This window comes from Mustela lutreola, chromosome 8 (assembly GCF_030435805.1).
Source record: "Mustela lutreola isolate mMusLut2 chromosome 8, mMusLut2.pri, whole genome shotgun sequence".
NCBI lineage: Eukaryota > Metazoa > Chordata > Mammalia > Carnivora > Mustelidae > Mustela > Mustela lutreola.
In genome coordinates, this window is record NC_081297.1 from 46778585 (window position 1) to 46850193 (window position 71609).

Below are 71609 nucleotides of genomic sequence, written 5' to 3' on the forward strand. Positions count from 1 at the left end.
TAATTGGTGAAAGACTATCTTCTATATTGTTTCTGTTGTTGTTTCCTTTTCTTCCTTTTTACTTTTTTTTTTTTTTTTGGAACGGAGCAACCTATGTGAAGTCTAAATTGGCTTAATTACATAGCCTGTAAATAGGCACACTATGGACTGGGCACTGGGTGCACTAGCTTCCTCACTTTTCACTGAAACACGCAAGGTGAGGGAGGGAGTGGAAACCAACAGCACAGGCCAAGAGAGGAAGCAGAAGCTGTTGCCTGGTAAGACCTCCTGAGGCAACAGCCCAGACAATGAAGATGCAGTGAGATGCTAGCCTCTTTCCCGTGCTTTCACTCCCCGACCCCTACCCTACACATCTAGAAGACTTCGTTTCTGCTCCCCCAACACCTCTGGCAGTGAATGCTTCTGTGAACCACTGTGGTTTTAAAACACCCTGTGCAATACAAAGAATTCTTGCATGTATTTTGTGGTTTGAGATTAACTTTATGAATCATTCCTGACATTATCAGCAATGAATGCTTACCAATGAAATAAAATAAGTAAGAACCTACACAAAACAACTTGTAGTTGTCAGCCAATTAATTCTGGCCACAGACAACCAAGAAGGGAGGAACTGGGGCACACAGAAGCAAATGTCAACCCTACCTGGAACTGGCAGGCTGAAAAGATCAGAGCAATCTTCTTCCACCGAACTCTAACCTGTTTGATCTAATAAAGAAAAACTATATGGTTTCCAGTGTAAATGGATAGAAAACCATTCTTACCACTTCCCTCCTGGAGAGTTAGGGAAAGAGTCCCTAACAATAAACTTTGGTTCCGACCCAAATGTTGCAGGTGAGTCTTCACTGTAACATTACCTAGGGGGCAGAGGCCATCTTTCTCATAGGGTTATGAGATAAACAGCGCCGTGAGGGACACAACACAGGTGCAGCATCTGGAATGTGGTCAGCACATATTAGATGCTCAGTAAATGCAGCCGTTATTTTTTTCCAACATTCTTACATACCACTTTCCACTCACCCCCTCTTCTCTTTTCTTGTCTGTGCAATCCTGATGAGTTCCCAGGAAGGCTGGGAACAAAAGAACTCCAGGGTGTGTTTCCCTGCCCTATGATACCTCTGAGATACCACCATCTTCTGATTCTTTCTTCACTGGAAGTACTGCCTAAGTTCCCAGAACTTCCCTGGAAAACTTCTGATGAGAAAGGCAATGGGAGAGTTCCCAAACCTTTCTCTGCTATCACTTTGGGGCTCTAGGACAGTTGTAGCCTTGCCCGCCCAGGTTCGGAAAGGGAGGTATGGATTATCTGGGGACTTACATTGGAATACTATCTAAATTGGAAGCTCTAAAAACTTCTCCAAACGTTTTCTGTATTTTTTTTTAAGTACATTAAGGAAGCCGACAAATGGGTCTTCATAAACACAGTCGGACAAAATATGATTCGATATTTTCATTAGATTTCGGGATGAGTGGAGGTACAGTGCTCCGCGTTATGGGTTCCACCGTGGGGCGGGGTGTGTTTTCTCGACGGTGAAATGCCCTGCGCAGATCACCACCGGTAAGCTGAAAAGAGGAAAGCTGATTGCGGAGGTGGAGGGGGTGTGGTATTAGGGTGCTGGTGCTTGTTTAGGGGGCCACGATTGTGAATGCGAGCAAGGGAGAGGCGTGCCAGGCGAGCGCGGGAAAGATTACTGGTGAGACAAGTGTGTGTCTATTTCCACAGCGCCCTGGCTCGCGGCAGCCCCTGGCTGGGCGAGGGGTGTGATGTGAGAGTGGGGTGGGAGGGGGCAGCAGGCGGGGCCTGCCACGTCACTTGGAGAGTGAGTGTTGGGAAGGAAGGGCAGAGCGGAGAGCCGAGCGGCTGCAGCTGCAGCGGCTGCAGTGAAGGCTAGAGCAGTGGGGAGGTGGGTCCCCGCGCCCCAGCGCCGGGGCAGCCGCAGGGCCCTCTGCGAGGCCTGCGGCGCGACTCACAGGGAGGAGGTGGCGGCTGTGGCGGCGGGAACGGCGACCTTGGCCAGACGGAGCTCGCGGTGCACGTAGGGCGGAGGCCGAGCTCCGCCAGGAGTCTCTGCCGAGCCGGAGGGAGGCGCGTCTGGCGCTTCGCTCCCAGCGGCAGCCGGGGGGGCTTGAGCGGCCGGAGAAACGCAGTGGGAGCTGGGAAGAGCTAGCCGGTCCGGAGGGCGGACCCCCGCGTCCTGGAGCCCAGTCTCAGACACGACAGGGGGCGAAGCCACGCGTCCTTTCGGGCAGCCCGTTTCACACGCGCCAGTTTGCGGTTCCAGGTATCCCAGTAAGCTGTGGCACCCAAGCGCGGATATCTGGAGGCGCGGAGCTAAATCCTCTGCGTCCGGGTCCCCTCCCCAGACCTAGCCTTGCAGAGGCTAGGGCTCCGGGGCTCCCAGACCCAGCGGCCAGGCCAGACCGCGAGCTCGGAGGAGCGCGAGCCCCACCCTGCACCGAGGGCGCCGCTGAGAGCCGGGAAGAGGTGCCGCGCTCCAGACAGAGGTTGTGTCGGGGGCGCCGTCCTAGTGGCAGGGAGCGCACCGCGGAGGGGACATGAGGTCGGAGAAATCCCTGACGCTGGCGGCGCCGGGGGAGGTCCGTGGGCCAGAGGGGGAGCAACAGGATGCGGGAGATTTCCCGGAGGCCGGCGGGGGCGGGGGCTGCTGTAGTAGCGAGCGCCTGGTGATCAATATCTCCGGGCTGCGCTTCGAGACGCAACTGCGCACCCTGTCGCTGTTTCCCGACACGCTGCTGGGAGACCCTGGTCGCAGAGTCCGCTTCTTCGACCCCCTGAGGAATGAGTACTTCTTCGACCGCAACCGGCCCAGCTTCGACGCCATTCTCTACTACTACCAGTCTGGGGGCCGCCTGCGGAGGCCGGTCAACGTGCCCCTGGACATCTTCCTAGAGGAGATCCGCTTCTACCAGCTGGGGGATGAGGCCCTGGCGGCCTTCCGGGAGGACGAGGGCTGCCTGCCCGAAGGTGGCGAGGACGAGAAGCCACTGCCCTCCCAGCCCTTTCAGCGCCAGGTCTGGCTTCTCTTCGAGTACCCTGAGAGCTCAGGCCCGGCCAGGGGCATCGCCATCGTCTCCGTGTTGGTCATTCTTATCTCCATCGTCATCTTTTGCTTGGAGACCTTGCCCCAGTTCCGTGCAGATGGTCGAGGTGGAAGCAATGGTGTGAGCAGAGACTCCCCAATTTCCAGGGGTAGTCAAGAGGAAGACGAGGATGAAGATGATTCCTATACCTTTCATCCTGGCATACCCCCAGGGGGCATGGTGGCAGGGGGCTCCTCCTCACTAAGTACTCTTGGGGGCTCCTTCTTTACTGACCCGTTCTTTCTGGTGGAGACCCTGTGTATAGTTTGGTTCACTTTTGAGCTCCTGGTTCGCTTTTCTGCCTGTCCCAGCAAGCCAGCCTTCTTCCGCAACATCATGAACATCATTGACTTGGTGGCCATCTTCCCCTACTTCATCACCCTGGGCACTGAGCTGGTGCAGCAGCAGGAGCAGCAGTCAGCCAGTGGAGGGGGCGGCCAGAATGGGCAGCAGGCCATGTCCCTGGCCATCCTCAGAGTGATCCGCCTGGTCCGGGTGTTCCGCATCTTCAAGCTGTCCCGCCACTCCAAGGGGCTGCAGATCCTGGGCAAGACCTTGCAGGCCTCCATGCGGGAGCTGGGGCTGCTCATCTTCTTCCTCTTCATCGGAGTCATCCTCTTCTCCAGTGCCGTCTACTTCGCAGAGGCTGATGATGATGATTCACTCTTTCCCAGCATCCCAGATGCCTTCTGGTGGGCAGTGGTTACAATGACCACGGTAGGTTATGGAGACATGTACCCCATGACGGTGGGGGGCAAGATCGTGGGCTCGCTGTGTGCCATCGCTGGGGTCCTCACCATCGCCCTGCCTGTGCCCGTCATTGTCTCCAACTTCAACTACTTCTACCACAGGGAGACAGAGCAGGAGGAGCAAGGCCAGTATACCCATGTCACTTGTGGGCAGCCTACACCAGACCTGAAGGCAGCCGACAGTGGACTTGGCAAGCCTGAATTCTCCGAGACCACTCGGGAACGGAGACCCAGTTACCTTCCCCCTCCACATCGGGCATATGCAGAGAAAAGGATGCTCACTGAGGTCTGACTGATGCAGTCAGGGTGTGAATGGAAAGGAGGACACTGAGCAGTCTCAGGCTTCCTTCTCATTCTCCACCCCCTCACCTGAGCTCCAGCCGAATTCCTGACTCCCTCCCCTGCACCGGGTCCAGATACCTGGACTGTCAACCTTGTTGCTTGATCTCTACAGCATTCAAGGTTTAACCATCTAAATGTCATTCTTGAAATTCTAACGGTGCCACCCATTCATGCCCATCTTCTGTCAAGTGGATGAGATTTCCGTCTGACCTTCCCTCCTGACTCTAAACTTTCATGTCTGGGGCTGGTAATATCTCTAGGAACAGAGATGTCAACAGGATGGAAGCCAGGCTTACCTGGGTCCTATTTCTCTCCTTGGTGTCCTTTGCTTTGGGGCATGCACCTGTCAGCTTTGGGCTACATGGTAACTAGCAGAAGCTGGAGTGTTCATCTTTCTGTTTTATTCCTGTGCCCTGTAACACCTGCTGCTTATCCTGCAGAGGACCCTTGGTAAAGCCTTTAGCTGCACAGCCTCCAAATTTGTTTTTTGTCTCGAAAATTGGAAGGAATTAGAGAAACTGCAATTAAAATTGGCCATTTGGAGGACATTAGAGTCAGTCTCAGACCAAAGGGGCCAGTGGATTCCTCCAGGTGTGTCCTGGCACAGTGGGTATGTCAGCCTTGGGTCTACATTCAGTTCTTCCCTCCCTGACTGTCTAGCTTCCAGGAAGGTTCCTTCTCAGAGCCAAATACTCTTTTTGTGCAAGTGCCTTCCTGTGCAGAGGAACTGGAAAGAGGGAACCACAAAGCCAAGAGAAGTGGCTGAACAGAGTCAAGCAACTTGCCTGACCACATTATCTAAAGAGAGGTATCACTTGAGCAGACATTGTCATCCGGGAGGCGTGCAAAGAAAAACCTTGTTGCAGATGGGAAATTTCTCCCCCATGCTTTCCCCCAACCCTCTCGAGCCCCCCACCCTGCTTCCTGGGAATTTGACTTAGGATTGCAGTTGAAGGTTTTCCAAAGCAAACTCTAGCTTAAACCTCCAGACAGGTAAAAGCATGCATTGGATGCTAGCGTGGGGTTCTTCCCATTTTAGGGGCAATGAAATAGGTTCAGAGTCAAGAAGAAACGTCATTCCTTTGTTGACAGTCTTACTGTTAGAGGTGGTTTTTTTTTTTTTTTTTTTTTTCTGAGTCAAGCAAACATTCACCTGCTCTGCCCCTTGGAGCTGCAGCTGACCTGCTCTAACTGGTAAGGTAATGTGGCCGTGTCACCACTAGATAAGTCACCCTCTTCCAGCGTGAAACTGCTGTCTTCATCCCACCTTCCCACTTCCCTTCATTTCTCTCCTGGTAACGTTGTCATTTGTTTGTTACCTTGAAAAACTGTGATGTACTACTGTTCTGAGCTCTTCTGGGTGCAGTTCAGAAACCGAAAGGACTGTTAACATGTTTTTAATTTTATATCTATGCTTTAAGGCTCTTTGATGAAAAATTTTTTTAAATCATTTTCTCAAAGAGCAACTTAATGAGGGATGGCCTTTTGAGGGTTTTCTTGAGAGGCACCGTGACTCCTGTGAGTGCTAGATCTAAATCTGGACTTTGCCACAACCTGACAGGGTAACTTGGGTGCCACAGTTCCTCTTTGTGCCTCAATTTCCCAACCCATTAAATGGGAACATTAATGTCTTCCCCTCCCTACCTCATGGGGAATGTTGATGAACTCATCTGGGAAGCTGGGGATGATGCTATGCAAATGTATGAATTTTAGTAAAGGACTTGAGTTTTTAGTTCATTAGCCAGTTTTCCCGTCACCCAGAGGCAAAACCTCCCTGCAGAGTTCCTGTCTTGGATCCAAAGCCCAAGAGTAGGCTATCGTGGGTTATTAGCTCCCTAAATCCCTGCTTAGCCTCTTGACCTGGGCCTCAGTCTCTCTTCTTACCCATCAGCAAGGAGAATGCTCTTTAGACAGGTTCAGTGGGATCCTTCCAGGGCCAGAGGCAGCCTTGACTGGGAGCTTGGCTTCTCCAAACCTGAAATACAGATAAGAGGAGTTCCTGATTCGGAAATCCGTTCCGAGGCCATGAAGTTCTGGTTTTCCAAATTCCTTCCGTTACTTCTGGCTTAGGGGGCGAAAGGAGAAGGGCCCACTCCAGAGGCAGCGGGTTGCTTTCTGCGAGGGTTAATGTTGGAACATGTACGCATGTTCATCTCTATATGTGTGTATGTGTTCATCCTCATCACCATCCCTAATAAAACATTTCCTTTTCAAGTCAGAGCATGCCTGAAAGTAAAGGGTTTGTGGAGAGCTGGGCTCTCCAGGGACTCTGGTTGCCATAGCAACCTTCCAGACTGTTCTCTCTATCTTCTGATTTGGGCATCAAGGGAGAACAGGAGACTACATATTCCCAGCTTCTGAAATGGGAACACCTCCTACATAGTGCTTGAGGGGCTGGTGATGACCAGCCGGCTGTGTGACCTTCGGAAAATGAGGGGGAAGCAGTTCCTCAAACTTTCTCCCTAGACCTCTCTTCCCGGTTTCCCCATCCAGTCATCGAAGCTGCCTCATCTCACCCCCGAGTCTTCAGAAATTTGAATGCTAAGCAACTGCCAGTTAAACCAATGTCAGTATTATCTTTTGCAAAATGACAAGGGGAGACTTGGAGGGGACAGGCTCCTCAAGGGGCGGCCAGGCGGGGCCCTCCGAGAGTCTGACAGTCACAGTCCATGAGAGGATCATGGAACTGCCATCTCCTCAGAGAGGCTCCTCCCTGCTCTCAGAGAGACTGAAAGAAATGACACTTCTTCCTCCTGGGGATTATCTAGCTCTGTTCCCAGCAGTCTCATAGGTGGCTCTTCTCAAGACATCGAAGAAACACGGAGAGGCTGTGACCTGACCTAGTTTCTGTGAAGGATTTTGCCAAGCAGTCCCTCTGACTCTGAGCCTCTTTGTGTGGAATCTGTGCCCCGAGCGTGGAGCACCCTGTGCCGCTGAGACAGCTGGAGTGGTGATTTCCCAGCTGCCAGCAAAGGCAAGGGTCAGGCCTCTGTTACACCTGATCGCCAGCAGGAGCTCCCAAATGCCTTCCTGGATCTGTCAGGCTCAGCTGAGACGTGGGATAGTCCTCCTGCCGGATCATCCCTAAGGAGAGAGGGGGACAGCTGGCCGCCTTTGCATCAGAGGTAGGTTCTGTTGTTGGGAAACTATGATCCTGGCTCCGTGCTCCGGGCCAGATTACAAGTCGGGGAGGGGAGCACATGCATCCCGGAGACCCAGGGCTTTGACGTCCTGGTCCTCAGGGACCACCTTCCTCTCCTGCGTATTTTCTGTGACTCCATGTACTTTAGTCTCCTTCCTCCGTTTCTGCTCCCTCACTGCTGGCTCCCCCACCCTTTCTAGTCACCTCCTTTTCTCTGCACGCCCCTCCCCTTCTCCGAGGTTTACTCATTTTCACTGCATTTCCCTCCCTTAACTGTCACATTTCTGGTGTTTGCCCTTCCGTTGTTTAAATCTCTTCCTCCTTCTCTATGTGTCTTTCTTTCTATCTTTCTCCCTCACTCCACCTTTTTAGTGGCAGGGAGCAGCTGTAGCACTTCTGTTGCTATCACAACTTGAACCCTAGGACAGCAGTGATCTCAAGTGTTTGTTAGGAAGGCTGTTCTCCGGCTGGAGGACACCCCTACCCCCCAACACTTCCCTGCCAGTACAGTGTCCTGTCCTTTCTTGCCAAGCTTGACCCTGTGACCACAAGTTCTGAGCTTACAGAGCAAGATGAGATTGCACCGCCTTTAGAAAAGCATCTCTGCAGAAATTTCCTAATCTTCAAAAATAGAAAATAGAAGGAAACAGAAAAGTGGGGGAAGGAGGAAGGGAGAGAAAGAGAGAGAGAAAACCTCTAAGTTCCCCAACTTAAAGCTTACACAAAGGTTCAAAACAAAACAAAAGAACAATAGGAACAGGAACAGTAAGCTAAACACAAAGACAAGGACTTAGGAGGGAGTGGAATTAGGACTGGAATTAGCCTGGAAAAAGCCTTAAGTCAGAAGTGGCCCTCAAGCTGCCCTTGTTTCACTTGAAGGCCCTCACGGCCTCCAGCTGTCTCTCTTGCACACCGAAGGCAGGACAAAGCAAGGGCATGTCTCTCAGGGGTGCAAGGTGCCAGGACACTCCTTGACCTGATGGATTAAAATTCTCCACCCAGTTCTTCAGGGGAATTGTGCACTCCCCTTGCTAGCGGTAGTCCCACCAGCATCAGGACAGGGTGGGGTGGGGTGGAGGGTAATGGACATTTTCTAACACATTGTGGTGATAGTTGTATGACTCTATAAATTAACCAAAAAAGTCCCTGGATTTTGGGAGGGGGAGAAGTGGCATGGGGTTGATAACCTAAGTTTCATACCTCGGCTGGGAGAACAGTTTGGTTTTATGAATCTAAAAGGTCAGCATCTCTAAAGACGGGCCAGTCTAAGTATCCAGGACGGGATGACAGTTCTTTCCTTCTGCCACTTGGGGACACTAGAGCTTTCATGCACTCGCTCCTTGCTACTCAAATACGGTGCCAAGAACTGCCTTTTTTTTTAATTTTGACAATCAAATCATTGTGGGATTTTTCCTCTTTGCTCAAGCACAAGAAAGGTCAAAGCCATTTTTGGTAACTGCAGAGCGTGATTAGCATGTATTGCGCTGGGGTGAGTATGCTGGACGCTATTCATTACGTAGGACGAAGGCAGTGAACTTGCCCGAGGGGTTCAGACTTTGCTGGCAAAACAAAAACAAAGAGGAAAAATGTCAAAATCCCCACAAACCAACCAAAAAACTGTACCTAGGCTCTGCACCTGTAAACTCAGAATTCCTAAAGAAATTGTGCTGGAGTCAAGGTTTTATTCTGCTTTCCTCCTTCCCACCTCCTCCCTGCAGTAACCATTAACCCTTTACAGCCTCCGTGGGGTCCGCTGTCTTTGGTGCTTTGGGCAAACAGAAGTCAGCTCACCTGGCTCAGGGTCTGTTCATCAGATAATGCTCTTTTACTCTCACTTGCCTTTTGCTCATTGGGACCCATGCTTCCCTCCCTTTGGTACTTCTCCTCACATGACACTTTCCAGCGCCGCTGCTTATCATTCCTTCTCTCCCCTGGCTGAGACCTTGCTTTTGGCAGTATTTCTGTCACCCGGCATCTCCACACAAATGCCAAGATAGATTCCCAGAGAATATTGTCCTCCTGGGACAATCTGGCTGCCATGCCAGCTCTGATCGTTTTTGACTGTGTGTTACTGCCCTGGGAAGCAAAGTGGGGTCTGATTCTAGCTTGTCAAGGTCACTTAGGGAAGAAAAAGAAACCTTTCATTCTTTAAACTGTAGGATTTCCTCTCTCCATTCTGCTTTATATGGGGCTGCCGCCAGTGGCACAGATGAGCTTCTAGCAGACCAAGGCCTAGGGCTTGGGGCTTTAGTGGGAGAGGGAACTTGTCAGATGTAGGCCACTGGGAATACAAGACAGATGGGCTCTCAGTTCTCATGTTACTGTGTCTCCCAATGAAACCCTTTCCTGCTTTGGGCTTGAGGTCCCTGTGGGATTGGAGATTGTCATGTCATGTCCCTTTGCTCTGAACCCCTAGAGAGAGGAGCTCACCCTGCCTCCCCTGCCCCTTCTCCATTCTCATCCCCTTGGCACCCTAAAGAGGGGGTGAAAATCTATTTGTGACCACTTCTGAAGGACAAACAAGGTGCTGACTCCCTCATTCCCAGGACAGAGCAAAAGGGACTGTAAATATCCTTAATAGTACTGGTCTCATCTTGGCTGTCAACTTAACCTACTTAGGACCCAGCCTGGGTGAGGGTTTGTAACAATTTTTTTTTTTTTAATACAACTCTAATGTTATCGTTGTTACTATGAAGAGGCTTTCCCCTGCGTCTGCCTTGGGCCTCCGCAGACGTGCTTTGCTCGCCCCTGGAAAACATCTCGGATCCTCAAGCAGCCCCCGCTGCAGGTTGCAGGGAGCACAGACAGACCCCCACTCTTCGGTGAGCACAAAACCAACATTTCAAAAGGAAATCACAGCCACGCAGTCTGCTTGTGCTGCTATTTTTGACATGCTCACTGTTCTCTCCGGGCTTGACAACCTCTGTCTCCAGGAGACAGACAAACCAGCTCTTGGCAGCCGAGACGCTTTGCTTTGAAAAAGAACATAGGAAGATAGTCGCGCGGCTGGGAGGGGCCAGGAACAGGAGCCATTCTTTCCCTCTCTTCCAGGAGGCTCAGCACCTGGCTGGCGGGTCCGCATGTCTAAGGCTAGGGCACTGTCCTTGCCCAGTGAATCCTTCCTCTGCTTTGGTCCTCCCCCATGGGAGTGGTCCTAGCAAGAATGAGGACGGTACCATTCATTTAAAAAAGCCTTTAAAATGCCTTCAATGCTGTCAAACATCATGTCATATAACGAAAAGGCTAGGAGCAACAAAAAAGACTCTGGAGCTAAGTTTCCAGGGTTCAAATCTCACCTTGGTCACTTGCCTGCCAGGTGACACGGAGCAAGTTCTGACGCTGCTCTGTGCCTCAGTTTCCCTTTCTGTAAAGGGGAGGATAATAATAGTACCAATGTCAGGGAGCTGTTTTGAGGATTACATGAACTAATATATGTACAGTGTTTATGTAACATGTAATAATAGACACGTGGTATAATATGTAACAATATATAAAAGCACTATACAAAGATTGGCTGTTATTACTATTATCCTACAACAACCGAATGAGGTTGGTGGGCTAGGCATTGTTTTCCCCTGACAGATAGGATGGTTGAGGCTCAGAGGGCATATTCAAGGGCACACAACTGATGTGTGACCCATCATCCTCAGGGGAGACGTAATTTATAGAACTCGAGGGTCCGATTAATACTAAACAAGAAGAGAGAGTGGATTTGTGGTTCCTAGATGTGTATAAGGGCTTTTATTTATATGCCAATTTGTCTCTTCGAGGGAAAACCAGCAGGTGCCCTGTCTCTCCCCACCCCGCCCACCCTGTATATTGTGATGAATCTCACATAGCTATAATCTCACATAGCTATAATCTGACATAGCCACACACACACACACACACACACACACACACACACACAGGTTTCCCCAGCTATCCAAAAGTAGAACATTCCTGTGAAAACTTTCATAAACCAAATGAAGTAAAGCAAAGAATTACCATTTCACAAAAGCAAAAATCCTCTTCGGATTTCTCTCGTTATTGAGAGCAGGTACTAACACAGGTCTTTAGTAAAAGCAAAGTGGCATTAAAAAAAAAAATGCATGTGTGGGGCACCTGGGTGCCTCAGTCACTGAGCACCTGGCTCTTAATTTTAGCTCAGGTCATGATCTCGGGGTTGTGGGATCAAGCCCTGTGTGGGATCCCGTGCTCAGCGGATTTTCTCTCTCCCTCTGTCCCCCCCCCCCACGCGCTCTCTCTCTCCCCGCTGAGAGAAATAAATAAGCTTTTTCAAAAAGTGGTGTAAAGAGAAAACCTGTACATCTTTCTATAGACCCCTCCTTCCTACCATCACTGTTCTCTTCCCTCCACATTTTAACGTTCCCAGGGGGATGGCACTCCTCCAGAACCTTCCTCTCCTACTTCCTCTGGTCTTCCTCCTTGGGACAAATGCAGGGTCCCATGTTAGCCCTGAGGATAGAACACCTAAGTCAGACTCTAGGTCCGTTTCCTTATACTGCTCCAGTAGCCTTCAAAATCCCACCTCCCCTGGTTCTCATCCTCAGCACTCCCTCTGTTCCTGGGCCATCTTCACGACCCACTGCCCTCATCCCCTCCCTTTGCAGATGGTGACATCTCCCCTCACTTTGCAGGTGGTGACACCCTGTCATACATAGGAGAGCTCCAGCTTCCCTTTGCTCTTTTCAGGGGGAGGAGCCAGGAGGTCCCGGAGCTGGAAGAAGCTAGCCCCTCCTACTCCTGTGGGTCCCCATTGGCTTCCACTGCAGCTCTCACTGGAGGTCCCAATTTGGCCCCAACATTCTACTCACCCTGTGCTCATTCCCACAACCACTCCAGCGTGCACAGAAGACCTGGCGCAGGGCAGGGCAATGGGACTGCCTCCCCCTTCTGACTCCTTGGCTTGCTTTCCTTTGGAGGTAGCAGACTTGCATCGGAATCCCCGTTCTTAGCTGCACCTCATTCAGTCTCTCCAGTTTTGTCGTCTGCAAAGTAGGGGAGCTAATTCTGCTCGCCTCACACAGTTGTTGGGAGGCTCAAACAAACAGACACATTAAAGAGGTTAGCAGAAAGTAAACTCTCAGCAGAGCAGGGCCCAGGGAGCCTCAGTGACGCTGAACAGCCAGCCACCGTGGAGTGGGGCTGGAAACACCTGTCCTCTCAGAGAGAGGCAGGATCCCCACTGACTTCAGTTCCGTTCTCTGAAATAAACATTTACATGAAATATGATATAAAAAATAGACTCATGGTAGCTAGCTATTTTATCCAGGAGGTTCTTTGCCTGAAGGATTCACAGCAGAATCTGTTTAAATAATGGCACCTAAGATGTGATTTAATATATAGACACGTAATCTGAATGTATCTTGTGAAAATAAAATGGATATACTGGTGATATTTTTTTCAACCAAGATAGAAAACTCCTCCCAGGAGCACCAGAGCATTGGGAAGGACAGTACTGAGGGTCACAGGGACAGAATGGGTAGGGGGGCTGGGAGGGGCCCTAAATGCTGCTCTTTATGAAGGAGAGGGTTGGTGCAGACAAGTGGAAAGATTAGCCTGTGATTCCAGTTAATTCAGAGCAAAGCTGGATCTAGGACTCACATTTTCTAACTTCACCACTTGTATATATATATTTTTATGGAAAACAGAAACCTAAGGATTAAACTTACCAATTTTATTCATTTCCTATCCAGCCAAACTCATTAGCACAGCTGTCTATAGGAAGTGGAATTCAGTGCTTTGTAATTTCATCTCTCTCTTCCCCGACTTTCGAAGGTACAGAGACAGCAGGCCTAGCTAGAGAAATTCTTCATCAGATAGCCAGCTGCTGGATTTGTAAGGAACGACTAAAAATTGTTATTCTAGTAAGTACCAAAGCTATTTTCACACTGGACAAAGACAGGCTCATGTACAGGCTCTGGCCTGGGAGGCCAAGCCCTTTGCTTTTAATCTTACCAACTAAGATGTTCTCTAACCTTTCGGGACTATAGTTTTTCCGGTAAATTTAGTGACTGGGCTACAGGAAACTGTCACAAATTGGAAGTCAGGAAAGCAGGTTATTTGAGACTTCTGTATTTTGAAAAGGATAGGAGGGATGCTGAGAGGTAGCATCTTAACTCAGGACTGCTGATTTCTGACACCCTGAGAAACAGAAATCAGCTTCTAGATTCTTCTCTGTACTTTGTTGTCCTAGGAGAGAAAGAGAAATCGCTGTTGGTTACAGATTCCTTTTATAAACCACAGGGCTAGTGTCAGGAAGAAAAAAGTTTCTAAAAGCCACGGTGGCTGAACCGTAAATCAGGCAGTCTCCAGCTGCTTTAAGGCAAGTTGGCATTGCTGTGAAGAGGGAGAAGTCTGGCATGATGGGGAAAAAAGTTTGTGTCTCCTGTAGGACTGCTCTCAGTGTTTCGGGGAGGGGGTCACATTTACCCAGGAGCAGTGCACAGGACTGCACATGGGGACCCCAGGCTCTCACCCACCCATACCCAGCCACACTCCGGGCCTGGTACTTCCCTTCTGCTCCTCTGGAGGTGATTTTTTTTTTTTTTTTTTTTTTTTTTTTTACTTAATTCTTATTTTCTGCACTGCAATCCTCTGGCAGATGGTTTCATATCCCTGCAGAATTCTAGATAGCAACCCCAGAGCACCTAACCCAAAAAAACTGTGCAGGTTATTCCTGATAATAGGTCCTAAATCAGTGACTTGTAGGTCAGCTACGATGCCGTGTTAAGAAATATTGTATTATGAAAATTTTATCTCAACAAAACTGGGGAAAGATATGAGAAATACTGGGAGATTTCACATGCAGAACTTGAGTTTTGTTTTCTTTTGAAAAATGGAAGAGCTGGTCTTCTTGATCCTACGTTTTGGCTTTTCGTCTTCAGTCGGCAGTAGCTGAGGGAGCTGTCCCCTTCCCAAGGTGTAGTGGGCTCTCTTTTGCCCAGTGTCCACTGAGGCTGGGGCTGTCATTTTTCTTGTACCCCCAGCATTGTTTTCCTCCTAGGTGGGAAATATGCCCTACGTGTGCGTTTCTACCAAAGGCACTGTGCCCAGACCACTTCATCTGGTGACTCCGTGGACACTGGTGCATGGGCCCTCCCTCAGAGCCTTCCTTGAATGATCTCGCTGAACCTCAGTGGACTGTTGGATGGGACGGCGGTAGGTGTGGTTGTTAGGAACAGAGTGAAAGCAGAAGCGAGGGCTGGCAGCCCGTGCAGGAGGCAGTCACAACTGGAGACAGAACTGGGCTGCTGCTTGGAGGGAAGGGACCTTGTAGGAATCAAGAACAGGCTAAGTTATGTTCTCTGTCCAATTAAGTGGGCAAGGAAATGTGTGATGCAGTTAAGGATTTCCATCTAAAATCATTAAAATGCAAAAAAAAAAAAAAAAAAAAAAAAAAAGCAAACCTCGGTGTTTGGGTATTTCTGACTCGAGGCCAGCTGCCTACTTCTGTGATGTCAGATAATGAGACATCACTTTGTTCGTGCAGGCTGGGACTCAGCGTTGTGAGTCGAGGATCGCTGTGGGATCCTGTAGCTCTCCTGGGGAATGGCTGGCTACCAGCCAGGGGCTCTGCATCTGTGCAACACTCGAAGCCCATGGTCGTCCCCACACTCTTTCTTCCCTCTCTTCCTAGATTCTTCCCTGTCAGTTTCAGCCCTCAATCAGACTCTGCTGTTGACGGGCTTATTGGCCAAAAGTGAGCTGACCGCAGAGCTGGAAGTGTGTCCAACATTATTGTGTTGGGAGAGAGATAAGAAAGGTTCTCCTCTTTTCCTTGCTTTATCTGTTATTTTATCAGGATATTTTGGGGCCAGAGTCTAATAGCAATTTGGGCTAGAGGCAACTCCAGGGTCCCAAGAGAAGAGCAGATTTCATGTTGGTCATCTCTTACTAGGGACGCCTTTCCCTTCTGAAAACCCAAATTTAAAAGGATTCCATGACCCTTCCCCTACTCATCCCACTGACCCCCATACTTGATCTTTCTAGGAGCGCAGAAAATATTAAATCAGGTTGGGTTAAAGGAAATCCATCACGGGTCTTCCATCTTAATGACCATCTGCCTCACTTTTCCCCATAGATGTTCTGGAAAATTCTGAAAAGGTGTTTTTGACATGTGTGCATGTGTATAAAAGTAAGAAAATCATTTTTCTGTTAAAAAAAAACAGGTGATTTTTAACAGGCAGGGACCCTTTCGCGTTTAAATGAAATCACAGGATGTAGCTAAACTTAAAAGAAAGCATATAGTCTGTAGAAAAATGAACTTAAGTTCATTTATGGCATACTTCATACAATTGTAATTCCTTTGTCCAGTGGGAGGAGAAGGTATTATGAACCAGATTGCAGGATTACCTACCAGATTTGAGAAAGAGCCTTTTTATTCACTGGAAGAACTAGTGGATATTTTTCAAATGTGTATTCAAAAGTGGGAACTCTAACGAACTCTATTGCAATTTTCTCTTTTTCTTACTGTATTCAGACTGTCTCGATCATGAATTCCCACGAGGGTAGCATGGTATCTCCCACGCCTATAGCCATGTCAGGTGAGGCAGGATGGGAGAAATGAGGTCCCGGTCCTAAGTCCCTTGTGTCTCACTATGAACTGTGCAAGAAGGGGTGATGTGCTAACCCAGGAGTCAGAACCCAGTGCTACCACCCTGTCTGTGTAACTATGTGGCCTTGGGAACACTGGGAACCTCTCTGAGCCGTGGTTCTCTCCTCTGTAAAACTATATCATTGATAGAACATCCCTCATGGGGACAGGTGGGGTTAAAGGAGGCAAAGCTCGCAGGTCCTGACACACAGTAAGGATTCAATAAAAATGGGTTATTTTTTCCCGTGATCTCTTTTGTTGGCCCATTCTAGCAGGGCACTGAGACATAGGCAGGGCCTCTAAAAATTGCCCAACCTTTAGAAACAATTAGAACCACTCAAAGCTCATTTAAACCAAGGCCTTTAGGAAATACATGTGCGATAGTTTCTCTTTCTTTGTAGATCTGGGTTTCCTAGCTTACCCCTGGTCATGGTTCAGTGATGTAATTACCCAACACTTGGTAGGATGACAGGTGACTCATAGAAAGGGTCTTAATACCCTCTAAGGCAGAAAACCACCTCCCTGTTAAAACAGGCCGCAGAAGGGAACACCCAGCAGTTCTCATAATCCATTTAGAAAGAGCATAAGCAAAGAAGTAACTTATCCATGCAAAATTCTGGGAAGCAGTGACAATTTCTAACACACTTAGGAATTAACTGGGATATCGAATAATTGAGTGTGGACAGCCAGCATTTACTTGCCTGGCTTCTGGGTTTGCCTTGAGTGGGAGAAGTTGTTGCAAGGAGTCTGCACAAGGACCCAGGAAGAAGCCGAACAGGCTCAGAAATGTCATGATATATTTGGGGTCAACATTCTTCAGAATTATAACACAAGCCAGTGGAAAATAAGGTTCAGTTTATAGAGAGTATATTTCTTAAATACAGCATCTCAGGAATATATTTCATCTGTAAGGAAGTCTGCTGAACTCAATGATGTATAAGTAAGTAGAGAATAAGACAAAATGACATACAAAAATTGAGCAGGCAGTGGCTTCCAAAAGACGAAAAATCCATTCCTCTGCCCTGCATTCGGAAAAGTCCCTCATTAGCCCAGGCTTGTTCTGAGACGTCCCCATAACCAGGGGATGAGAGGGAGAGATATTTCAAAATGCAGTCTCCCTGCTATTTGTGTGGTAGGCATGTCTTCCTCCTACCTCAGTTATACAACTTCCTTTCTGCCATTTTGTACCAACTGAGTTGGATATTCAACTGACCATATTACCTAGAATAACTCCTTATGCCAGAGGTCCTCAAATATGATCTATGGGGCCCTAGTTCTACACGGCATTCCTATGGAAATGTTCCCAGCCACTACATTTCTGCTTCTTGGAGATACATGATGCATGGCAACATGAAATTAAAGGCCCTGAGAAGTCCTGCACCAAATAAACCTATTTCACTTCTTAAACTTGTTGTTAAAATTATTTTTACCATAATATCTCCACCCCATTTGAGGGGTAACTTCTAATTACATCCCACAAAAACTATAACCCAAGGAATAAATTTTAAGAAACTCAAAGACCTCTGAAATTCCTTATGATGAATTTGAGTCCATGGAACCTCAGTCCTTAAAGATTTTCTCCAATGGACCATTTTGTGGCCTCTTATCATCCTTATGAAAAATAACTGTAAATTGGGTCTTATTGGTTGGATTTAGAGTTTCTATTCTATTCTATTGATTGCAAACATCCACCCTTGAGATGTACTTCTCTGGGCTGATAGCCTCCCGATGGCATTCCCTTGTGGTATAACAGACCAGTTCGGTGCATCTCATTTACAAAGTCAAAGATTACAATGTGCATCTCTATTTACTTTTATAACTAAAATAGACCTTTTTGGAGCCAACATGGGGTTTGAACTCATGACCCTGAGGATCAAGACCTGAGTTGAGATCAAGAGTCAGACACCTACCCCAACTAGACCTTTTAATGTAAATGTTCAAGCATGCCTTTACTAAATACCATATTTTAAAAATCTTATTCACAAGACTCAAAGAAATACTAGCAGTGAGCTCTAAGTAACCAGGATCTTCAGGCTTCTTTCCCATGCTCCTAAATATTGTTTTCAAGGTATTCTCCAATGGTACCTCCCAGTTGGACCCAGTTCCTCCAGTGCTGGGACTTAAGTTCGCTGGGTAGCTCTTTCTGCTAGGTGTTCTTTGTGCTACTAAGGGCTCTTACCTTTGACTCTGCTCACCCTAGGAAAGGCATGATGCTCATTGTCTATTCCTCCGCCCCAGCTGGCCCAGGACTAGGTTCTTTCTTCCATGGTTTCCTTTCTGTGTTTAGAGGTAAAAGGAGAGAGGATGTGGTGACTCTTAACCTGCCGTTGCCTTTGTACCTGTTGCTCCTTTTCAGGACATCTTGGGCTGTGGGGAGTTCCTGATAGCCAGTTCTTTCTTTCACCTTTAAATCTTTAAATTCAAACCAGAAATTTGAATAAATGGACTGTGGAGATGGTGGGCATCACACCTAATTCTGGGTCTATCACTGACTTGCTGTGTGACCCTGAGCAAGTCACCAGTCCGGTGCTCACCAGATGGTAGCTCTTGGTATTATTCTCCGGCCCAGTGTTTCCATCTGTAACATGAGATGGTTGGACTAGACAATTTTTGAGTTTCTGCTTGAAAATTCTATGGATGCTTCGCTTACTCATTGAATGTACAGCTGGTTCCCTTGATAACTTGGCAAACTTTATTGCTTGGCTTTTGCCACCAGAATGATCTTTTAAAAAGAGAGCCAGAGTTACTAAATTTCAACTTAATATAGAATCATTGGATTTCCGGGCTCACCCACTCTAGTCTCTTATTTTACAGACAAAGATCAGAACTTACCACTTACAAAAAAATGGAGCAGGTTATAGCAAAATTTTGAAAGAGATATAATAATTTTTATGTAATACCAAGGGGGATAAATTGCCTCTCTCTGTTTTTCTCTTGCTTTTCCTCCTTCCCTCCTTCCTTCCTATTTTTCTTAGATGAGCTTTTAGTTATTAAGTGCTTCCAGATCTTTTTTATTTCACAGTTGCAAAATAAACATTTCTCGGTTTTGGCTGTGTCAAGTACCTTGGCATTATGATTGGAAAAATGTTGGGCATGGAAAGGCACTTCTATATTAAGGAGAAGCAGGAGAATGCAGACTAGCAGGGGTGTTAACTAGAATGTTCTGGGTCTCTGGATCCCCATTTGCAGAGGGAACCTGTATAAAAGACAGAGGAAAGAAAAGGGGGTACAATTCTTTGATATCCTCAGACCAAATAGAAGATGATTTTTTCCATTTCTGGGAAAGTGGTAGTGACCCCAAGGGCAGGTGTAGGGTTCTATGTTGGCCCCACTGTGCTATGCGGTGACTGTGGATAGAAGGGTCTTGGTTGGATAGAAAGTGTTCAGCTCTGCTCTTCCAGCCCAGTCTGAAAGCTGGAGCTGCATGTCCAGACCAGGGTTCCCACTGTGCTGGATCCCAGTCCTATATGGCTGTGCTGGTTCCCAGTCCTGCATGGCTATACTGGCCTTGGTGCTTTTTGGTGTCTGTTCATCATCCTTATCCCATTTAGCTTTCCTCCCTATTGTTAGTGTGCCTGATGAAGCAGCAGAACCCTGGACAGGGATAGAAAGCTTATGTGGGCTCCTAATGCACTGTCTGACTTTGAGCAGATTGCTTGAAACATTTTATTTTCTGGCTTTTCTGCTTACTAAGGAAAATCGTACAACTCAGAAAAATATAAGGAAAAAAAAAAAAATAAAAGACCCCATAATCCCACAGCCAGAGACATTCAGTGTTGGTCTATTTTGGGTTTTTCTTTTAGACTAGCTCTGTCTGTGTATCTATATCTCTATAGATGTCATAATTGCATTTCATTTAAAAAACTCCATGTACCTCTAATATTCTCATGCTATTATTACATAACCACCATTACATACACCATGATTTGCTACCCCCTACTGTTGGACATTCAGGTTTCTGTTCTTCTGAATGATGCTACGGTGACTATTTTTATTAAGGATATCTGTCCATATTTATAAGTATTCCCTTAGGCTTTATTCCTGCAAGAGTCAAGAAGTATGATCAAACGAGCAGCTTATGTTCTAGACTCCAACTTTCTCACCTACAACAAAGTCCAGCAGAAACCCCAATATAGCAGCAAACACTTCCCCAGTGTCCCATGTGCCGGCCCTGTCTCTAAGAGCTTTCCATGTCCTAACTCATTTAATCTCACTGGTGGCCCTGTGGGTAGCTTCCTGTCAGATAAGTAGCTTGCCCAAAGTGGCGCAGCCGGTAGGACTCAATCCAGGGGGTCTGGCTCACAGTCCTTGCTCTGAACTCCTCTGCTCATACGGCCTCCAAGGAAAGGACTAAACCCAGGGATCGCTAGGTCTCCTTTCCTCCTCACATTAACTGCACTATTTTATCCTACACTAGCCATGTGCCCGGGTAACGTGGCTGCCTGGTAGGAGTTCCCCAGTTCCTTGAATCTTCTTCATCTGCCCATTTGTGTTCCTCATGAGGTGGGGGGTCTCTCTGTGTGTGAGTGGGTGTGAGTGGGTACGTGTGTATTGTATGTGCCTATAGAGTTTTGGGAATGGAACGGAGCCAGCAGAGAAGTGTGTGAAATGGGAAAGCATGAACAATCTATTGACAAAACAATAAAACGCAGGCTATCTCTGCTATCAGTTATAGATAACATCATGGTTTCCTTTTTATCTTAAGGTTCTCAGGCCCTTTGGCTGGGAAATTTGTCATTTTATAATGGGATTGTTGCCTCGGCGCAGCAGGGATGGGACTGGCTGTGGCTGTCTAGCACAAGCTCCATCCCAGGAGCACATGTCTGCACCTATTATCTGAAGAGTCCCTCCTCTTCCTGAGCTGCCACGCCTGCACTGTCCAGAGCATTGCTGTGTATGGCCATCCATCCCATAGGGAAAGAGATCATCGACAGACTCATTCCTGGAATAACATGTCCACACTGCTTCTAGTGCTTGCTCAAGAGAAAGACTGCTGAGCCTCCTTGGGATTCTGACCTAGAAGATCTGGGAGAAGCCAGGAATCTGCCTTTATAAGATGTGTGCTCCAAGCAGTTACCTTGAGGAAGTTTGTGAAACCTTAGGCAGTGGGTCTCAACCTTCATAGGGCATCAGAACCACAGAGAAGTTTAAAAAAAAAAAAATACCACTTCCTGCCCCCTTGGCTGTCTTGTCCAGTCTCCCTCCCCAATTTGAATAATTGCTCTAAGATGGGGTCCAGGTGCAGCATTTTTTTTTTTTAAAGCTTCTCAAGAGACTTTCATGTGCAGCTGGTGTTGGGAACTACTAGTCTAAGAAATTCTGGTGAGAATAACTTCACACTTTTACATTTAAGTGCACTTCACATTATAGATCTCTTTCACAATTGCACATCACAACAATCCACTAATGTCAGGAGAGCAGGCATTTTTATGATTGACCCTGGCCCAGAGATGTTGACCGAATGGCCTAGGGTTGCACAGCTTCTCCCTAAGTCAGCAGCAGTGCCCAGGCCAGTCCTGCCAAGCCCTCTGGGAGGAGGCAACCTTCCTCCCCTCTTAAGATCTTCTAGGATCAGGTCATCTTAGCTTCCATCAGCCGCCCCCTGTAGTGTGGATGATGGGCTCTTTCTGTTCCTTCTCACCCACATCCCTCCTCTTGCAGCCGCTGCTCCATCTCTGAGAGCATCCTTGTGAAATGTGCAGTTACGCTTTCCTCCTCTCCCAAGCTGCGACCCGCTTTACGGTTAGATAACGGCTCTGAGGGACAGAAGCCCGAGGAACCTGGACAGGGCACATCACCCACAGCAGTCTGACCTCAGCCTCCAATCTAGCCCTTCCCTGCTGGTCCTCTGCAGTGAGTGCGGTGCAGGACAGGAGCAGGGAAGTCACATCCCCCAGCAGCTGCCTGGGTGTCAGTGGGATACACTCCCTTCTCCCCAGCTGGAACCTCACGTCCTGAATTCTCACAGTCACCCCCAAAGCTTCTCTCCCCTGCACCTATCCACCCTTCCATTCCACCTTCCCACCCCACCCCGACAGCGTTAAAGCCCACCTGGGTCCTTCCCGTGAGGCTGCTTTGGGGGCCGGAGGCCCTTGCAGTGTTGAGTCCCCACTCCGGACATCAGGCTGGTTGAACAAGGTGGAGCAGGGAGAGAGGCACCTAACCAGGTAACTGCAGGCTCCCCTCCGCCGACCTCCACCCCGCAGCCATCTCTAGGCTCAAACTCTCCCGACTCAAACCAACCGCTCTGGCTGCCCTTTCCTCTCCCTCTCCTTATTCAAACCTTTACTCAGCACGGGCTGTGTCCTGGAGCGGCTCCCAGCGACTGCGGGCTCTCGGTGTCAGGCTCCTGCAGCCTCCTTCCCCCGGAGGCTGGGGGCGGGGGCGGGGAGGAGGCGCGGCCTTGCCTCCGCGGCAGTGCGGGCCTCAGAACTGCGTGTCCATGCCCTGGGCAGGATTCCCCTTCACCTGCCTATTCAGCAGCCTTGTGACTGAGAGGCTGCCGTAGTCCACAGATTCCTGCAGCAGTCTCGTCTTTCCCACGGTTCGGGCCTGCCCACTGTCGGTTGCTGGCTGATTTGGGGGGTTGGTGTGGAAGGTCAGTCAGGGTCCTCAATGACGTTTGATACCCCGGGACAGAATTTCAGGAAAAGCACATGCTTTGCTGGCAGGGCTGGCCCCCTCCTCTTAGTCAACAACCCTATGTGGCTTTTCTGCCCCATCGGAGGGTTTGGAAGGAGGGGAGGTGGGATTGGATGGACAAGCCCTCCTTTCTCAAAGCAAGGGAAGCAGTGAAGTTTCCCATGGTAGAGAGTGACTGGTTTGGTGAATCATCACTGTTCCTGTTGGATGTCATCAGATAGACCGGTTCTAAGAGGGTCCAAGAACCTTTCACAGTTGCCCCTGCCACTCGCAAGGCTTGAATTGCTCGGTCATCCACAAGGCTGAACCTCCAACAGCTAAGTCAGGACCCTTGGACCCCCGGCGTTGGTGGATTGGAGGAGGGTTGAATCTGAACCAATCTGAGCCTCTTTCCCAGAAACTCTCAGTTGGGACAGATCAGTCTGGGCTAGTCTCTCTTGGAAGAGATGGAAAACCTCCCAGCCTCAGGAGCTGGAGGGGGTGTCATCTATTATACAGATTCACTTCCTTATTTTATAAATAGAAAAAATTGAGGTCCCAAGAAATCACACGATTGGGCCAAGGCCACATGGCTGTTATAGTTACTTTACTACAGAGCTGGTTTGAAGGCCAAAGTGTTAACTCACTTACTCTCTTGACTAAGTGATGCCTTTACAACTAATCTCCCATGAAAATCTGTGTTCCATTCAGATTTTGAAGAAATCCTAGTAGCCAGGCCCTGCAGGAGAGCCTTATGGGGTGCCCTCAGACTTCAGCATCAGATTAACCTAGGTTCGAATCCTGACTTTCCCACTCACTAACACTGGGTCTGTGGGCACAGTTCTTATTCTCTCTTTTTAAATAATTTTTCTTTTAGAATTTATTTATTTATATATTTGAGAAAGACAGAGAGAAAGAATGAGCAGGGGAAGGGGCAGAGGAACAGGGAGAAGCAGATTCCTTGTTGAATAGGGAGACCCTGGCAGGGCTCTATCCCAGAACCCTGGGATCATGATCTCAGCTGTCGGCAGCCACTTAATTGAGTCACCTAGGTGTCCCCATTTCTCACTCTCCTGAGGCTGGTATTCCTCAACTGTAAAATGGGAATCATTATACTTATTTCAGAGAAATGTCACGAAAGTTTTCTCATGTGGATAAGATGTGCTTAGCACGTAATCATTGTTCAATAAAAGAAAGAAGGCTTCTTGGCCAAAATACGTAATAGTTCTCCCTTTCACTATGCTCTAAATTCTGTAGCTGGCTTGTTTTCAGAATTATTTAGCACCTTCCCACTTGTAGTTGGGAGAACAGGGGGCTTCCTTGTGCCTTTTCTCCAGACTCCAAGGGAGGTGACTCTGCACAGAACCTGCGTATCAACCTGCTAGGCCTTGATCATTCCTCTCAGACTTGGGGCAGCTTAGATGTAGAGAGAGAGAGAGATGGTAGACCCTGGTGATTTGAAAGAAACAGGTTCCTCTCTGTTACATTTTTTTTTTTTTTTTTTAGGTTTGTGAAATCCATTCAACCTGTGGTCTGATCTTTATTAAAGGACTACTCTGTGACCCCCTCCCCCACCCCAGGCTGGCAGGTGGCTCGCTGAGTAAGAGCATATGAAGAGTACAGGGCATAACTAGTAGAAAGAGACTCTTCACACCCGGTCATTTCTGAGGCCAGGGGCACTGGCCTGTGGACCTCTGAGACAATGTGCCTTTTGAAACTCTTTTGAGAGTGGCTAGGGTGAACACTGGCTTGTACCTCCTGACAGCTGTGCCTTGTGGCCTCACAGAAGGAACTTTTACTGGACTTGCAATGAGAAAGCCGTTCTTTCCTCCTTGTGTCATTTAAACCTTAAATCACCACATCTGAGCTTGACTCCTAGTCATCACCTCTTCCTAGAACAAATCCCCATGGAACGTCCATCTCCCCAGGGCCAGAGAGGATCCCACCTCCCTCCACCTCCTCTTGGATTCCCATCTCTCTGAATCCTGAATCTCCTTCAAACACCACCCAGCTCATATCCAGCTTCCTTCATGAAGTCTTCATATGGACTGACCTGCTCATTTTGTACTTAATGGAAGGTACCTTGTGTTGATATGTACATTTTCAGATTCTAATCCTTTCTACAGATACTTACAACACCAGTCCTCAGCCCTGAAAGGGTTGACAGCCTCCTTAAAAGATATGTGTCTTGGAGCACCTAGGTGGCTCAGTTGTTTAAGCATCTGACCCTTGATTTTGGCTCAGGTTATGATCTCAGAGTTATGAGATTGAGTCCCAGATTGGGCTTCACACTGGGCAAGGAGCCTGCTTAAGATTCTCTCTGCCCCTCCCCCCAATTATTCTCTCTCACTCTCTCTCTCTCTCTATATATATATAGATAGATATAGATAGATATGTCTATCTATATATCTGTGTGTGTGTGTGTGTGTCTGTCTGTCTGTCTGTCTCTGTCTATCTTAAGTGCAGTTGGACTATCATTTCCTTGAAGGCAGGAGATCGCTCTAATCTTTTCTTAACTCAGCAACTCCGTGTCAGGGAGATATTGACTGCATCTAACCGTAGTGTTTAAAAACAAAGAACAAAATACCAAAAGAAAATTTATTATCTCTTATAACTTGGAGTCTTGAGGAGGGACAGGACAGTTCCAGAATTTTTAAGTGATTTAAGTATTGCTATGTAACAAACCACTTCAAAACTTAGGGGTTTGAAGCACCCATTATTTCTTAGCTCCCAATTCAGCAGATCAGAAATTTGAGCTGAGCTTAGCCTGGCAGTTCTTTTGGTCTCATCTGACCGATGCTTCCTTATGCCTCTGTGAATAGCTTTGTGTTGATCAGATGGTAGTCCTTCTGGGGATTGGCTGGCTGTTGGCCAGGAAGCCTTAGCTCTGGTCAGTGGAGCTGACAGCCCTCTAGCAGGTGGCCTGGGGTCTTTCTTACGGTGGGTGCAGGAGCCCAAGAGCAAGCAGACGTGTCAAAGCCACTTGAGATTAAGAGTTAGAATGGGTGCAGACATTTCTGCTGTATACTATTGGCTAAAACAATTCACCAGGCGAGTCCAGACTCAAGTAATGAAGAAATAGACTTTGCCTTTTGGTGGGAGTAGCTGCAAAATCATATTGCAAAGGGAACATGAAGAGTTTGAACCATTGTTGCAATGTCGGCCATAGCCATAGTTAGGGCTCAGAGGATTCTGTTCCTTGGAACTCGCTTGTCTTTCATGTCTTTCTTACAAATGGCAGCATTTCCAAGTACCATCCCTTCACATCACAACGTCCTAAAGCAGGAAAGGACAAGCTTTTCTAGACATGAGGAAACCTCCATGTGTCTCCCACCAACCTCTCTTAGGCCACGCTTAGGACCCAAGCCCATCCTAACCAGTTTCATTAGTGGTGGGTAAGATTACTGTTCAACATATTGTTGGGAGGACCCAACGTCTTTGAGGTGCTTCCCTTCCAGACTCCTGAACAAAATAGGGGTTCCGAGAGCAAAGAAGCAGGGGAGAGGGGTGGCAGCTAGGCCAGGAATCAGTAGGGGATGGAGGAAGCAACTTACACAGTATCTTGTGCCATAGATGTTTTTCTTTCTTTCTTATTTTGGGATCTAGTTTCTTTAAACCAGCAGACCAAAACACACCCAGGACCCAGTTTTTGTTTTGTTTCTGTTGTTGTTGTTGTTGTTATTGTTATTTTTTCTTTTTCTTTCTTCTTTTCTTTTCTGGACAAATGGCAAGATGGAGAAACTCACCCCGAAATAAGGAATAGGAGGAAGTACTCACACCCAGGGATTGGATTTAATCAATATGTTTATAAATACAATGTCTGAACTAGAAATTTATTTTATTTTATTTTAAAGATTTTATTTATTTATTTGACAGACAGGCAGATCACAAACAGGCAGAGAGGCAGGCGGTGGGGTGGGGGTGGGGGGAGAAGGCTCCCCGCTGAGCAGAGAGCCTGATGTGGGGCTCAATCGATCCCAGGACCCTGAGACCATGACCTGAGCCGAAGGCAGAGGCTTAACCCACTGAGCCACCTAGGTGCCCCCGAACTAGAATTTTAAAAGAATGACAATAAAGATACCAGCTGGGCTTGGGGGGGAGGAATGCATAGAAGAAATTACAGAATCCCTTATTGTAGAGATTTAAAAAAAAAAAAAACTCTAAAATTTAGTTAGCCTGAAATAAAAATGCCATTACCGAGATGCAGTCCAGAGTGGAGGCTATAAAAAAGTGGATGAACAAGTCAGAAGAGAGAATCAGTGATATAGAAGATAAAATGATGGAAAACACGGAAGCTGAAAAGAAGAGGGAAAGAAGACGATTAGATCATGAAGGTAGACTTAGGGAACTCAGTAATATCCATATTATAGGAGTCCCAGAAGATGAAGAGTGGGGGAAAAGGACAGAAAGTTTATTTGAACAAATTATAGCTGAGAACTTTGCTAATCTGGAGAAGGAAACATGCATTCAAGTCCAGAAGGCACAGAGAACTCCCCTCAAAAAAAAAAAAAAATAGGTCAACACCTCAACATATTATAGTGAAACTTGCAAATTACAAAGATAAAGAGAAAATCTTGAAAGCAGCATCAGATAACAGGTCCTTAATCTATAAGAGTAGACACATACAGCTGGCAGCAGACCTGTCCGCAGAGACCTGGCAGGACAGAAAGGGCTGGCATGACGTATTCAACATGTTAAGTGGGACAAATATGCAGCCAAGAATTCTTTATCCAGCAAGGCTGTCATTCTTATGTACATTGGTATTAAGCCCGCATGTGTCAGGCCCTGGAGAATCAAAGATGGGCAGCACGTTAATGTTTTTAAAAAGGAAGGAGATTGTAAGAGATGGCAGACACATGTAAGCAACTGACTGTGATAGTATGGTGAGTGGCAGACACTGGGGGACAGGCTTTCTTGGTGTCCCTTACTCAACACACTGCTTTCTGACTGAGGGAGTGAAGTATAAAGACGAGTGTAGGAATCAAGGCACAACTTTATTATGTATCCAAAGTAGCACCCAGTTGTGTGCAAAACTCAGGGTTCTGGAGTAGCAGGCTGAATGAAAACATAGCTGAAAAAAAAAATAAAGCACAACTGAAACTGCAGACAAATGATGTGGGGGAGGGTGCTCTTTATTCCTATCTACCTTATAATCTGTGGCCAGCTCTCTTGGCAGGGACTTGCAGGAGGGAGGGAGAGAGCAAGACACCAAGGTGGCCATAAACCCACTTTCCCAGCTGCTTTCACAGAGTGAAGGTCACATGGGTGGAGAGGAAAGTAGCCTGCTGTGACCCAAGGAGTCAGGAAGTGAAAGGTGGGCTGGTTATGAAGACTTGATTTAAGTCACAGCAACTCTGTTAACTAGTAAAATGCAGCCCAACACATGTTTTGGGCTCTAGTCTTGTAATGAGGAATGTAACCTTTCTGGGAAGCCATATGGGGAAAATCATAGAGGTGCTGCTGTAGAGTCATGTAGCAGGTACTCAGGGTAAGGCAGGAAGAGTAATGAATTCTTCCTGGGGAAGGTGTCCCAGGGAAGTGGACACGTCAGCGAGCCTTATAGGAGGAGTCGGCGTTTTCGAGATCAAAGAGAAAATTCTTAATGGAAGGAATGCCTTCCTAGAGACACAGACTCTGAGAAAGGGACGATGTGTTCAAGGAACTGGGAGTGTGGGTCACGTGGGGTAAAAGGGCCCAGGGGAGGCTGGAAGATAGGTTGGACTCAGACTGTGAAGAACCACGAACCTGCTAGAAGTTGGATTCATTCTGAAGGGAACGAAGGGGAGCAAGCAAGAGTTTTAAATCAGAAGCATGGCACTCTCAGATCCCATTTTGAAGGGATCCCTTTGGCTGAACTGGAGGCACAAGCAGGAAAGAGACTAGGGGTGGGGACCCAGGTCCACTCTAGCCACGACAGCCTGACACAGGTGAAATAAAAAGCAGTCGGTAAAGTGTTTGTGGCATGGAAGAGAATGTGATAAACTTTGCTCTGAAAGTGCTACTGGTAATACAAACCTAATTTTGGGGGAATACATGGACGCTTTTGCAGGGTTTCATAGCAGAGATGCCATAACTAAAATCCGATTTTACAAATGAAAACAAAACAGAAAAAAGCAGTTTGACTTTTGGTCGATTTTATGACTGCTTTTAAATCCTCTGCCTTTAGGGGGCGGCAAACCTCTCTAAGGACCAAACTTTGGTGTACCTTGGATGGAAGGCTCCTACAGGAATCCAGGTAGAAGAGATTATAGTCGCTTGCTGAGCATGTGTCAGGAACTCATGGATGGATGGCGGAGTGTGGGCTCTGCAGTTCAGAGGTGGATTTGAAAAGAACCTTTGTATTTGGGGTTTTGCTGTGCGAGGCTTCAGAAAATTGTCCTCTGAGTTTCTTACTAGTGGAAAATGTGCACACATACTGGGACGGCAAGGAACAGAAGTGGGATGGGAGTGGTTGTCATCATCCCACTGACCTCATGGGGCAGAATGTCACAAATTCCATCTCTTCTGGGCCACTGCTCTCCGCCTGACCCACTCCAGGAGCCTGAGAAGCTCTCTCCAGCCTGCTGGGAGGGGGTGGTAAGGAACAGAGTCTTTTTTGTTCCTGAAACTTCCCCCATAAAATAGTCAAGCCTGCTGGGAACTAGTCAAGGGGAGATGTTTGAAAAATAGGCCTTTCCCACTTTTCAGAGTCACTTGGACCATAATTATCATATTTATTGGGGCTGTACTTGAAAAGCCATCAGAGGTCCAGGAAGGAATGCAGCTGTCCTCACTTTCTGCCTCCCAAGGCTAGCACCTACAATGCTCATTGGCAAACTTGCTGTGTGATTGCCACAATGCTACTGCTTTCCCTGGGCAGCAAAGGCAGGGGCAGAGGCTCCTATGGAAGTCTGGAGGAGTGGAAGCTAGCAGACAAAGAGTTTTGGTTTGTTTCTAGTTAAACCTATTTGTCAAAAGCTTTGCTAATTCTATAACCTTAAAAGTCTGAAGCAAGGGGTCCAGGCGTAGATTCAGGAATTCCTTACCCGAAGTCATAGACATGTTCCTCATCGTATTTTAGTGTTGAGTTATCTAAGCTATGACATCCTTCTCTTGCTAAAAGAGCCAGAGAAACACCTGGATATAGTAGATACTTGCGATTTTTCTTCATTTGTTTGTTTGGGGTCTTATCTGTTTGCTGTTGACCTGCTGCTCCACTTTGGACAGAGCACATCATCTCTGTTCTACCTTCATTTCAGAATTACTATGAAAGTCACAAAACCATGATGAATTACACATAGAATGTCACATCACAGCTAAAAGTGCAGGAGTCATTTTATTTTTATGTATTTTTCTGTATTTTCAGGAAACTAAAATGAGGTTTTGGAAACCTGTTTACGTAGTTCACGTCCAGCTTATACAGTTTTAGGCACTGTCCATAAACAGTGGAAAATTTTGCAGATATTTGGTTAATTTCAACAATGGGACTGACCTTGATTAACTTGACATGACTCAAGTGAGCCAAAAACTTGCTTTCAGATCATAATCCTTGCTTGGAAATTGGAGAAAACAGTAGTAAGGCGGAGGCTTCCTGTACTCTCTTTAAACTGAGGCTCTGTTTGGGCACTTTATATGCTTGGCTTCAAATCAGAGCTATTTGTGGGAAGTTAGGCTTTCTGGTGGTTATTTTACTCCAACCGGTAGTGAACCAATGGAAGAATTCTCTCTGTGGCATGAAACTGGAACTGAGAATTCCAAGTGAGCACTGAAAGCTGTAGTGGAAGGACGCAGACTCAGTGTCTCAGTATACTGGCCCCATGCACCTAGCTGTGTGATTTGGGGTGCATTACTTAACCTCATGACGACTCGGTTCCCTCATCTGTGAAATATAGAAAAGACTGTCCATCTCCAAGGATGGCTAGTCTTATTCGTGAGATAATGTATTTAGCTTGTCCTCAACATACTCAGTGATTAATGTAAAATATAGCAATTAGTATAATTAGGCTGTAGAGCTTAGGTGCTGGTGGTTCTGCAATTAATTGGGTTCAGATAGTTTTCTTTTGGTTACAAGAGACCAAAAATCTGGCTCAAACCATTTTAATAATAAAAAAAAAAAAAAAAAGAAGAAGAAAAAAAAATAGTTCGGGACCCCTGGTTCCCTGGTTGGCTCAGTTGGTTTAGCATCTGTCTGCAACTCAGGTCATGGTCCTGGGGTCCTTGGATGGAAATCCTACATTGAGCTCCTTGCTCAGGGGGGAGCCCGAGCTTCTTTTGTTTGGGGTTTTATCCTTCTTCCTCTTTCTTCTACTCCCCGGCTTGTGAGCTCTCTCTCTCTCTCTCTCTGACAAATAAATGAATAAAATCTTAAGAAAAAATTCATCAACTCTTATAACTTCAGCTAAAATTGGGTATCAGTAGGTAGAGCGATGATAGAGCAGGTGAAACATGGCAGGGTGTAGGGGGGTGAATGATCCCTCAGTAGGACCACCAAATTTAGCAAATAAAAATATCCACATCCAGATAAATTTCATAAAAACTTCAACTGCTGAATTTTTGTAATTCATTGAAAAATGCTGAATACAGGCCATTTAGGATGCCCTGAGAAAGTCAATACAGGAAGCAGGACAAAAATAATTAAATATGGGACATATTCCTCTACAGGATGCCTGGCAACCCTTCTCTTGGGATATTAACACCAATGAAATTTTACTCAGACCTGTAAACTGTGCCAGTAGATTCAATTAATTTCATCCTCATATCAATCAAATTAACCAGACCTTTTGCTGGAAAATGCACAATAAATCTAAGGTCCATACTATGTTACTTGAAAAATGATCAAATTCTTCTAAAAATTTTGGCTTAAAAAATAATAAAACTGAACTTTAGGTACCATATAACCCAAGAGTTAAGCTTTTAATCTTTCTTGATGTAATTTTGCTGTCCATATTGGTTTCAGATGGCAGTAAGATGACTAGTAACCCCAGGCGCATATTCTTCTGGGTTCTAATCCAATAAAAAGAGTATTTCTCTTGACCTGACAAAATCCTATAATCTGATTTTCATTGGTCAGAATTCTATCTCATTCCCTTATCTGGGCAAATTATTAGGCCAAGGGAATGGCATACTCTGATTGGACATATAAATGGATCACATGCACACCCTTGGAGCCAAGGTTGGAGTCAATTTTATCCAAAGCATGTGGACTGAGCCTGGGGGCTGGAGATGATTCTCTGAAGGAAAACTGCTGCTCTGTAGCAAGAAGAAGGGATAAAATGATGTTACGTAGAGAAAAAAAGTAACTCCTTTAACCCCAAACAAAATGAACAAAAATAGCAAATATCTACCATATCCAGGTATTACTGTGGTTCTTTTAGCAAGAGAAAGATGTCATAGCTTAGATAAATTGACACTAAAATATGACAAGCTTCACGCCCATGACTTCAGGTAAGGAATTACTGAATCCGCACATGAATTCTCTGCTTCAGCTTTTAAGATCATATAATTATCAGTGCTTTTGTGTACTTCTTTTTAAGAAAGCTACAAGTACATTTTAAATATTGTAATAGAATCATTGTATCATTCTGATTATTAAGATAATGTAACATGAAGGCATACAGAACAAAGTAAATTTAACCAGTAACCCCACAATCCAGAGGTAACTCCCATCAATATTTTGGTATAATTATTCCAGATGTTTTTCATGTATGTGTGGGTGAGGGATGGTGTCTTGGACAAATATTTAAAAATAAAATCAAACTTAGAATTACTTCATTACCCTTTTAAATTTAACAATATGTCAGGACATCTTTTCATACTGATACAGATTTAAAAAATTACAACTTTAAGGACACATACATTTGAACAAAAATACAACTGTTTAACCACCCTTACCTTAATTCCATTTTTTGTGATTATGAGTAATACGCTGGAGAAATATCCTTACCTGTTATATTTATTATCTAGTAATTTCTTGTGACTAAATTCCTAGAAGTGGAGTTGCTGTGCCGATAATTAGGTTTAAAGATTTGACATAAATTAGTAAAATACCCTCCAGAAAATCATGCCTGTACTGGTTAGGGTTGTCAGATAAAATAATTGATTTGCCCAATTAATAAAATAAATAAAATAATTTATTTGCCTAATTAATTTGAATTTCAAATTAGCAGTGAATTTTTAAAAAAGATTTAATTTATTTATTTGACAGAGAGAAAGAGAGATCACAAGAAGGCAGAGAGGCAGGCAGAGAGAGAAGGGGAAGCAGGCTCCCTGCTGAGTAGAGAGCCCAGTGCAGAGCTTGATCCCAGGACCCTGAGATCATGACCTGAGGTGGAGGCAGAGGCTTAACCCACCGAGCTACCCAGGCGCCCCATCAGTGAATAATTTTTTATATAAGAATGTCCCCAGTGGGTAAACTGGGTTTTTTGCTTTTTGGTTTGTTTTCTTTTTAGCTTAAAAATAAAAAAAAAAGAAGAAGAAGAATGTCCCAAATATTGCAAAATCATGTGAAATTTAAATTTAACTGTGGATCCTGTAAATTTTTTTTTTTAACATTCGGGTGCTATTTTAATTAAACAGCATTGCTGAGTCTACTAAAGTTATATGCAGTATATTGAACACTGGTAATACAAAGAGAAGCATAATAGATTTCCTTTCCTTGGAGGAGGAAAGGAGCCTGTATTTTTATTTGCTCAATCTGTCAACTCTAAGATTGGGTATAAATCTCAGTTAACAAATCCATTAGTGGCTCTGCAACCTCATTGGCAGGCTAGGAGTCCCGAGCCTCAGGTCTGGCCTTGGTGCACTCAACAGCCATTCCCTGCAAGGTATGGTCATCTCCACGGATGCAACTATCTAGTCGTGTGTGGGTCCCTGCTTTCATTGTCAACCTCTGAGCTCTGACTTGGATGTTAAGGAGGGCTCTCTGCTTCTCATATTGAATTGGCTGCTAGGGATACTGTAAGGAAATGTCACATGCTGGGTGGCTCAAACAACAGGAATTCATTTTCTTACAGTTCTGGAGGCTAGAATTCCATGATCAGGTGCCAGCAGGTTTGTTTGTGGGGAGATCTCTCTTCTGGTTTGGAGACCATGGCTTTCACACTGTGCTCTCATATGACCTTTCCTCTGTTCACACACACAGAGAGGGTCAGTGTCTACTCCTTTTTCTAGGACACCAATCCTATGGGACCTGGGTCCCACCACTATGACCTCATTTAAGCTTACATTAATTACTTCCTTAGGAAGCCCCCTCTCCAAATATAGCTATACTGGGCATTAGGGCTTCAGCGTATGGGTACTGGGAGGATACAAATAATCAGTCCATAATATGTATCCTTAAAGGTGTTCTCCTCTTACTATTGCTTTCAAAGACTCTTGAGGAATTCAGACTTTTGAAAAACAAAACAGGCAACTTCTGCTTATAAATAGAATAACAAAATTTGTCATTTGGATTAAAAAACTTGAGAAGAACTCCATTGAAAGATGTGTAACCTTTATAAATTGAATATAATTTGTCAAAGCAGCGTAACTTCTTCTTCATTTTTTAAAAAAGATTTTATTTATTTATTTGACAGAGACAGAGAGCACAAGTAGGCAGAGAGGCAGGCAGAAAGAGAGGGGAAGCAGAAGCAGGTTCCCTGCTGAGCAGAGAGCCCAATGCAGGGCTCTATCCCAGGACCCTGAGATCATGACCTGAGCCGAAGGCAGCGGCTTAGCCCACTGAGTCACCCAGGCACCCCAGCAACATACCTTCTAAATACTGTTTTGTTTTTTTTTTTTTGCACACAAAGCCATCTTGTAGAAACATAAAAAGTGCACTCTCTCTTTATCTATCTCTGTATCTATCTATCTATCTATCTATCTCCTGGAAATATATTGACAACAGTAATAGCCTTAGCTTCCAGCTACTAGTTACTATGCCTTATACAACAATACTATCTTAAATCCTCATGACATGAGGCAGCTTCAATCCGTGTTTTCAATTATTAGATGAACAAGAGTAACTGGGCTTAGGTCAGCTCTGTGGCACTCCAAAAGCAGTGTGTGGGTGTGTGTGCGTGCGTGCGCACGCGTGTTTTCTGTGTAGAAGGGATATGTGTGATTTTCAGTTTCTCTTTTATAGTTTTCTGCAGGCCCTTATTGCTGGAACAAGGTGAATGAGTGTCTATTTTCTAGGATCAGAGAGTTATTTCTATCTTGAAAAACGATAAGGGGTGGTTATTGAAATTAAGAGAGAAACAGAAGAAATCATCAGCTCTGTATGGGATGTTCATGGCATCCAAACAGCTCTGAATATTCTAGGTGGGCTGTTGACATGATGGGTATTAAATGGTACCTTGTTTGTTTGTTTGTTTGTTCATGTATTTATTTTAAGATTTGATTTATTTATTTGACAGACAGAGATCACAAGTAGGCAGAGAGGCAGGCAGAGAAAGAGAGAGGAGGAAGCAGACTCCCTGCCAAGCAGAGAGAGCCTGATGCAAGGCTCGATCCCAGAACCCTGAGATCATGAACCAAGCTGAAGACAGAGGCTTAACCCACTGAGCCACCAGGCGCCCCTTAAATGGTACCTTGTTTCATCGGCATTTCATTGGTGATTAAAATGGACGCACATGCTGTTAAAGGTAATGTGAACACCAAGCTGTGAGAGTGTCCCGACAGTGCCACTATCGTCTGAAGCACAAACCCCAGCCCTCAACTCACTGCATGCTACTTTTCCACCTTTCTAGGAAGGTGTAGGGTTTGGTGATACACCCAGGGGAGCAAGAAATTTTATCAAGCTCAAGTTTTCAAGGAATGCCAAATTCTACATCACTCACAGAAATGGCAAAAAACTTGGGAAAGAGCTGTTGAGCCTAACTTTGAAAACAGTGATGAAGGAAGCGAGTGTGGATACAAGACTGACACAGTCAGTGGTTCACACTGGGTCCACCAAGAGGCAGGATCATCCAGATTTCTGGTCCCAGCCTTCTCCTTCTCATGTGACATGGCCCCGCCCTGGGGAAGGCAGTCCATTTGGAGAGTGACCCCTGCTAGCTATTTCCAGAGACTGATTTTGGGGGCAAAAGAAGGTGTCCTTAAAAGTACCTGCATGGGGGGAGCACCTGGGTGGCTCAGTTGGTTAAGCACTTAACTCTTGGTTTCGGCTCAGGTCATGATCTTGTGGTCGTGGAATCAAGCCCCACACGAGGCTCTATGCTCAGTGCAGAGTGTGCTTCAGATTCTCTCTCCCTCTCCCCCCCGCTCTCTCTCTCCCTCATAAATAAATAAAATCTTAAAAATAAAAAGAAAAAAATACCTGCATGGGGAATTCTTGAGTTTAGTATTGTTCAATGATATTACATTGTAGACATGAGAAATTTAGGATTCACTATGACTATTTTAGCTTGTGTCTGATAGGGAGTCTTATTCTCTAGAAGGAAATTTAAAGAATATTTGGCTTCTCATTCAATTCTGAATATGTCAAAAGAAAACAGTTGATTAATTTATTCTTGTTTTAGTCAGCAAAGGGTTAAGTTAATGTCAGGTTAGCAGATAGTCTCTACTTGCGCAGGAATCATAAACAAGAGGTGTTCAACATTAGATGTTCAAATTTAGACCCCCCTCCAAGTGCCCTGTCTTATGCTGGACTTGGAGTTTTGTGCACTAGCTAACAATTGGTCATTTTCATGGGCCCTATCAACTGGTCAGTGTCCCCTGTCGTCCCTGTACAGTAAAGAACGTGTAATAATTTGGCTAAAGCACAAAATGTAAGTGTTAAGCTTCACTGAACTGAAACAAGATAAAAATCATTAGTTTTGCCTAAAGTGCTGAATCTTTAGCTTTAATCAGGTGCTTACTAGAATTCAGACAACTGAATGTGTATTGAACTGTGAAGGAAGAGAATGCATTTACAGATCATATGTGAAGTGCTAGAAATGTATTATGGATGACAATATCTAAAAACTAGGTATAAGAAAAGATTTTATAATATATAAGCTCTCCAGATAGACACTCCATACAACACATAATCTTCTGCTCATATTACATCAATGCACATTTCTAGAAATTATATGTGCAGATGAGAACTGGAAGTATAGAGAAGAGTGAGTAGCAGGACTTCAAGAAAAAATAAAAAGTATGCAGTCTCCAAGTCCTAGTATTTTAGGATAGCGATGAGACTGATGAATAACTCTTATTCAAACCCAAGCAAAGTGGTGTTTTCAGTAGTAAGAGGTGATGTATCTATAGATCAGTACATAGGTATTGAATTCCTACCATATTCTGGAGAGTGGGGATATAATGATAAAAAAATGATTTCCTGCTTTAGTGACGAGATTGTAAGTATGTGTGCATGCATATGTGTGTGTGTGAGTGTGTGTGTGTTTATGTGCGTGCGTGTGTTGATGGTGAGGGTGGATGCAGATACTAATCCAGTCGGCCCACATGTAAAACTGCAACTGTGACAAATGTGACCAAGTACAGATATCCACATGCCTGTGCTCTAAGAGCTTAAAATAGGGAGATTTGATTTAATGTTACTGTAGCTGATATTTGAATGATGAGCAGAATGGAAGTAGGCAAATGTTCTAGAAACAGCATTCCAGGCAGGGATAACAGCATGTGCGAAAGTCCTGTGGTGGAAAAAAAGAAGATGAGCATGGGAGACTGGGGTGGCAAGGGAAAGGGCAAGCAAGTAAGGCAGAGGATTAAGAGCTTCATCTTAGTGGACGAGCAGTATGACACCATGAGCATATTTAAAGCAAGTTCCAGTGGAGTGATGTGGTCAGATTTGTACTTGAAAGTATCAGTCTGGCCATGGTATAATAGGCTGGTGGCCTGAATGGATATAGGGGACTATTAAAAAACGTATGCAACACCTGGGAGGAAGATGGAGCTAGGGCAGTAGTGTTGGAGGTAGAAGGTGAATGAATTGGAGGGCCATGAAGGAGATGAGGGCTTCGGGACATGGGGATGGAGTAGAGACATGTATTAGAGACCAAGAGGTGGAGGGGAGGAAGAGGACGGCTTCGAGGGTTAATAATATGAAAGTCTAGGGAGTCCCATAGTCACTTCCTTTTGGTATCAAAATTAAATACGATTCCGGAGTGTGGAGGGGGTGAAAACAGCGAGCATATTTAGAGATCATTTGATTTTTATTCGAGTAATACATGTACATGGTTTAAAAAGCCAGATAATACTAAAAGGCTTCTGAGGAAAACCAGCAGGCCCTGAGTCCTCAGAGGTAATCACATTCAATGATTTTAACAGTTTGTTTCTGGTATTTACTTTTATTTTTCTCTGTGAATGCTTATATGGCTCTGTCTTGAATTCTTTTTTTTTTTTTTTTTTTTTTTTTTAACAAATATTTGTAAAGCTCCTGCTATGTGCCAGTCACTGTTCCAGGCATGGATACATTAGTGAACAAATCATGGACAGGCGTAGTGAACAAAACACCCTGCTTTTGTAGGGCTTTCACTGCAATGGAGAGAATAAGCAGACGTTTAGATAAAATACCAGTCTAACTATCTCGTTATTTAGAGGTGGTGCTTTACATAGTAAGCGTTATGAATAATATGGAGAAAAATAAGGATCCATGGGGGTGATGTTGGGAATGCTGAGGAAGGGAGTGTTAAATGCGAGTGGAGGAAGGGAGGACCTTGCAGAGAAGACAGCGTCTGAGCAAAGACCTGAGGGACGGGAAGGAGAGGCCCTGAGGACTTTCAGGAAGAGGATGGTCCCAGCAAAGGAAAAACAAATGCGAAGGCCCTGAAGTAGAAGGACATACAGGGTACCTGAGGATTAGAATGGCAAAGACACCCTTTTTGCTGGAGGAAGGGGAATGAGGGGAGAACAATAGGGGTAAGATTAGAGAGGTAACTTGCGCCACAGATTGGGTAGGGCCATGTAGGCCACTCTCAGGACTTTGATTTTTTTTTTTTTTTTTTTTTTATTCTCAGAGTGATAGGACATTTCCTCTTGCCTTTTGACACCATATGCCCACTTTCTCTGCCTCCAGCATAATTTTTTGGTTAAAGCAGTGTTTTGCATTTACCTCATTATCACTCTCAAGTATTATTTTCTGCATTGCCAAGCTGTATACGATGATAATGTTCGTTTAATCTCCTGTAAGCATTTTGTTAATAGCATTTTCTTCACCTGCTTAATTTTCTGTGCATCTATTTATAATTCTCTCCAAACTCCCCAACAGATGTGGAAAAACCTGTCCACTGACCATTTTCCATGTAACCAAACACATCCGGCTCTCCATCAGTTCCCTTTTTAACCCTGGAGTCTTCCATTCCAGAGCCTTCCATTCTCCCATTCCAATCTTGCCTGCGGTCTCTCTGCCCAGCACACTTTTTGTCCTGGGAATTCATTTCCCTTCTCTCTTACCATTGGGTCTCCATCTTCCTGTAGTGCATACTTTCTTCTTTCTTGCCTTGTTTCTTTTTTGTGGGGCAAATCCTCTTATAGTGGTAGGCAGAGTTTTGAACATTTGCATACCTAGAAATGCCTTTATTCAACTCTCAGACTTGGTTAATGATCATGTGGGTATAAGATTTCAGGATGGACATTATTTTTCTTCAGAATTTTGAAGACGTTGTTCCACGGTTTCAACTTTCCCATCTTGCCGTGAGAAGTCAGTGCTTTTCTGATGTCTTTGCATGTGACATTTTTTCCCTCTGGAAGTTGTTAACATCTCCCTTTTATCCCTAGTGCTTTTTAGTGTCATGCCATGTACATTCATATGTGTAATTTGGGCCTCTGGTTCCTGAATAAAATAGAGGACACATTACATTTGAATTTTAGATAAGTTATGAGTTAATGTTGCAATATTTGAGGCATACTTTTGCTAAAAGTTTACTCACTGTTTATCTGAAATTCAAATTTAACTGAGTGTCCATCTTTTTTGTTTGTTTTTGTTATATCTGACAAAACTGGAACTTGGGTTTTTCAATCTAGAAACCTGTGTCTTTCAGGTTAAGGAAATTTTCATGAATTATTTATTTTTCTCTAAATTAAAATATTAGTCTAGGCTTAAAAGGGTAAGCTATTTCAACAAGTCTTAGAATCAAGATTAACGGTCTCTGCCCCCACTCCTCGCCATCCCTATGCTTTACTTTCCAGAAAAAAAAATCTCTTTTTTTCTTTCTTTTTAGCTCTTTATTCTAGATTTGCATCTGTAGACTATATTTCTCAATAATGCGCTTACATTCCTTCCCTCCTTCACGCCCCCAATTTTTTAAGTCTTGGAAAAACTCACTTCCTATTATGGATGATAAGGATTTTTCTTTATTACACCATCTATAGTACTCTACACAATGTAGACACATACCTTCTCAGCCTAATATGGGCATGATGTTTATCAGCTGAGTGTGCTCTTTTACTTTATTATAACAGTAAATATTATTTCTTGTTGAGCCGAGTGGGGTACTATGGTATTTCCTTTCTTGTGATTTTTATTTTCCTCCAGAGCTACTAAATATCTTCTTTTTTCTTGCTTAATTTTCTATATACCTGTCCACTATTTGATGGATACCGGTCACTATTCTCCCAAAAGAAGAATGGGCTTACCAAAGTTCTCACCAGCAATACAGACATCCTCCTATTCTCATTGAATAATATAGCATTTTGGGTTGAAAATCATCTCCATTGTCTTCTGGCTTCTAGTGTTGCTTTTGGTAGAATCTGATGCTGTCCCAGTTCCTAAATTTCATCATGCTGTGCCTTGATGTTGGTATATTTTTATCCCTTTTCATGAGTGTTTAGTGGATATTCTTGGTTTGGAAATGCCCATTTTTCAGTTCTTGAACGATTTCTCAAATTATTTCTTTGGTTATTTTCTTCTATTCTGGTTTTGTCTAGTCCCTTTTTTTCAGAATTCCTATTAACTGATTTTTGGATCTCCTGGCTGGTTCTTAAATGTCTTTATTCTAAGGAATAATCATTCTTGTGTGTCCTCTACTCTTATACTATACTCACAGCACTAGTGGCCACAAAATGTGTGTGTGTTTGTTTGGGCGGGGTTGGTTTAAAACCAAGCAATTTCCAGATTCTGTGGTCACCCACTGAGTGTTCTGCAATTCAACTCAATTCTGACTCTATCTACTTGGACACAGATCAGATCCCACATGTAAAGTTCCAGTCCCACAAGACCGCCCTCTTCCCCACTTTACACATCAAAAGAAAGTCCAGGTTGTCACCTGTGCTTCTAAGACTTGCTATAACTTGGAGAGTCCTATAATCCCCTCTTCTGGTTCAATTACCTTGGTAGAGCAGCTCACAGGAAAACCCTTTCCTTACTAGATTACTAGCTTATTATAAAAAGATGTAACTCAGGATAGTCAGATGGAAGAGATGCACAAGGCAAGGTTGGGGAAAGGGCACAGAGCTTCATCGTCCTCTCTGAGGGTGCCATTTTCCCAGCACCTCTACATGTTCGCCAATCTGCAGGTTCTCTGGACCATGTCCTTTTGGGGTTTTGTGGAGGCTTCTTTGCATAGGCTGTGATGGATTGGCGATTGATGACCCATTTAACCTCCAGCCATTCTCTCTCCCAGGAGGTCTGTGGGTGGTGTAGAGGGAGGGGGAGTTTGGATGGAAAGTTCCAAGTCTCTAATCCTGGTTGGTTCCCTTGGCAACCTGCCCCCATCCTTAGGGGCTTCCCAAAAGTTGCTGTATTCACTTAAACTCAGGTGTGGTTCAAAGGGGCTTGCTTGTAAAGGAAACCCCATTTCACCTCTATCGTTCTGAAGCTATATCAGAAACTGAGAACAAAATGCAAATATAACAATATGCCCTTATTGCTCTAATCATTAAGGAAATTACATGGGATTTGGCAGCTGTAAACCAGAGCCATTGGCAAAGACCAAAATATATATTTCTTTTTTTTTCCTTTTTAAAGATTTTTACTTATTCATTTGAGAGAGAGCGAGAGCGCATAAGCAGGGGGAAAGACAGAGGGAGAGGTAGACTTGCTGAGCTAGGACCGCCCCCCCCCCCCCGCCCCCACAACATGGATCTCCATCCCAGGACCTGGAAATCTACGACCTGAGCTGAAGGAAGATGCTTAGTCATCTTAGCCACCCAGGCACCCCAGAATATATATATTTCTTATAAATCACAGTATCACACTTACTTTACTCTCTGTCTTTGTACTTTTTTTCTACTTTCTGAGACATTTCCTCAACTTTATTTTCTAGACCTATTTAAGTTTTATTTTGGTTATGTTAAAAAGAAATCCAGGTCAGAGGTGGAGTCACTTGCCCTTGGAACAACCTCTCCAAGAGTGGAATGCTAAACCAATCAATCTGGAGGCAATTTGTCACCTGGGTCCTCTCCATCTCCCAAAGGAAGATAAGGTAATCTGCATGAAAAGACCCCCAGCCCTTCTCTCCAGGGAAGGGACCTTGCCTGAAACAATCCTCCTCTCCTCTCCTCTCCTCTCCTTTCCTCTTCTTCTCTTCTCTTTCTTCCTCCCTTCTTCCCTCCCTCTCTCCTTTCCTTCCTTCCTTCCTTTTTTTTTTTTTTTCCTGGTCACGTTCTTACCCCACTCCTTCATTATAAGACCTTCGATTTTGTACTACTCAGAGCTCCCCTTTCCTGCTAGGTGGGATGGTGTCTGATTCATGAATCACTTAACAAAGCCAATTAGATCTTTACATTTACTGTTTTGAATTTTTTTAAACAGCTATTATACTTTCAATTTCCTAGAATTATTTTCTCTTCTTGGATGGTTCCTCCTTTATAGCAACCTGTTCTTGTTTGGCAAATAAAATATTTATCTGAGGATTTCCAAAAATTTTTAAAAATTTTTTCTCTTTTGATTCTGGCATTTTCTGTTTTCTCTGAATTTGTCTATTTTGGCCTGTTCAAGTCTTCCCTCAGGTACTTGTAATTTGAGGATAACTTTATTTTCAAGAGTGAGGTGGTAAAGGGCTAGGGAGGCTCTGTGTCTGTGGGGCTTGTTGAGTGGAGAGCTCATGGCACAGTGATATAGTGGAGACTAAGCCATTTTGTTGGGTGCTTCTAGATGTCTAGAGGCATTTCCTCTTGGATTCCTTGGTTTCTCCAGGAAGAAGTTCTCCAGTTGCCTTCCTGATTTTCTGGGAACAAGGTGGGGGAGGTGGCAGACTTCACAATGAGCATGTAGACGCTCATGCCACATGTACCTCCTCCTACTTTCAGTATATGCCTTCTGCCTTACTTGGTACCAGCTGACCTTAAATCCCGGCCTTTCTGGTTTAGTTTCTTCTCGAACTTCTCTTTGATGAGCATCAGGTGGGTAAGTGGCTTCATGGAACTGAGGAGGAGACCTAGATAGGTATGCCCAACTGCAACCAATTTTTAGACCTCTGCCTTGATTCTGTTTCTAAGGTATTGGTGTTGCCAGGTCCAGAGCCTCCATGGGTTCCCTGAGAGCAAATCTCCACATTTCCTTGACTCTTATCTTCAGGCACCCTCGTTTCAAATCTTGTCCCTCTCCTAAGTCCAGTGTTCTTCCTCCAGTGGTTTCCTGTCACTATGCATTGGCTTTCACTTAGATTTGATCTGCTATTCTGACTTACTTGGCTTTGTAACTTTACCTCCCTGCCCCTTGAAAATTTCCCTCACAGTTATTTTAGTAGGGTTTCAGAAGGGGAAAAAAAATCCCATGTTTTTAATCTGCCACTTCTAACTCAAGGTCAGATGCTTTCTCAGTGATTTTTTAAAAATATATTATATATATTAAAGCATCTTATATATATATATTAAAGAATCTTATGTATAAGATGCTTAGTCATCTTAGCCAATCCCAGGAACCCCCATTTTATATATATTTCTTATAAATCACAGTATATTTCTTTTAAATCACGGTATCATACTCACTTTACTCTCTGTCTTTGTACTTTCCTACTTTCTGAGACATTTCTTCAACTTCATTTTCTAGACCTATTTAAGTTTTATTTCAGTTATGTTAAAAAGAAATTCAGATCAGAGGTGGAGTCACTTGCCCTTGGGACAACCTCTCCAAGAGTGAAATGTGGGTGTGTGTATATATATATATATATATATATATATATATATACTTTATTTATTTATTTATTTGTGTGTGTGTATATACATATATATATGTGTATATATATATATATATATATATACTTTATTTATTTATTTATTTATTTATTTACTATTTTTACCACTTATTAGACTGTTTCTTTCACTTGATGGCCATTCGAATTTCACAAAGAAACAAACTGTTGACAGAGGTTTCCACACAGGTGGCACCGCTGGAAAGCATGTGGGTGTTGGTTTTGTGAGTCTGATGCCATGAGGTCAGTGACACTTAGTCATGAGATGAGTTGCTGCCCCCAGATCATCAGGCTTTCAGTATCCTTTTGCATCACGTTTGAGCTTTACTAAAATTACAGTAACTCTGTGTTACGAATCTTTGGGCTTGTTCCCAAATAATTGAAATTTTAAATTTTAAATCTTTTCCTTCTGCAGAAGGCTACTACACAGGCCCCATAATACCTACTGGCATGTTGGTAAGGCTTACCTTTTCTAAAACAGTTTCACCAGGTCCCTGCAGTAGCTCTAAAGCAGCTTGGGGCTTACTTGTCTGGTCGTAGTCTGTCCATGGTCACCCTTGTTTTATACATGCAGAGATAGACGTTGCAAGAAGTTGTTAGTTTGCTGGTGTTTAGCCAAAGTCTGGCCTGCTCTTGATGTGATCACAAAGATCACAGACATGTGCACCTCACATTGGGAGTAGTCAGGGGTCTAGTTTTCTTTGTCCAGGGCCTGGTAGAGGCAGGCCTTGAACATAGGACTGTGGGCCCTGGATCTCACACTTTCCAATTAGAAAACTATGTGCATGTGTGGTATAGGGCAGGCCACAAAGGCAGCAGGAAATCAGGGAAGAGAGTGATCAATCACGTTAGGATGGCCAGAGAAGCTCATGAAGATGGTGGAGCCGGGCTGGGTGGGACTGAAGAATGTGGGCAGGAGACACAAGAGCATCCCATGGGCCGGGCAAGGGAGGAGGGAAGCAGAGGCCAGAACTCTTTCATGGAGGGAGGGCTTTGCCTGGTATAAACTGAGGATCCAAGATGGGCCTCTGGGACCAAGGTAGATGGTAAGGGCATTAGATAGAGAGAAGGAAGCCCAGCTAAACAGATTATATGAAGCTTCACTTTACAGGGCCTCTGAGTTGAGCATGTTGCTTGGACTTGATTCCATTCAAGGTAGAGAATTAGTGACACGGTATTTAAAGACAGCTGTTGCGGGAGTAGCTTCAGGGTGGTATGCTCAGCAGTGGCTGATGCGTGGGAGGGACCCTTGTTGGGTCTCTGGGGTAGAAGGTATAGTCTGAGTGAACCAGAGAGCCCAGAAGTAGGGACCAGGTCAGGGACCACCACTGCTGTATCAGAGGTGCTGACAAAAGACTAGAGAGCCGTTCCAGGTTTCTTGATGTCATGGCTCATGCAGCTCACTCTCATATAGCTAACTGCACTTCCTTTTGTTCTGATTCTCCTGGCAGGGAAAACGCTGGCACAGCAAGGAGACTTGCACATACATTTCTGGTAGCAGCTGGACACAGAGGACCTGGACCCCCAACTTCTCAGGAAGAGGAGACCCCTCCTTGGATCATGCGGCCTGACATCTCTCCAGTGGCCTCCCACAAGCAGTCACCAGACTAAAAAAAGCTGAGACCAGACCTGTCAACATTAAAGATGGGGCCCAGGATGTTGGGGTGAGGCTGTGGGGTGAAGTTGAAAGGTGAGGGTGTGCACAAAAGAGACCAGGTATGGGGAGGTCAAGGTCAGGGGATGCCAGAAAGTGCATGGCTGTGCTACAGACCCACCCAGGAAAAAGGTGGCCATGAAGACTAACCAATAAATATATGGCAAAGTCCCAGAGGCTGTGTGTTTTGCTGAGTGGAGAAATCAACAGCTAAGTTAAGAAGACAAGTCAGGTACTCATAACAAAAGCAGGTGGGTGTCCAGGATGCCAGAGCACCTGGGCGCCACCCGCAGATGGTCAGAGAAGGTGCTCAATTACCTTCTGCATTGACCTCACTGTGGACAGGGGATGTTCTCCAAGAAGGCAACCTGTGCTCCAGGAGTTGTTAGCCTCTTCTATATACATGCCTGTGGGCAAATGTCATGGTCAGAGTTCTATTTCCCATGGTTTTCCCAGGACCCAGATGATGCTGTGTGCAGGGTCTCCTGGGAGCCAGAAAGACTTCTTCCTGGTGTGTGACCCACCTTGCTCTTGTCATGGACAGTTCTTTGCTCCTGGCCTTTCTCTGAGGAAGGAGAGCAAGATTACTTTGTGGAGGTGCCTCCTTTCTGCCCACTTACCTCTCTCCAGCTTCCTTCCATGTGCTCTAGAATGGGAAATTCTACCTGGTTGTCACTCTTCCAAGTGATAAGGCTGATTTTCCCCCCTGACTGCTTTCCTAATTAAGTGTGTCTGGGGAGTTACAGTTTGCTGTAATGCCTGGATCCTCCCATATATGTGCTGACTGTGGGGCTTCGTTCACACTGTGGAAGTCCCTATGTCAGGGACCCTATTCTTAGCCATGTGCCCCCTGAATATCTAGCAGAGCACATGACACAGCATTGTCACTAGTAAGATGTCTGCTGAATGAGTGAGTGAGGACATGAATGAATGAGGTATTGACTCTGGTTAATGTATAACATTAAAACACTTACATACGAGTCATCAAGAACTCACACATTGTTTATTACAAGTGAAGAGATTCTCAAGCTGTCTTGCAGCACACACACACACACACACACACACACACACGCAAACACATGCACACATGTACATGTATACATCCTTTTCCTTCCTAAGCATCTCTTCTTACTAGAGGAGCCCCATAACTCTGACATTTCCTAGGAAGGTCTATTTACTAACTTGTGTCTAACATTTGTTCCTTCAACCAGCAAGTGTTCCTTGAGTATCTATGTGCCAGGACAATGAATAAAATGAGCAAGAATCCATGTCCTTATGAAGGTTAGGTTCTGGTGCAGGGACTCAGGCAATGAGTATGATAAATAATTAAAGTATATTGTTTGCTAGATGAGTGTAAAGGTGATGGAGGAAAATAAAGAAAGGAGACTATGGAATACAGCGGGGGGTGGGGGTGGAGATCAGCTTAAAGTAGGGGAGATGGGGAAAGCCTGGCCTAGAAAGTAATGTTAAGTAAAGAGTGGAGGACGTCAAGGGGTGAACCATGAGGGTACATGGGGGAAATATTCTAGATAGAGGGGACAGCAAGTACAAAGACTCTGAGGTCAGAGCATCCCTGGCATGCTCTAGGAACATTAGGGAGGACAATGTGTCTTTCACTATGGCTGGAGGACAATGAGCAAACAAGAGAGGAGTAGGACAAGAAACCTGAAATCGATGGGTGGCCACCTAGTCAGGCAGGATCTCTGAGGCTCCTGGAAAGACTTTGCTTATACTTTGAGTTGGAAGGAAGTCCTTCCTCCAGGGTTCTGAGTAGAGAAGTAATAAAATTTAATAGAGTTTACCAGTTAGGAGATTGTTGGTATAGTCTGGGGGAGACCTGGTAGCAGGTTGGACCAATGTCAGTAGTGGGGGTGATGACAGAAGGAATTGGGGAGGGGGTGGGTGTGAGAGGAAGAGAGAATCATGGATGACTTTAGCATTGGGGGTTTGAAGGTGTGTGGAAGAAAGGGAAAATGTGGAGGCTATACTACCCTTTTTGGCTGTGGCTGGAGGCCCAGTGGCCCCTTCCCAGAAACTGGCTGGTAGGATGACCCTCATCTATGGAAGCAGGCTGTACACCTGCCCCCACTTTAGCTCTTCTCCGGGAAGCCAGTGGGAGAGTTGCAGCTGTTGTCATTCCTGCCAGGCTCTCTTCCTGAACCCATGTCTGGGATGAGCTGTATCTGAGCTTCCGTGAGACATTCTCAGTCTCTCAGTCCCCCCACTCCACACACCCACCCCCTGATTTTATTCACTACTTTCTGCACGTTCCTCACTCTCCCCCACTCAAACAAGAGTAGAACAGCCTACTTCTCAGAGAAATCATAGAATACTCATAGCAGACTGCCCTGGGACCAGGAGACTGCCTTGAAGTCTATGGCCACAGAGCAGTAAAGAGAGGTTGCCTACAAGGTTCTCTTTCAACTCAGACCACTCCTTGGAAAGTTGGGGACATGACTGACACTAGTCCCAGCCGAGAAATGACAGGCAAGGTGTGGTCACATCCTTGTGGAAGTCAAACTTAAATAAGAAGCAAGAGATCAAAATTCCCTGAGGCAGAGATAATGGGGAAGGAAAAGTTGGGGTGCACAAGATAGACTAGCAGAACCCCAAATAAGTCTGAAAAAAGAAGAAAAGTCATCAGGAGGCTGAGAAGACCACTATCATGGCTCCTAAGGAGGACTCATGGAGGCCTTGCCCAGAGTAGACGGATGAAGGACAATGGGCTCCCCTTATGTCATGAACAGGAGGCCTAATCTCAGAGGCTACCCTCAGACTGTCCCTGTTCTCTGCCATCTGACTGTCTGTGAAGCAATCCATTCTAGGGTGACCATTGTTTTTGTTTTAGGTGAGTTACTAGGCACTTTTGGGTGCCTTTGGCCACTCTCAGAAGGATTTTGCTTGAGCTCAGAATGGCTAGCTATCGATAAGGGACCTTGGTGGGCCACAGAAGGAATGGGGTTGGATGGATCTCTACTCATCTGCTCAAGTGCATGATGGTCACAAGATAGTAGAGTGGAAAGAGTTTTGGACTGAGACTCCGGGGCCCTGGGGCCAGTCCCGGTCCTGCCACTAAACTCACTATGTGATGTATATTAAGACCTTTCACCTGTTTATCCCCAAGTCCTCCATTTCATCTGAAAAATGGAGAACTGGACCAAATAATCTCCAATATCTCATTCCACTTTGTAATTCTGAGATCTTTAACTCCATCATGTGCATGATTCTGATTCCATTTACAATGTGTGGAGATTTTTCCCATATCACCAAGCAATTCTTTGACATCAGTGGGGTATCCTACAATTCAACTCATTCTGACACTGTCTACCTTGGAGGTGGCCTCATATCCCTCAAAGCTGAGGGCTCAGTCCCACATGACTGCTGCCTCTACCTCACTTGAGACCCCAGGCACAAGTCCAGGTAGTGCTTCTGACTGACCAGTTCCCACAACCCCTGCCTTGGGTTCCAGTAATTTGCTAGAGCATCGTAGGGAAGTTAGGGAAACATTTTATTTACCAAATCATTGGATTATTATGAAGGGATTTAATTCAGGAACAGCCAGATGAAGAGCTGTATTAGGCAAGATATGGGGTGAGGGGCATGGAGCTTCCATGCTTGCTATGGGTGGGCTGCTCTGCCTAATCTCATGTGTTCGCCAACCCAGAAGCTGACTGTACCCTGTCCTTTGGGGGTTTTATGGAGGCTTTATTCCATAGGCACAATTAATTAAATCATTGGCCAATGGCAGTTGATTGTACCTGCAGCTCCTCTCTTCTCCCCAGAGGTTAGAGGGGAGGGACTAGAAGTTCCAACTTTCTAATAACATGGTTGGTTCTCCTGGCTGATAACCTCTCTCCTTAGGTAAGGTCCAGAAGTTGCCTCATTAACAAAGCAGGAGACACCTTGATGCACGAGAAACAGGACGAAGATCACATATATATTTCTTATTGGAAATCACCATATGACAATGTGGACAATTGAAGGCAAACTAATTTCCAGGTACATGATGAAAAACGAAAGCCCTCTCCCCTTGCTTAGGGAGATTCATGTTGATTCAATTCTATTAAGCATCTATACTCAGTGGCAGTCAGTTATAATAGCCAGGCGACTTTGACTCTTAGTAAAATTATTCTGGTATCTGCAAGAATGGTAGGCTTATGGATCACCTATGGCATAGGGTGTTGTGAGGATGGAGTGAATTAAGATTTAAGCAGTGCCTAGAACTGTGCCTGGCCCACAGGATGCATGTCAAAATGTTCACCATCATCATTATTATCATTCCTACTATGGGATTGGTCACACAGACATTCTTCTCCTGCTAAAGAAGAATGCGACTTGCCAATCTCATTTTCATAGAGCTCCAAACTCAAGCCAGCAAGCCTGATGGAACTCTTGGCCAGGAATCTGGTTCTGTGGGCTACATGAGGATCCTCCATCTCTCAGCTCAGTCTCAGAACTCCCAGCCAGCCTGGGAGTAAGTGAGATCAGGATAAGGTGTGTCAGGTGGCTGTTCTGAGAGCACAATGAGTGATGTTCATGAAAGTGCTTCGTGACCATCAGTGTCCCTCCAAACATAGGAGGTTATGAGCAATCCTGTGTCTTCCTCCTGGATGAACAATAGCCTATGAGCTCAACTCAGTCATAGAGCATCAAAGAGATGGAGATCAGCTAGCTGACCTGCACCCCACAACCCCCAGAAAGCCCCCAGAGAAGTGAAAGGGGTTTGTCAATGGTGTGACAGTGGTTGGTAGAACTTCCTGGCACTCTGGCTTCTGGAATGTTGCTGACCCTGAGGCCAATAAGCCAGAGATCAAGAGTGCTTGTCCCTGAAGCCACAGTCTCCCATGCTGGAGGTGATTAAAAACAACAACAACAAAAATAACTTCCTCCAAAAACTGTATTTAAATAGAGTTGACATACCTGATAATCTGGCCCACACTCATCAGCTGTGAATCTCCTGCAGGTGACTTCCCCAGTTAAGATTCACCGCCAATTTCCATTTCTGACAACTCCACTAGAGGGAGCCACCACCACTTGTATTTCTCCCACAGGCTGAACGGGGGGGGGGGGGGGGGGGAATGGGGGGGGGGATAAAGACACCCAGAGCTGTTCTTGGGTACTCATGGCACCTCCTGGTTGGAAGAGTTCATGAGGCAATAGTTAGGTCATTCCACAGGGTCCCTGCATGATTAACCAAACCTGCTGTGTGAATCTGTGTAGGGCTGAGAGTCTGCATTGCCTTTCCTTGGGAGCTGCCTGGCTCTCCTTCCAGCAGTTCTGAGGAGCTCATAGTCCAGTGAAATGGGTGATGACCTGCCCCCCCTCACCCCTCATGCTTGAGCAAGAGGAGGTGCTATGTGCAATGGTAACCATAGCTGCTCAGAGATCCTGGGCCTATGTGGTTGGAACCAGGGCTTCAAAGGCTCTCTGATCCTATGGCCTTCGAAATCAAGTGCGCCTCTTCAGGGGTCCTTCGCTGGGGGTAGGAGGGGGGTGATCAAACCTCCTGGAAAAGGCAACAGAGCAATGGGAGCAGCAGGAAATTGCTCTGGAAACTCCACACAGAGGCCTGGCATCCTGGGGACTTCTGTCCAATTTGTTCTCTTTGGAGGGAAATTAGCCATAGGGGTTAGGCAATAACATTGCAAAGAAATCAAGTGTCTTTTGAAAAAAATGATTTTCCAGTTCAAATACCACTTGGTTGCAGAGATTTTCTGGAATCTCACCAGGTCAGGAATCAGGCTGAGTTATTTTGAGCTCCTACCCAGATAGGGGACAATCTGGGCACAACCTTCCTCTTTTAGAGTCAGTTTTCAGTTCTGACCCTTAGTTCCCTCCTCTGCCAAGCAGGGGCTTGATGATATTCAAGATCTCCCATGCAACAGACCAATGCTCAGTTTGTCTTCTTTTTTTTAAAAAAAATATTTATTAATATATAATGTATTATTTGCCCCAGGGGTACAGGTCTGGGAATCATCAGACTTACACATTTCACAGCACTCACCATAGCACATATCCTCCCCAATGTCCATAACCAAACCACCCTATCCCTCCCCCGCCACCCTCCAGCAACCCTGTTTTGTGAGATTAAGTGTTTCTAAGGGTTTGTCTCGCTCCCAATCCCATCTTGATTCATTATTTCCTTCCCTATCTCCCACAACCCCTTACCCTGCGTCTCAAATTCCTCATATCAGAGAGATCATATGATAATTGTCTTTCTCTGATTGACTTATTTCACTCAGCGTAATACCCTCTAGTTCGATCCACCAAATGGTAAGAGTTACCATCCAAATGGTAAGAGTTCATTTCTTTTTGATGGCTGCATAGTATTCCTGTGTGTGTGTGTGTGTGTGTGTGTGTGTGTGTGTGTGTGTGTGTGTGTTACCACCTCTTCTTTATCCATTCATCTGTTGATGGACATCTAGGTTCTTTCCATAGTTTGGCTATTGTGGTCATTGCTGCTAGAAACATTCGGGTGCACGTGCTCAGTTTGTCCAACTCTCTGCTCTCTGTAGCTTAAACGGTGTTAAACGTGGTTTTCTTCTTCTACAGAAGCATCTTTTATTTATTTTTATTTATTTAACTATTTTTTAGAGGGAGAGAGAGCATGCACATGTAAGCAGAGATGGAGTTGGGGTGAGGGGCAGAGGGAGAAGGAGAAAGAGAATCTTAAGCAGGCTCCAGGCTGAGTGCAGAGCTGGGCACAGGGCTGCATCTCACGACTCTGAGATCATGACCCTGAGCAGAAATCAAGAGTCTGATGCTCAACTGACTGAGCCACCCAGGTGCCCCTACATAAGCATCTTTAAATATATCAGTAACAATAACATTAGGTTGACCTCTTGGAACTAGCCAACTCATCAAAAGTGATTCTGAGGGCGTGGGTGGCTCAGTGGCTTAAGCCGCTGCCTTTGGCTCAGGTCATGATCTCAGGGTCCTGGGATCGAGCCCCGCATCGGGCTCTCTGCTCAGCAGGGAGCCTGCTTCCCTCTCTCTCTCTCTGCCTGCCTCTCCGTCTACTTGTGATCGCTCTCTGTCAAATAAATAAATAAAATCTTAAAAAAAAAAAGTGATTCTGAGCTCCTCTGTGCTTAGCAGGATCACAGCAGTAGGCTGGAGAAGTGGAAAAGCAGGGCTCAGGTTTGCATTCCCTATGTCAACAATGACTTGCTTATTGTCTGGTTTGTTTTGGTTTACCTGACTTTTAACAGGCTAGTGTCAGTTCCTCAGGGGCTCTGTGAGGTTGCCCCACATCCTAGGGCTGGGGTCCTCATTCCTCTTAATTTCCAAGTACTAGTTAGTCTCTCAAAGCTGCCTCAATGGTACAGACTTGGTCCCAAGTTGGGTTTTGATGAAAAAGGAAGTCGATGACGGGGGGGGGGGTCTTAGAGGCAAACCTGGGAAGGGGCATTCTTTATGCCAATCAATACATCATTTCAGTCAATACAGTGTTGGAATAAGAAAAAAGTACTTTTCAGTTTTGCTCTTGCCCAGTGCCTTAATAGTCAAGAAAGTTTTCTGGACATTAATAGGAGCAGAAGGGCGCCTGGGTGGCTCAGTGGGTTAAGCCGCTGCCTTCGGCTCAGGTCATGATCTCAGGGTCCTGGGATCGAGTCCCACATCGGGCTCTCTGCTCAGCAGGGAGCCTGTTTCCCTCTCTCTCTCTCTCTGCCTGCCTCTCCATCTACTTGTGATTTCTCTCTGTCAAATAAATAAATAAAATCTTAAAAAAAAAAAAAAATAGGAGCAGAATACCAGGGCACGTTTGGTCTAGGTCAGTCCTCATTCTTCACTGTGGATCAGAATCACCTGGAGAACTTTTTAAAATGCGATTTCTGGGCTGCAACCCCAGGAATTCCTGATTCAGGTCTGAGAAGGGTCCCAGGCATGCACATTTCTATTAAGCTCCCATTAATGCCAATTCTGCAGGTCTGGACACCACACTTCGAGTATCATTGGCCGGGAGCTCAGTGAGGACTCTCATTGTCATCTACATCTAGCGCAGAGAGCACAGTGCAAATAATAAGCTGGGGGCTGCCGAGCTTATAGGGAGCAGTCCACGAAATAGAAGCGCGAGTAGCTCCATCTCCAAGGAAACCAGGACAGTCCCTTCTCCCACTGTTAGTCAATGAGCTGCCTACTGGCTAATTACCGTGTTTGAGGGAAGTATCCAGGTTCCTGCAGGGAGCTTCTGGCCAGCAGGGGGCGCACGAACCGCTTCTTCCCTCGCCTGAGCGTCTGAGAAGAGGAAAAGTACTGAGGAGAGGGAGCAAAACCGCAGGCGAGGCACAACGATTTCCTTGTGCGCGGACACCAAAGGGGACTCGGGCTTGGCGGGAGGGGATGGGGGCGGGGATTGTTTGCTTTTCAAGTTGTTTGTTTTGCCTCCCGTTGTCGCAAAGCGCACTCACGGTGACCCCGGTAGGCAAGAGGGGGCAGGTGACAGGAGATGATCACTACCCCTATTTTGTAGCCAGAGAAGAGAAGAGACTGGAAGGCGCTTGAGCAAGGTGACAGTGGGGGAGCACCGGGCTGACTGGAGCAAAACATCTCCCGCCCAGGTGTGCTGTGGAAGGGGTGCAGGTCTGAGGTGGGCTGGCCAGCTCTGAGATCCCTGTCTACCACAGCCAAGAGCCATGGTGCTGATCAGACTGCTCATTGGGGTGGGGAGGGCAAAGGAATTCTTTAGGGGGAAAGAGACCAAGTAAGGCAGTCCTCAAGATGAACACACAGAATGACACATAGGGTATCTTCCTGCCCCGCTCTTGCAAAGACATGTGTCCAGGAGCTCTCATATGCCCCCTCTTTGTGCCCTGCGAACCAGTGTCATCTGGGGACTCCTGGGCTCTGAGCAGCACCGCAGGCAGGCAGGCAGCAAAGCAGACACAGTGCTCGCTGTCCAGGAGCTTGCCACAGGACGTTTCCATGGCATCCTGCCTCTGCCTCACTCAGGAAACCCTTTTCTCCCCACTGGGTGGGTGACATTGGAGAGAGCTGAATCTCCCACAGATTATTTGGAAGGGATTGTATTTCAGCCACCAAGAGCCCCTTCTTTCCTTTCTTGGCATGAGAATGGTTGCGCTGTGACTTTGGAGAAAGATACGAGGCCAGGTAATATCAAAACACGTAGGATCATTGGTGTACTGTATATGTATTCTGAACCCTAATTCATTTGAGGTACAAGTTTCGGTATGTGTGTAAGTGTGTACCTTTGTGTGCACATGGGGCTACAAACTCTATGGCAAATTATGGTATCAAAACATGGGCAGTAAAATTTTAGTTTGGGGAGTTGGTGCATTATTTCCTGGATCCACCCATACTTCTCCTAAGCGATCCTTCCCTTGCCTTCAGTAATTCTCTAATTAGTTTATGAACCTTCTCCTGTCCCTGTGACCAAAACATGCAAATCCTATGTTCAGATAGAGCCCCTATACCTAGAGCTAAATGGAGGGACCAGAAACCTTTCTCCTCAGGCTGTTGCCTGATTTTTCTCCAGCTCACTGTGATGGCTTTTGGCATGATCAAAGGAGCGGAGTCCTTCTTTTATAGGTCTAAATGAAAAGCGGCGTGCATGTGTGTGCGTGTGTGTAGTTCCCACCTTGACCGCACTTCCTAAAGTGTTTTTAGTAAGCAAAACCATGTCTCCATGCTGTTCTGTCCCACACGGCTCTCTTTCCTGCCAGACACCGAAAGGAATCTTAAACAAGAGCCTATGGAGATCCTCCTCTCCCCTCCCCACCAAATGATGTCCTGATATAAATTCTGACTTTTCTAGTGAAAATTTCCAGAAAGGCTTTGTCCTTTGTTGGGTGCAAAAGCAGTAGCTCTTCAAGACAGAGCATCTGCCCTCAACCTTTAGCCATTCTGCAGCTCTTTGGAGGGCAGGAATTTTCAACATCAGATCCTAGCCTGATGTACTTCTCTCCTTGAACTCGTGGGACAAGGCCTGCCCCCAAGTCCTCTGCGCTACTCTGCACAGCCCCACTGCCAACTGCAGCTTCCTTCTGCTGTCTTGAATGCTGCCTGGTTGCTGGGACCAGGAAGGAGTCCAAGAACCAAAAGTCAGGGGCTGCAGAGCGGCGTGTGCTGTAGATTGGCATGCTAATCCTTTCCCTGTCCTTGTAGGACCCCCATCTTCCTTGCCTCCCTCCCTCCCAGCCTTCTCTACTGCTGTAACTGACCTGGAACATCAGAGGCAGGAAAGTCACTGCTCCAGTTGAATTTTGCTGCAGTTTCTTTTTTTCCTCCCCTAGATGCTGAGAGCTATTTTTAGCCAGGGATTTTTTTTTTCTTTTTTCTTTTCTTTTCTTTCTTTTTTTTTTTTTTTTTCCAGGGGATCCACAGTCTATTTTTAAAGCCCTTACGGAGGCCAAATCATTGTGTGTCTCATAGGGACTTTGGTGTTAGGTGGGAGAGGCCATAGCAATGGGGGCCAGGGGTCTTCTTGAAGAGAAGAGGGTGATCAGGAAAGGCCCAAGGAATGTTGGCAAAAGCTGGACCCCAGACAAGGGGAGAAGGGCTACATTTTTGTGCTGGGGACCCACCTATGAAGACCCACTCTGCTCCTCCCTCCAATAACCCAGGGCTTTGGGCCAGAGCAGCCTGACTTGCATCCCAGCAGCTGCAATGACATTGCCCTCAAATGTGGTGTCAGTTGGTTTAATTTACCACATTTTTTTCTCTTCTTTTGCCACATTTCTACACTCAGATCTCTCCCCCACCTCCCCTCTGGCGGCACCACCTTGTAGAGAAGAGCTGCATTGTGGGGGATTTTGGATAGTGGATTGGGCACAATGTCATCCTTGGTGGGGGGCGGTATGTCACAGACAGTGGCCAGGGGTGGATGGGCTCTGCATGTGGCAGGAAGGCAGGCGGGCAGAGCCCTGGGGGTCTCAGGCTCTGCAGGAGGGAGAGAAGAAGGAGGTAACTGAGGACTCGCAGGTCAGAGCTGCTTCTGGGAAAGCATGAGTGTTGGTTGGTGTTGACTTGGGCAGAGATGCTAACGAGACGACATACTTGGTGTCCTTCAGAGGCTCCTATAGACCCTGTCTTTCCTCCTTGCATTCCCGGCACTTAGCCATTTGCTCCAGGGCCCCCAGGCCCCAGGTGAAGGGGCCAGAGCTCTGAGTGCCCCTGAGAAGACCCCCATGTTCCCCACCCTCATATCTTCCCACCACTGCCTGACTGAGACAGCCGATCCCAAGGGGATCTCTTTGCTTGTTAAGTCAGGCTCCATGTGAGCTTGGGGTTCTGGGATCCCCTCTTTCTGGACTCTCATTCCATGACACTCAGGAGGCCTTTCCCTGCCACTCTATCTAAAATTGGCATCTCCCCTCCTGGTACTCTTCAGTGCACCCTTCCCCGACTTGCTTAGTTTGCAGTTTTTCACTGTGTGACTGTATATTATTGTCTCTGGTTTATTATCCATTGCCTAAGTTCCATAGGGATAGGGATATCACACTTCCTTTGTTCACAAAAAATTCTTCGGTCCCTAGACCAGTGTTGGCATATTTTAAGCACTGAACATATATTTGCTGAATGAATTAATAAGAAGAGCAAAATGTGCTGTGGGAAAATCATCCATGGGAGGGTTTCTCTTAGACCCTCCCAGTGTGCTCTCCAGATCAGTAGAGTGTATAAGGAGGGGATGAAGAAAAATAGTGGTTCCCACCCCCAAAATACACACATACACACACACACACACACACACACACACACACACACCAGTGCAGGCCCCAGAATAATAAGCCATTCAGAGCCTTAGCAGGAAGAGGCCAAAGACATCATTAGATCTAAACCTCTTATTTGTGCAGAAGAGTTAATTAACTAAAACCCAGAGAGGTGCAGTAACCTGCCTAGAGTCACACAGCCAACTAGTGGCAGAGAGTGGAACCTGGGTTCCCTATTCCCAGGGTAGAATTTCAGCAGTTTCTGTGGCTACTGACCACTCTTCACCTAGAAATGTGGGGTAAAATTTCATTCCTTCCCAGGCCAAGCAAGTAAGTGCTCTTCTGATCCATGGGGAAGAATTTCCCTCAAACTTGGGGCAAACCAATCAGCAAACCAGAGTCCACGGGCTCTCAGCCAGCTGGAGGGCTCAGGCAGGCTGTGGAAAAATCTGCCTGGGATGTCGTTGCTCTCAGCAGGACCCAAACTATGAGCTTTAAAGAAACCACGTCAGCAAAGACAGATACTGTGCTTCTAGGAGGTGATCAAGAGCTGTGTCAGCCTTGTCCCCAGTGGAGTCTGAGTCCCCACCAAGGGGAGTTTGTGGGGCATCAGGTAGGGGCCTGCAAAATCCGTGCTTTTCACACCTGCAGTGGCCGATGTGGATGTCACCAAGCCATCAGCAGAGCAGCTGTGTGAGGACAAGTCAGTGAAGTACCTCTGATTCCGGGACAACAGTCTGTCAGTCAGCCCACTCATCAGTAACACTGATTCCCTCCTGGCCTGAAATCCCACTACCATGGAGAGACAGAGGTGTATCCCTGAGCTCAAAAACTCTGTGTCTTATGGAGAGGCAGGAAATATTTCTTCTTGTCCAACCCTCAAACCCAGGAACTATGATAACATATGCGAATCTGCAGGTACAGATTGAAATGATGACAACCATGTAACCAGGAAATGAGGAAACCAGGTCATAAAGCAATGGTATTAATCAGAAATACAAGTGAGTTTGTGTGTGTGTATGTGTGAGCTCTGAATATTTGCCAATACAAGTTACACCAAAACAGACTTAGGGCAACTGAATTCATTATGTTATCATGTTTACAATGTGCCACCCTTTATGTTGCATGTCTTCATAATATGCCTCTGAGACCAGCAGGTCAAGGATTTATTGTCTGTCTATGGTTAAGAAAACAGAGGGGCAGAGAAGTTAAGTCCCAGGTCCAAAGTCTCTCCCATAGGGAAGTAGCAGAGCTGGAACTTGAAACCAACACTACCAGATGACAAATGCCGGGCATGGGGGGGTGGGGGCTGGCTTCAGGGAGGTGGCTCCAAGCCCAGTTTAGAGGGAGGGAACTGCCTTTCTGGCCATGGAGCATGCCAGCCTGGCCAGGGCCCACCTTCGAGGCTGGTAAGAACCCTGACACTCCAAGGAGAGCCCCGTGCAGCTGCGCTGCTCCATGGAGCCCTCCCTTGAGGCCCACTCTCTGGGACTACCTGTCTGCTCGTCCCCACTGGCACATGCGTGTTGGGGGGAATTGGGGAGATAACAGTGCTGCTGGCAGCATGAGGTGTGCAGTGAGTTCAAAGATCCCGAGAGGTGGGAGGGCTCCACAGTCAACACCGGCGACTTAAGCTCAGAGTCCCAGAGCACCTGTGTGAGAACAGAAAACAGCCCATCTTCCTGGCCACTGTCCCTCACTCCAGCTACTCCACTGTCTGTGCAGGGGGCTGAATAGTAGCCTCCTAAGAGGTATGTCTACATCCTAACCCTTGGAATCTGCGAGTGTAACTTGTTTGGGAAAAGGGTCTTTGCATATGTAATTAAGTTAAAGATCTCATGATGCAGTCATCCTGGATTATCTGCATGGGCCCTAAATCTGGTGGTAGATATTCTTACCAGAGACACACAAAGGAGAGATGAGAGGAGGAGAAAGCCACGTGAAGCTGGGGGCAGAGTTGGGAGGCACCAGACTCTGGAAGAGGCAAGAAAGGTTTCGCCCTTATGGCCTTTGTAGGGATCACAGCCTTGTCAATACTTTGAGTTCAGACATCGGGCCTCCAGAAACAAGACAGGGTAAGTTTCTGTGGTTTAGCTCCTCCCCCTTCCAGACTCCGCACAGGGGCTTGATTCTCCAACACTCTCCTCTCTGTGTCAATCCCTGAGCTTATTCCTGTGGTGACGTTTGTCATTTGGATCAAATGTCCCCTCATCTCTTTGTCTCCCCCTGGATCTCAGTCTGAGGGCAGGGACCTTTCTAATTTAAGACCTTGTTCCTCATATCTCCATGGGTTCCAGTCCCAAGCATGTGCCTGAGGCAGTGGACACCCTGCGTGTGTCAGTGTGTGTGAGCACTTTAGGCCAGAGGTCAGACACGGCAGGTTCACTGTGGGAGGGAGACTTATTGGATGAGATGGGGTTGAGTCACGCCCTAAAAAACAAAAGGGGAAAGGAGAGTATTCCACATAGTGGGGGGGGGGGGCGGGCATTGTGCGCTGCTACACTGCAGCAAGGCTGACAGTTGTCCCATGAGGTGCTTGGCTGCCAGGGGTAGGAGACCTCTGCATGACGACCAGACTGAACACCAGCTCTTAGTTTGGACCCTGGACCCTTGAATCCCTGGCACAGCCCTGAGGCATGGATGTCAGGATTGCCCTCACTCAGAGAAGCGGGAACAGAAACATGTTCCCCAGAGGTTTGCCACTAATAAGAGGGAAGGGTCTGGAATGCCGACCCTCACAATCTGGGTCCAGGACTACTATGCCATTCTGTTTCCTCGGGGTGAAGATGACGGTGGTGGTGGTAGAGAGGCGGCAACACTTACAGAGCCCATTCGGTGTGCCAGATGCTACTCAAAGCACTCCGCATGTAGGGACTGGATCAATCCTCACAACTGCCCTAGTGGTGGGTTCTATTGTCAAGGAGGAAACAGGGGTGCATATCATGCAGGGGAAGAGCTCAGGCAAACTGCCTTCTGTTCGTAAGTGGTGGGGTAGGTTATGGGAATAAGCACAGTCCTACTTTCCAAGGGCTGGAGACCACCTTCCATATACATTAGGTCATGGTTGGAGTCAAAAGCTTGCATTTCCTGGCCCTGCCTCCATGGATTCTAGGAGGAAACTCAGGTCCACCAAGATTCCTCCCATGTGGTTGAGCATATCCAAAGTACCTCCTGTTCTACAGAATTTGTCCTGGCAGCAAGTGCTTCGTTCCCATGGGTTTCCATTCTTGCTATCAGTGCCCCTGATCATGAGGGCCCCTCCTGATGATTTCTTCATCCTTCTCCAGTTTCTGGTGCAGCTTCCATCCCTTGCCTTTAGTGTTGCCAAAGTGACCTGCATAGCAGAGAAGACTTCACCAGCCCAGGGTGCTCTGTGCTGCCCTGCCACGGAGATTTTACTGAAACAGCTTCCACTCTTCTCCTCCTTCTCAGTCCTTTTCCGACCCCCAACCCCCACTCCCCACCCCCTAGCTCCGACCCCCCGCCAGCCAGGATCCAGTGCTGGTCCCAGGCCTGGGTGATTTGAGGGACACACAGGACTGTCTACTCCCTGCTCCCCCTGGTGGAAAGTGTCCATCAGATGGAAAGTGCCCAGTCTGTGGAGTCCGCTTGTTCCCAGCACGCACGGGTTTCTTAGGACAATTGCCTGCTCTGTTAGATTCTCTTCAATAGTCCTTCAGATATGTACACATGGGTCTGAATATATGATGAACAAGTTTCTGTTCTCTAGCTGATGTTTTGAGATGAGTCATATGGGGAGGGACCAGCAAGCTCAGGAGTTTGGACACTATGTGCCAGGCCACAGGGGTCATTAAAGGCTATAGCACCGTCACATTAGAACACAGAGAGCAGTTTCTAACTGTTCCAAGACATTCACTCTTCCTGGGTCATGCTCATCCCCTTCAAGTCTCCAGTGACAACCCGCCAGATCTCCAAGGTGCTTTTGCTGCTTTGGCGAGTTCTGGAGCGAAACTGCCCCAGTGCCCAGCTTCTGGGGGGAAGATGCACCAGCTTCCAGAAGGAGGTGCTGTCAACAGAATGCTCTGTCTGGGCTGATAGGAGCTGTGTGGGGTGGAGAGCCCAGGCCAAGTCTCCTTTGTAAGAAACGACGCACCCTGTCTCTGTGGGTTTTCTTCTTTGTCTGCGAGGTTGTTTATCTGACCATAGGGTTGGGTTTTAAACAGCACTGGGAAAATCGGGACTGTTAACTCAGTCCTACGAGTTTTCAGCGCCTGTCCCTGTCAGTATGGCAGAGATGGGGTGAAGGGCACCGACTTGTGTCCTGAGATTCTCTTGGTCCAAAGAACGTCCAACTAAGGACAGAAGAACACAGAGGAATGCATGGGCAGAGACTTACTTGAAGTCCAAGATGTTGCCTGTGGGGTTAATAATGGTGATAAAGGTGATCTGATGATGATGTGTGGTGACCGTGATGATGATGATGCTCTCAACTAATGCTGCCTGAACGTGAACTCTGTATCTGACACTGAGCTCAGCCTTTGATATGCAACAGCTCATTTAATCCTCACAGTGACCCTATGACATAGGTACTGCTATTATTCTCATTTTGCAGATGAGGAAGCTAAGTCTCAGCTTAGTTAAGTAACTTGCTTGAGGTCATGCAGCAGGTTAGTGGTGGAATTGAGCTTCCTGTGCAGGAAAGCCTGCCTCCAGAGCCCCGTCCTTGAGGTAATGTCTTCTATCATGTCTTTTTAGTCCCTGGTTGCCCCTCGTGCGTTCCAGGCCTTTAACCCATGTAATGGGCTCCACTCTCCCCTCCAAAGGTGAAGGTGCTTTTACTCAATAAAGGGGCATAGTAGAGAGTAACCTGCAGAAAACAGCCAGAGTTTGTAGCCGGGGGTGGGGATGTGGGCTGGAGTGGGAGGAAAGGAACCCAGAGAGGTAGATTGGATAAGATAATCAAGGTTTTGACTATTTCTGAGAGGCAACAGGGAATCATCAAAGTTTTTGAACAGAGAAACGGCAAGATCAAATTTGAATTTTGCAGTGATTGGGGTTTGGGTGGGGCCATCTTATCCATATTCCTACAAACAGGAAGGCCCTTGGTTCCACCCACTTTGAGCCTGCGCCTGCCAAGAAGGTAGGAAGCAAGGGTCTTTTGCTCCATTTTGTGGAGAAAGAAGCTGAGGGCTGTAAATTCTGTACCCTTTTGGCTACTCTTAGGGCTCAGAGGTGAGGGAACATGCCATGCAACCAGTGGGTGTGGGTAAGTTTTCAACAACTGACCCTTTAAGGGGAAAACACCCTTATTTGGAGCGTGTAAGTTCCCTTGGTATAAATACCCCACTGTAACTGACTTCAGCCTACCTAGCAGTGTGTTATTAAGTGGGTTGCAGAATTCCTGAAAATGCAACAATTGGTTCTAGCAAGCTAACAGAAGCTGACTCCAACATACCTCTCATGCAACCCAATGCCCTCCCCTGGCCCGTATTTATGGAGGCAACGAGGGAGCTCCATGCCAGGGCTGATAAGAGAGGCAAAGTAACTCGGCCAGGCCAACTTGGAGACTCAGGAATACAGCGAGGGATAGACACTGGCATCTGAGCTCCCAGGCCACGTGTTTGTGCAGACTCTGTTTAGGAGGACAACATTTGATCTCTGCCTGGATCCCTTTCAGAAGAGATTTTACATGCAGTGGTGGCAGTGTTCCTCTGTCTTCCAGGACATGTATCACAACCTCCTACCGGAACTGGAAAAATAATGTCATGGAGTATTTTTAACAGTGAGTACATATCCCCTACAGTGAGAGATGACGTTTGAGAACTCAAGTCCATAAATTGTTTTCCAGTTTCCTTAGGGCCTCTGTAGCCCTAGCATTCATCTGATCATTTGTTTGTCTGATATAAACTGAGGGCTCAAGCATGAAAGCGTGTAAACGTGAAAACAGACAAGAAGTGTTGCCGGTGGGGTCTTGATAAGACAGAGGTCAGAGATCAGAGGCAGGAGCAGGCGTCAGATCATGAGTCCTGGCATCCAAGATGAAAGTTAAGAAGTAATCCGTCTCTAGGGTTTTGAGACCCAACAGGAGAGACTCTCAAGGCCAGTAGGTAGGAGGGAGGTGCTCGGCACCAGTGATCAGAGAAGATGGCTCACAGAAACCTGACCTTAAAGCGTGAGACTGACCCAGCCATTGGGTCTTACTCACTTCTTAATAATGCCAGGTAGGAAATTTCCCTAAGGTGAGGGAAGAGGAAAGAAACATTTGTTGAGAGATCTTGGGATATGTCAAGGTCTGTGTGTATGAGCATGTATTTTCTCAAGTCCTAGTGGCAAGGAGAGACCTTTGTGGGATAAGTGCTATTATTTCATTATTTGTTTGAGAAAACAAATGCTCAGAGAGGTTAAGTGATTTGCCCATCTTCACACAGCTGGTAAATGGCTTAGCCAGAGGGGGTGGGTGAATGAGAGGGTAGCAGCTGAATACAGATCCAGAAAAATTGGCAGGCAGTTAGGATTTGATAGAAATGGACTCAGCTGGGTGTCTGCCTGCCTTTGTGGGGCGGTGTGGCAGCGGATGGCTGGGGTGGCTGGGTCGAGGGCTCGGGGAAGCAGAGTGATGGTTCTGCTTTCCTCATGCCACTGGGAGAAAGGAGTTCACTGCCCTCTCCATGCGTCCTCCCTGGAGGAAGTACGCAGAATGTTTACACAAGGGCACATTTCTGGCACGCCGAGGGAGCCAAACTCTAAACGGAGACCATACCCCCAGCTTGGCAGATGCCTGAGAGTAAGGCGCTTGCTGACATGTTGATGGAGAACAGGGACTTCTTGTTTACCCAGCTCACCATCTGGACGAGCAAGGCAATGTCCAAGGAAATAGCTGTAACTAAAAGCTCAGAGGCTGCCTCCCTGGCTTCCCTCGTGTGTGCTCCAGAGCGCTTTGGCTGCTTCTTGGCCAGATACGCAGTGTGGACGGTGCGCCAGGACAGGGCAGGGGCTTGGAACCACCAGCAGAGCAAGGGGTGGCGTGAAGAGGAGGTCGCAGGAGCTGGTGAAGGGGGTGACTGCAAGTGTTTGGAAAAGAGAGGTTGAGATCCATCCTCCCCCAGGGGATAGAAGAATGAAAAGGGCTTTTCTGTCAAAAGAGGGATTGGGATCAGATAGATGGGAGACCTTCCTAATTGGTAAGAAAAGGTGCATGGGCTAAGAAGGCCATCTGGTGAAATTCTTTGGATATGGGTAGCAGGGAAGGTTGGGGTGGAACTGGTGCTGGGTCAGGGGATGAGTAGCTGCAGACTATACCTTACAGTTTGAGAGGCTGGTCCATCCCACTCAACACAGCTAGGAAAACTGGGAAGATTTGAGTTCTTGAACCCTTTGAGGGGTTGTAAGTATGAAAATAGTTGAACTATTCCCTCGACCCATTCTTGCTCACAAAGGAACACAGTCCTCTAGAAGAAACAGAACTCCAAGCAAACCCCACATTATATTCATTGGACAGGGGGATACCTTTCTTGTTACTTCGGCAGAGGCTAATTTGAAAAATTCCTTGCATTGGTCAAGATAGACCTATACCAAACAACAACCAAAAAACCTCAGTGGCTTGGGCATCCAGTTGGCTTAGTTGGTTGATATTCTGATTCTTGATTTCAGCTCAGATCATGATCGCAGGGTCGTGACATCAAGCCCCAGATCGAGCTCCATGCTGGGCATGGACCCTGCTTAAGATTCTCTTTCTCCCTTGGGATGCCTGGATGGCTCAGTCTGTTAAGTGTCTGCCTTTAGCTTAGGTTGTGATCCCAGAGCTCTGGGACTGAGTCCCACATCAGGCTCCCTGCTCAGAAGAAAGTCTGTCTCTCCCTCTGCCTGCTACTCTCCCTGCTTGTGCTTGCTCGCTCTCTCGCTTTCTCTCTCTCTCTCTCTCTGGCAAATAAATAAGTAAAATCTTTTTTAAAAAAGATTCTCTCTCTCCCTCTGGTCCTCCCCCACTCTTTCTCTCTCTCTCAGAAAAAAAAAAAAACAAAACAAAACCCCGAAAACCTTCAGTGGCTTAGCACAGTAAAGAACACAGCTCACTCACATCACAGTTCCAAATGAGTTGGTGAAAAAGGAGGGCAAGTGGGAGGAGGCTCTGTTCCATGTCATCCAGGGTCCCAAGCCCTGCCATTCCCTAGACCTTATGGTTCTCCACTGCTTGTGGCTGGAAGGCAAGGGATGGGGGGAAGAAAGAGGGAGTGGGATTACCCAGGAGATTTTTAGAGGCCTGGCCTAGCAGTGGCATAAATCACACTTCTAAGTATTCCATTGCCCAGAATGAGACACATGGCCCCATCTGCCTGCAAGCAAGACTGGGAAAGGAAGTACCCAGGAGGACAGGGAAACTAGATTTGGATTTGGTGAACTCACAGCAGTGTCTCTGGCACACATTTCCTGAGATTTCTGGGAGTATCCTACATGTTAAGAGAACTGGTTGCAATGAGCGGTCTTTATGATTTCTCTTACAGATACTGGCTGAAATAAGCACCATTTGACTAGCTCAGAATGGCTCTAAGAAAGTGACAATGTGCCTGGGAGGGGTTTCTCAAGCCCTGAAGCTAAGAACTCAGCCCTGCATTGCAGAGCCACCTGTTGCTGGTGGCAGCTCTGTCCTCAGCTGTCAGAAATGGTTGCAAATCTGGGGCTACACAGAACCTTTGCAGGGGGCTCCACCATGGTTCACTTCTATTTTGCTTGTTTTAGTGATGTAGGCACCAGAACTGGTGACTTTCGGGACCTGAACTGGTGAAAACTTCATTTTGTTGGCCTCTTAGGACATTTGAGTTGGTTGGTATTTTGCAAGGTCACGTCTAAAATTGGGGGATTTAAGACAGCAGATCTCAATAGGCTTTGCTTCTCAATACTCCAAATTATCCAGGACATTCTGGTTTATCTAACATGGATTTTCAGACACTTCTACCAAACTCTACATAGAGAAGTTTATAGATGTGAAGGAAAAATGCGTCTATCTGCTTCTTCCATTTATGGACAGAGTGACTACTATCTTTTTTTTGCCCAGGACAGCTCTGGTTTGCACCTACTGTCCAGGCATAATTATTACCTGCTTTTGATCTCAAGTGTCCCAATAAATCAATTGGTCACCTGGCTTAGGGGAGGCTCTGTGCTGATTCTGATCAGATATTTCCTTGCCAGCCAGCCTGTGCCCAAGGCCTGACATCTGATGATGATGCAAGATTTGGGCTTAGTTAATAATACCTTTGTCATGGGACTCCTGGGTGGCTCAGTTGGTTAAGCAGCTGCCTTCAGCTCAGGTCATGATCCCAGTGTCCTGGGATCGAGTCCCACATCGGGCTCCTTGCTCCGCAGGGAGCCTGCTTCTCCCTCTGACTCTGCTTGCCACTCTGTCTGCCTGTGCTCGCTCTCTCTCTCTCTGACAAATAAATAAATAAAATCTTTAAAAAAAATACCTTTGTCATTGTCTTTGTTCATTTTATTAACCCTGTGACTTCCTGATATCCTTCCTATCAAGCTTCAGAATCGTGGGCCTGTGCTAAGAGTTATTCAGTTAACAGTCAATAAAACAAAAAAAATCAACATGCTTAGGAGGTTAGTAAAGCATGGATAATAAGTTACATTTTGCAGATGTGCAGTTTAGGACCATGAAGTTTAATGAAATTTCCAAAGTCATGTGGAAACCAAACTCTAGTTCTGACCCAAGCATCCTTATTCTAGGCCACTCTTCTTTCCTCTGTGCCAGGTATGAGGTCTCAGATGCCTTGTACCTAATGGGTGGTACAAGCAAAATTCTACAGGAGAGCCAAAAATCAAACCCAAGAAGAATCTATGCCATGATTAATTTTTAGATATCACTATGGCTTTCTGAATGTTCTCTTCGTATGATTCATTGTCACCAAAAAGCCTTGTTTCCATGGAGTAATGTGTCTATGTCCTCACAGCCACATATTTTCCCAGCTCTAAAGGTGACCAGTCCACAAAGGCCCCCAGAGCACCTCTCTGAAGGTGAGGAATGGTATCCTCACAAGAGGTTGTGACACAAGACGTGAGCACAAGACGTGAGCTCCTAATTAGTCAGAAATTAGGAGCACAAGACGTGAGCTCCTAATTAGTCAGAAATCGATGAGTCTGGAGTTAGTGCCATTTGTTTGGGGGAGGGTGACCATCAATAGTGTGTAATATGGTAATGATTAAGGTGGACTCCAAATCTACATGTTAATCACATTGAACTATCAGGCACCAGGCTCCTGTCTTGGTTATGGTGTTCTGTTTAGTTTGGATGAGCTGTCTGTAAACTTACAGATGTGAGCTTGGATCTGGGTCTATGCTTTCCTCAATGAGAGCCTTCTTACAAATTTCCTAGGGAACAAATACAGAGGAGGAACTGGAGAAGCTAAAGACGGTCTAGATCCTGGGGCCCAGCAACCGATATTCCTCTGGTTTTCCTGCTTGAGTTCTTTGGGGTCTTAGGGATGCGGGTTTAAGCTGATTTCATGGAAACACGGATCTCTTAGAATGGTAAGGGACCTTAGAGATCATTCAATATCTTCCAAGCATGATATATGTTGATGTATTTTATTTTATTATTTTTTCTTTTAATGATTTTTATTTATCTATTTGTGTGTGTGTGTGTGAGAGAGAGAGAGAGAGAGAGAGAGAACAAGCAGGGGCAGGGAGAGCTGCAGGCAGAGGGTGAAGCATATTTTATAACTGATGGTATAAAAAGAGATTGCAGGGAATACATGGACTTCAAAAGATGTTTATTTACTACTTGTGTATTTAATTAAATGTGTCTTAGAAATAAAATAACTGTCACATCAAATCCATTAGCCCATAAATAGTATTGATTATGACAAAGTGGGTAGTGAAGAAAACAAAGTCATTGTGAAGAGAAATGTCAGTAATAAAGTGGGCACACAAATGTGTCAAAAAATGTCAAAGTGATCTCAAATGAATGAAATCTGGAAAAATCTGATCTGCTATACTCTTGTTTTACTGATTAACTGAGACCCAGCTAGAAGAAGCTGCTGATGCAGAATCAGAATCAGGAGCGTCCACAACTCCCTCCATGGATGTCACCTGCCTCAGAATGCTTCCCAGGGTCACTTCCTCCTTCCCAGGGCCACTTCCTTCACCAATTCCACACTGGAGGCTGGTGTCTGCTCAGCATCCCCAGTCACTAATGGGCAGAGCTCAGGCAGGAGAGCTGAGCTGCTGTTCCCTCCTCCCACCAAAGGGCAGGCACTCCTCTTCCCCATTCTTCCAGAGGCACATTTCCCATCTTGTGGAGTAGGTTCCCCTCTCCCCTTTTGTGAATCTGAAACAGGAAGATAGAATTTCCTTGGAGCCTCAGGGCCCTCAGTGTTGCCTGGATATTTCGGAAAAAACAAATCAAATTCATTCTGCTTGCTCACTTAATGAGGAACAGTGTGTGGAGGCAGAACTAACTCACTAGAGAGAGTTAACTAATTTTTTAAGAGTAAATCTCCAGCTTCAGCAGGGCTTGGGGGCAGGCCCCTTGTTTCCTGAGATCCTCTGCCTTAATCCTGGTCATCAGGAATTAAGGCCTGGGTGATAATCTCTCAAGCATCCGCTGGAGGCAGGCGCTTGATCAGTCATGCAGTGGTTTACATTATTCCCCTGGGCTTAGACCTTCTCTTTCTGTTCTGAGGAGCAGCAACCCCACCTACATGAAGTTATAAATATCAGGAGGCGGAAGAACTGTGTGCTCCCCAGCTTTAGATCCAGGCCATTACACTCTGGCGGCACTTGTACTCCCTGGGCTGGCAGGAGCCTGCAGAGCTTGTGCTGTCCACTCTCTGTCTCCAGATGCAAACCAGGGGGCTCCAACTTACTTTCATGAACATCCAGACTTCTCTTAAATACTACTTGTTTCCATCTGGATATTTGGATATATGCGTCATGTGGACAGACTAGCATTCCAGAACTCAAGACCATGAAAGACCTTGGTGAAGGAGAATGAACCGGGGAAAGAACAGACCAATGTGATGGCAAGAATACTAAAATTTAATGACAGACCAAGGTTGCAAAAAAAGGGATGGAAAAGTATGTATCAAGCAAATAATAGCTAAGAGAAAGCCAGGGGGCCATATTAATGGCAGCCAAAAAAGACCTCAGAGGAAGGTATTTTTGGAGATAAAGAGTCATTCTTTAATTACTAAAGGAATAATTCATGAGGAATATATAATAGCTCTGAGCTGAATTACACCTAACAATTCAAATTCAAACCATACAATGCAACCGTTGTCAGAATTATAAGGAAGGACTGGCAAATCCATTTGTAGTGGGAGATCTTAATGCCTTTATAAAAACTAACAGATCAAGTGGGTAAAAAAAAAAAAAAATGACGTACAGAAGATTTGAGCAACATGATTGGCCACCTTCACCCAATGTAAAATCTTATACTTCAAATTGGAAAATTCAGTCTTTTCAAACATAAGATAATGGGCAACTTTACCACTATTTTCACTTTTATTTAAATAGACTAACCTTGTCTTCTTTTTAGAAAGAAGGAGAGCAGATATTATGAGCAGGGGGTGCAGGGGAAGGGGCAAATGGAGAGGGCGAGAGAGAGTCTTAAGCAGGCTCCTGAGATCAGGACCTGAGCCCAAATCAAGAGTCAGATGTTTAACTGACTGAACCACCCAGATACCCCTGACTTTATCTCTTAACTTACTACTTCCTTATAGTAAACGACATTCATACCCAAACCAAATTACTGTCAAGTTTGAGGTGGTAGTTATTACATTTTTAAAGACACATTTTATTAGGTATGTAAGTAGTACACATTATTTATTTATTATTTTTTAAAATTATTTTATTTATTTATTTGAGAGAGAGAAAGCATGAGATGGGGGAGGGTCAGAGGGAGAAGCAGACTCCCCGCCGAGCAGGGATTCCCCATGTGGGACTCTAGGATCATGACTTGAGACAAAAGCAAATGCTTAGCTGACTGAGCCACCCAGGTGCCCAGTAGTACATATTTTTTTAAAACTCATGTACCCCACAATCTCCTTGTGCAGTACTAGTGATGTATGGCAGACATAAAGAAAGATAAAATTTATGAAGTAAGAGTCTAACTCAAGTTATGAAAGAGGAGTGGGATAATCTCATGGAAATAGAAAAAAGAAAACAAAGAGAAGGGTAAAATGAATGAAATTTAAAAAAAAAAGAAAGAATCAACTAAAAAAGCTGATTCTTAGGAAAAAATAACAAAGCTATCAATCCTTAGGCAATATTGATCAAATAGGAGAATACACAAAAACAAAATAATAAAAATTCAAGTGGAGAAGGAATCACATTTAGGGTCTAGGTTTTTAAATCATGACCTAACTATAATGAATTTTATGCTGATATATTTGGAAACTTAGACAAAATATAGCTTATCAAAGCTGAGTGGATAGAAAAGTAAGTAACAAGAATAGGTTTAAAGTCATTAAGGAAATTGCATCAGTATTCTGAAAGCTACTTACAATACAGATAAAGAGAACAATGTGAAAAGATGGTTTTACTTGGAGTCCCACTGAATGCTCAAGGAAGAAACAATCCTTTTTTCACATAAACTGCAGCAGGGGCTAAAGAGGAAAAGCAGGGTGAGTTTGATATGAAATTCAGGTTAAGTTGGAGAACAGGCAAATTTGGGGCCAATCTAATGTATTAGTCTAACTACTGTATACATAAACCAAATCAATCAATGCATTAAAAAATACATTGGGATTTAGTCAAATTCGTCAACTTAATATCAGAAATTTTTACTAATAGTTAATTTAAAGCATTGTTAATGTAACTGACCACGTTAACAAAAATGTGGTCATTTCAAAAAAAAAATACCTGTTATCTCATACATGTAGAAATAGTATTTCAAAAATTCAACACTCATTTTGATTAAAAAAAAAAAAACTTAGCAAAATAAGAATCAAGTGGAATTTCTTTAACCTGATAAAGAATGTCCACTGAAAATCCCCAGCAAAATCTTATTTAATGTTCCAATCTAAGAAGCATCACCTTAAAAGTCACAGACAAGATAGGATGCCTGAATCAGCATCTGTACTCAAAGTGGTACTTATGAGGAAAAGAAATAGAAAGAATAAGAACAGGAAAGGAAGAAAAAGTTCGTCATTATAACAGATGAAATAATTGTTAGATAAAGTATAAAAATAGTCCACAGAATTACTATTAAAGGCAATGAGTTCATTGAAGCTATTGGATACAAGTTCACTATGCCTAACCACCAACGTTTATATACATCCAACAACAAATGATGATTATTCATGAAATGGAATACTACAGAGAAATTGAAAAAAAAATGAATGAGACTAACCTATATCAACATTGATGAATCTCAGTAAATAAAAACATGTTGAATTCAGAAAAGTAAGTTGCAAATGGACATGTACGATGTGACACCATAAATGTAGCAAAAGCATTAAACGCACTTTGGAATGATAGACACTTTACAGATTAGTGGTACCTCGGGGGACACAGGGACATGAAAGGGAAAATTGAGCAGAGTTATATAACATTATTTTAAAAGGAGTCTGAAGTAAATGTGGCAAAATGTTAATAGCTGTTTAATTTCATTGTCTAGTATATAATTTATTTACCTTTTTGCACACTTTAACATTTTATTCTAAACTTTTAAAAGATCAGAACCTCTAAGGGCCAAGACTTAAGACATGGTGGCAGGTGGGGTTGGGGATAGGCTGGCTGTC

The 71609-nt window shown here is 45.6% G+C and overlaps 1 protein-coding gene and 1 long non-coding RNA gene across 3 annotated transcripts; one reads left to right on the forward strand and one right to left on the reverse strand.

Moving 5' to 3' along the window:
* Window positions 1–1727: 1727 nt before the first annotated feature.
* Window positions 1728–45414, forward strand: KCNA6 (potassium voltage-gated channel subfamily A member 6). 2 transcript variants are annotated; one of them, XM_059184567.1, is made up of 3 exons: window positions 1728–7315; window positions 41751–41874; window positions 45036–45414. In XM_059184567.1, exon 1 carries the CDS (start codon window positions 2554–2556, stop codon window positions 4138–4140), a length of 1587 nt encoding a protein of 528 aa, XP_059040550.1. In that variant the 5' UTR covers window positions 1728–2553; the 3' UTR covers window positions 4141–7315; window positions 41751–41874; window positions 45036–45414. The 2 variants fall into 2 exon arrangements, with proteins under 2 accessions (XP_059040550.1, XP_059040549.1); XM_059184566.1 differs by lacking the exon at window positions 41751–41874.
* On the reverse strand, window positions 3856–12534 carry LOC131838423 (uncharacterized). The gene is made up of 3 exons (XR_009356595.1): window positions 12150–12534; window positions 6075–6165; window positions 3856–3941 (listed from the first exon to the last, which is right to left on the reverse strand). It is a non-coding gene; the product is annotated as an uncharacterized LOC131838423 (long non-coding RNA).
* Window positions 45415–71609: the final 26195 nt, after the last annotated feature.

What these genes read in the sequence shown, in the direction of transcription:
- KCNA6 (XM_059184567.1), top strand. Translation starts at nt 2,554, where the DNA reads ATGAGGTCGGAGAAATCCCTGACGCTGGCGGCGCCGGGGGAGGTCCGT.